Below are 72089 nucleotides of genomic sequence, written 5' to 3' on the forward strand. Positions count from 1 at the left end.
TGGGGAAATGTGATTTTTCTGAAGATTTATCTCCTGTTGGCCCCAAAAGCTTTTCCCCAAGGTCAGAGTACTGGGTGGCCCTGGGTTTAACTAATGTCTATCATTTTTCTGACAAGAATTTCTTTAAAATCTTTAAAAGGAAAATCATTCCTTAAATATTTAACCTTGTGCTATAAAGTTATTTTACTTTACAATAAATATCTAGGTCAGAAAAATCAAACCACTCCAGTATCTTTGCCAAGAAAACCCCAAATGGGGTCATGAAGAGATGGACACAACTGAAATGGCTGAACAACAATAAAAATAGCAGTTTTAATTAAATCATAATCAATCAAAACACGAAACAGAAAAGAAAAAAATTTTATTTTACTGTAACCAGAAATACCTCTTTAGTTTAGAAAAGTAAAGGTTGCAATGAATGTGTTTCTAACTCATTTTTTAAATAATCCTTTTGAGAAGGAGCTGCTTCAGTAGACATCTAAGATCTCCAAAAGGCCTTGAAAAGAACTAGAGGAAAATATGGTTAAAGTCAATTTGTGGTTATATAAAGTTAGCTAGTTTTTGATATGCACTACGAGATACATAATTACATATCAAGTTAACTTTCTCTTTAAAGGGTTCCCTCAGAAGTGATTTAATACACAACTGATAAAGAAAAGTGCCCTCTGGAACCATGAATATTCATAAGGAAAGAGGGAAAGAACCACAGAGCAGGTGTGTGTGTGTGTGTCTGTGTGTGTGTGTGTCTGTGTATGCAACAACAAAGACCCCTATACTACCCAATGAACTGTGGATGAAATTAATGAAACAAACTCCACAAAAACTATTTCTCCAATAAAGAGATGACAATTGTCTCATAAAGACACAAGAAGAATTTATATGAATTAGACATAATCTCTTGACCTTTAAACTTGACAATGTTGCATATATATATATCCACACACACATAACATACACGCACACGCGCACACACACGCACACAAACAAGGCCCTGGTCCAGCTCCTCGGGATACAAAGACAAAAATTGGGAACAATCCCTAACTTCAAAGAATTTGAATTCTACTAGGAGTGGGGTGGGAGTTACAACATACACAAGCAAATGAGCAAATACAAGGTAATTTCAGGAAGTGGAGCACACACTCCATGGGAGATGGGGGAATCTGGGAAGGCTTCATGGGGGAGGGGGTTGTATCAGAATTGCACCTTGAAGGCAGATAAAGATTCTTAGTATCTCTTCCATTACTCTATCTTTCTTCTACCTAGATCCTCTCCTTCCATATCCCTTTGATGACAAGTTTCTATCTTCTTTACTGACTCTGAAATAGCTTTTCTAAGGATTTTTTTTTTTAATCTTCCAAGTACTTGCATGGAAACAGATAGGAGTTTAAGAGAAGTGAAAGGGATGGTGAACAATTAAAAAAACTTCAGTGTTAGGTAACCCTCAGAGGCAATGTTGCACAGTAAACAGAGCGCTAGCCTTGAAGTCAGGAATATAGGACTTCAAGTCCCATCTCTGACATGTTACAGCTCTGTGACGGCAGACAAGATATTTAACCCAGGAAATTCTACAAGACTACAAGTCATAGAGGAGATACTGATCTGTAGTGGTGGAGGAAGTTCTCATTCTAGGTGGTCCCTACACTAACCAAATCACATGTCTAGACTAAAGAAAAAAGTAGGCAACATTAGACTTCAATGAAATAATAAAATGTTAGTGGAGCCAGAGGTGATCTTTCTCTATTTTTACCATTTCATCTTTTAGCCATTGTCTTGAGAATGGCATCTCTCTTTGCCAATAAATGAGAAGAATAAGCAAAGAAAAGCTTTACTACATACATATGTTTTATCCTTAAGTAATTAATGACTTTTTATCACTAAAGACTAGCCACACGTAGACTTCCTCAGTCCCCTACAGGTAACAATCTTCCCTCTTTTGTGACATAACTTTGGCTACTTTCTAATACACTTATGTATTCTAGTTCTCTGGGGATGCATTTTTATTCCCCTTACTAAACTACATAAGAGTGAGAAGAGAGTCTTATCTAGAGGAGTGTCTTATTTAGACACTCCTCTAGTGTCTAGCATGATTTAATGCATACAGTAGGCACTTAATCAATGTTTGTTAAATTAAATTGAGACAGCCATTGTCTTTTTGTGATCATGAGATCATTGATTTAGAACCCATTTTACAGATGACCACCAAAAGAAATGGTAGCTAGAAAAATATAGTGGTTTTTCATGGACCAACTCAAGCCAAATGGATTTTTTTTTTTAAAAGAAGACTGTTTATCTGTTTCATATAAGTTGTTGAAAAATGTAAGAATGAAAAAAAATCAGTTCATATATTTTAGAACTCATTTTCATAATTATGTCTATGTGTGGGTGAAGTAAAAAATAAGACTTGTTATACTGAAGTAATTCCCAGAGAGGAGGTCAAAGTGATTTGCCCAGGGTCACATGGTTAGAAAGTACCAGAGCCAGCTGTGAACCCATGTCCTCTGCCTCCTTTAATGCCATTTAGGCTCCTTATGCAAGTCCCTCAGTAGGAAACCAGAAGGAACCAACCTTTATTTATCTACTCAGTCTGGCATCTCAGTTTTGTGTGCGTGTGTGTGTGTGTGTGTGGGTGTGTGTGTGTGTGTGTGTGCGCGCGCGCGCGCGCGCCAGTGGTCCAACACAACCTCCCCCAAGGAAAGAAATATGAGAACTGTATACACCAGCGCCTCTGGGGGTGGAGCTGGGCTCACTTATCTCTCCATCCACCCTCTGGACTCAGGCACACCTGGAACTTATTGCTTCCTGAAAGGCAGCTCCCCGGAGGAGGCTGGAGGGGAGAGGAATGAGGCCAACTGGAGCAGCTGTCCTGGCTGCCGCTGTACTCCTGGTCATTCAGGTCTCAGAGGGTGAGTGGTGGAGCACTGGGCTTCCTTGGTCAGAGGGAGTTCAGTGAAATGCTTATGATTTTTCAGTCAGGGTTGGCAAGAAAAGGTTCCTGCATGATGGAAGGATCTACCCCTCTTTGAAGTTTTATTTCCCACAACCTGGGAGACTGGAAAAGGTTAAAATCTGTACTCCGTAGGAGAATTTCAGAGAGGGCTGCTTTACTTCTTGTTAACTGGGAAGCCACCAGCAGCCTGTCCAGGGGGTAGAGGATAGCCTTTCCATTCCAGTTGTCAGAGCCAGCCCTTCCTCCTTTGAATTGGGAGGGGGGAGAGGAATAAGGGAGGATCAAAGGAGCAGCTTTGGAGAGGTAGCTGGTTTCGTAGATAGGGCACTGGACTTGGGAGTCAGGAGATGTATTCAAATTCTACCTCAATCGCTTGCCTGCTGGGTGATCCTGGGCATGTTGGTCAACCTCTCTGTTTCAGTTTCCTCATTTGTAAAATGAGGGTGTTGGACTTGATGACTCCTAAGGCTGATTTTGACTCTCAATCTATGATCCCATGACTGTGTTTCATCTAAGAGCCAAAGATTTAGAGCTGGAAGAAACCTTAGAGATCATCTGATCCAAACTCTTCATTTTAAAAAGAAAGAAACTGAGGCCTAGCGAAATGAAGAGTCACACGAAATTGCAAAAAGTTGCACAATTAGGACTCTAAAAGTAACACTCTTCCAACTACTCCACATCACCTTCATTAATATATTGGTGGCATCTCAGAAAATCTTCACCCACAGATGCAGAGAAAGGCCCATGATACATCTTGTTTCCTCACTCCCTGCAAATTCACAGAAATGTCACAGCGGCAGAGAATTAGAGCTGGGAGGGACCTTAGAGATCATTTAGGAAAAACTCTCTCATTTTACAAATAAGAAAACTGATGCCCAGAGAGGTTAAGGGACTTGCCTAGGGTCACATCGCTAATAAGTAACAGAACCACAATTCAAATCTAGGTCCTCTGCCTGGAAACCATATACATGTTCTTGACAGACTTGGCATATTTAACGTGAGCAACCCAAATCTTGACCAGCATCCATTTTATAGACTCTGAAATTGAAATCTGGGGCTAGCTTTGGAAAGGATAAGATGGGCTTAAGGTGGCCTTTATCATGGGAAGATGGGAGAGAGTAGATAATAAGTAGCAGGGCTAGGCTCTCAGCTGGCATTTGCCAGGCATTTAGGCCTTAAGAGTTGACGTTTGTGAATGATTTTCAGATACTTAAGGCCTGACTAGTGGATGAAGATACAGCTTTCCTTGTTTATAGTGCTAAATAGAAAACCTAAAGTGGCCCTCCTAACATTCACTGTGCAAAGGGTCTTCTTCCCAGCTCCTAACCAATTGATAGCTGGGAAAGTACAGCAGCTTTAGGCTACATAGACCAGCTCAATATAATAATAATGACTAGCATTTATATAGCACTTTAAGGTTTACAAATTACTTTACAAATATTATCTCACTTGATCCTCATAACAACCCTGGAAGATATTATTATCCCTATTTTAAATATGAAAAAACTCAGAAAAATAGAGGTTAAGTGACTTGCCTAGGATCACACAACTAAGCTAGGATTTGAACTCAGTTCTTTCTGACTCCATATAATTTTTTGGGGAAAAAAATCTCTGTAGACAAATATAAGAATGAATAAATATACCCTCTGATATCTTAGAACTCCTTTTCAACATTATGTCTTTGCGTAGATGAAGTAAAAAATAAGGTTTGTTACATTGACTTTACTCCAATTGAATTACTCCATTGCTCAGAGATTGTTTCCCTAAAATGGCATATGTGTTAAGTTTCTCTGTTTGCCACCTCACATCTGGGAAAGAGAGGTAGGGAGGACAGAAAGTGTTGCAGAGGGGAGAGACTGTCAAATACTGGCTAGAAATGGTATAATGGTATGGGACTAAAAGGAATCCTGGTGTGGTGTGTAAGGAGTGAATTGTAGGTCTCTGAGAAGGCTAAGTACAACTGTATTTGGAATATTCATGGGATTTAGAGCTACAAGGAACCTCAGAAGCCCTTTCATCGAAGGCCCCCTTTTGCACAGGAGGAAACTGAGGTCAGAGAGGTGTATATTTGTTCAAAGTCACAAAGGTAAAAGCAACAAAGCTGGGATCTGAACCCAAACCCTCTGAATCCTGATTCAGTTCTGTTTCCATTGTACAGCAATGACGAATTGAGGAGGAAGGGTGGTAATGGGCAAAAGGGGCAGACTTAGGTCTGTCCTCAGACAAGTGCAGAGGCCTGGCATATCACATTGTCCTATGTTAAATCAGACTAAACCTTCTGAAGGAAAGGTGATGGCCTCAGTATGAAGTAGGAAACACACATTTTTGGACATCATCAATGTGGAAATTTGTTTTGTTTAACTATGTGGGTTGTTACACAAGGATTATCTCTTCCTTTTTCCAATAAGGGAGGGACATGAAAAGGAGAGAAAATAGATTTTTGTTCACTGAAAAAATCAATTTAATTTAAAAAAGTAATATCAGGTTAAACTGAATATTAAGGGCAAAGTTAAACGGTAGAAGAAATCACAAATGGGCAGTTAAGAGGAATCAGGCTGGAATGAGGAAGGGCAGAGAAGAGGTAGAGAGGACCATTTCATTGCTATGCCCTGTTGATGGAGCTTGAGTATGTTGGGAGGGGTAGAATTTATAACTGACCATATGTATGTGAGGGCCTCAGGTCTTTTTAGGGCCAGCTGTCAGGGCCACCTCTTTGTACCGTAAGTCTGGAAGATGAGGAAGAAGAGGAAGGGGTGAAGGGCTCAGGGATAGAGGTGTCAGCAGCACCAGCAGGGTAGCAGCCAGAGAAAAGGTTGGAAGATAGGCTCTGTCAGCTGGTTCTTTAAAAAGCAGTTTTACTTCTTCAGGCTGTGTGATCATCATTTAATTTACAACCCTATAACATTAGGTGGGTCACTCAATAGCCAGTCAGACACATCCATGGCCTGAAGGAGTCGATGTAGCTGCCTAAGTCTTTGGAGAGCAGCTGGCTTACCCTTGGACCCTGGCCTCACAAATAGGCCTTGGCTGCCACCCAAAGGTAGTATTGCTTTATGGGTAAATTCTGGCTGCAGCAGCAACCTCCTCCAAGCTGCTGATGTGGTTGCCGGCTCCTGCAGACTCAACAAATTTCTCTAAGGTCACAGAAATGGCTCCCTAGTTTAAGTGGCCCTGAACCAAAACATTATATATTACCATGCACAGTTTTATGGGGTGAAATGATGTGGACTTCTCCCAGTACACTAACATTAAAATGATAAAGTGCCCTGTTTTTTAGCCAGTAAGCATCAATACGCGTACCTCCCACCTGCTTTTTTAATTAAATGTTTTATTTAAAGCTTAACATTGACCAATAGTACAATCAGTTAAATTTAATAAAAATTTACTTCAAAATTAATTTCAGTGCCTAATGTATCATGGCACCTTTCCAGGCCCTCTTAGTCTCATGATTCTTTAGCTATTCCTTCTTCCTTCTGTGTTTCCATAATTAGTGTGGATCCTGTTCTTCTACTTCTGTTTCATTTATTTATTATTTTTTTCCTTTGTATTTTTGCATGAGAAACTTCCTCAAGATGACACTACATGTCTGGTCATCCTTTCCAGTGCCAGTTGTATTTTCTCCAACACATCCCAACTCACTGGGCCTAGCAGGGAAGTCATAATACTCTTTGCTCCCTAGGGAGCAGCTTTCAGGTTCCCCCCCTCACCCTCCATCTTCACTAATCATTAGTCTCTCCTCTTTTGAAGTTCACAGTATTCAAATTAATCACCCAGTCCAGATTTTGGTGGCCATTTTCTACTGACCCCTAGAACATTCTCTCTCCTCTTTCCAATAAGTTTGAGGACTTTTCCCTCTTCACCTTGATTCTTGCTCTCATACTAGGGAATCTTCAATATACATGTTGCTACTGCCACAAATATCCCAACTGCTCAGTTCTTCAATCTACCCATATTCCATGATCAACTCTTTCACTCCATTGTTGTTCAGTCAGTTTAGTCGTGTCCAACTCTTCACGATCCCATTTGGGGTTTTCTTGGCAAAGGTACTAGAGTGGTTTGCCATTTCCTTCTCCAGCTCATTTTACAGATGAGGAAACTAAGGCAAATAGGGTTGAGTGACTTGCCCAAGGTCATACAGCTAGTAAGTGTCTGAGGCTGAATTTGAACTCAGGAATGAGTCACCAGGCCTGGTGCTCTATGCACTATGGTGCCACCTAGCTGCCCATATGTAGGGATGGTCATTACCCTCAATCTTGCCATCACCCATAAGTATTCCATTTCCAGTTTCAAGAACTCTGAAATTCCTTTATCTGCCCATAATGTTTTATCATTCCATCCTTCCCTGTGCCTTACCAACTCTAACTCTATTCTTCATCCTTGTCGAGGGACTTCTAGTCCTTCTAGCCCCTCAGGATTTTCCCAGGTCATCACCCTTGGTTAGGTGATTCCTTCTGAATCTTGACCCCTTGGTGAACCAGTTCAGATATGCACTACCTTCTACTCTTAAGTACCTTGTTCCCTTGGCCTATCACTGATCATGGTTGCTAAATCCTGACTCTGGATTACTCCTACTATCCTCTGTTACTCCTAATCATGTATTATTGAATGGAGCTAGAAGACACATAACAGTGCTGAATGAGTCCACTACAAATATTTGACCTCAACTGGGCCTTCACTCATGCAAGAAAATCCTTCTACTTCTCCATAACTAATTCCCTATTTCAGTAACCACAGCAGCTGGTCAATCAGTTAATTAATAAACATTTATTAAGTGCCTGTTATGTACAGATATAAAAAGAGGTAAAAGACAGTCCCTGACCTCAAGGAGCTTACAGTCTAATGGGATAAGACAACATAGAAACAAATATATACAGAGCAAGCTATGTACAGGATAAATAAGAAATAGTTTAACAGACACTTCAGTTAAGAAGGATTGGAGAAGGCTTCCTGTAGAAGGTGGGATTTTATTTGGGATTTAAAGGGAGCCAGGGAATTCAGTAGGTAGAGTTGAGGAGGGATAGCACTTCAGGCACAGAATGCCTGGAGCTGAGCGATAGAGCTTCTTGTTCAGGAAACAGCCAGGAGACCAATGTTACTGGATGGAAGAGTACATGTTGGGGAGTAAGGTGTTAGAAGACTGGAAAGGTAGGAAGGTGCCAGGTTATGAAGGGCTTTGAATGCCAAACAGAGCATTTTATATTTGCTCCTGGAGGCAATATGAAACCTCTTGAGTTTACTCATTGAGGGGTGACATGATCAGACCTGTATTTTAGGAAAATCACTTTAGTGACTGAATGGAGGATGAATTGGAGTGAGGAGAGACTTGAGGCAGGCAGACCCAACAGCAGTCTATTGCAATAATCAAGGAGTGAAGCGATGGGGGCCTGTACTAGAATGGTGCCATTGTCAAAGGAGGGAAAGGGGAATATTTGAGAGATGTTGTAAAGATAAAATTGACAGATCTCAGCAACAGATTTGCTGTGGGAGGTGAGAGATAGTTAGGAATAAAGAATGACTTCCAGGTTGTGAGCCTGAGGGACTGAGAGGATGATGTTGCCCTCTACAGTATTAGGGAAGGTAGGAAGGGGGGAGGGTTTAGGGAGAAAAACCTTGAGTTCTGTTTGGACGTTTAGTTTCAGATGTCTACTAAACAACTGGTTCCAGATGTTTGAAAGGCACTTGGAGATGTGTGGTGGAAGGTCAGCTGAGAAGTTAGGGAATGAAAGGTCAATTTGAGTATCATCAGCATAAAGATGGTAATTAAACCCATGGAAGCTGATGAATCACCAAGTGAAAGTATAGGGGAAGAAGAGAAGAGAGCCCAGGAAAGAGCTATGAGGGACCCCTAAACATTCTCCTCTCTTCCAGCCTCCCATATATCTACCTTCTTCCACCTTCTCAGCTAAGGACTTTGTCTTCACCAGAATCAATGAGGCCATTCACCAAGAGCTTGATCTTCTCTTCCTCTTCTCATCTCACATCCCTTTGAATTCATTGATCATTATTTCAACATCTCGCTCACTGTCTCTAATGAAGAGCTGACCCTTCTCCATAAGGCCAACCCCTCTACTTGAACCCGTGATCTCACCTTCTATCTTCCCAACAGATTGCCCCATAATTATCCCCCACCCCAATCTTCAATTGCTCCTTATCTATTGATTCCTTCTCTTTTGCCTACAAAACTTTCCCACATCCCATCATACTTTAAAAAAAAAAGATCCTCACTTGATCTGATCTGACCATTCCCACTAGCTATCAACCTATTTTTCTCCTCACCTTCTCAGCTAAACTCTTTGAAAAAAACAATCTATACTTGGTACCTCTACTTCCTTTTTTTCAGTGTTGTTGTTAAGCCGTTTTTCAGTCATGTCTGACTCTTTGTGACTCTTTTTGGGTTTTCTTGGTTTTCTTGGCAAAAAATATTGGAGTGGTTGCCATTTTGTTCTCCAAAATGGAGATTTCTCTGGAGATGAGAAAACTGAGGCAAACAGGGTTAAGTGACTTGGCCAGAGTTACATAGGAAGTAAGTGTCTGAGGCCAGATATGAACTCAGGAAGATGAGTCCTTCTAATTTCAGGCCTGGTACTATCTACTGCACCACCAAACTGCCTCCTTTTCTCTCACTCTCTCCTAAACCTTCTTCAGTCTGGCATCCAACTTCATCATTTCACTGAAATTGCTCATTCCAAAGTTACTAGTGATTTCTTAATTGTCAAAGCTAATGGCCTTTTTTCGGGTCTTATCCTTCTTGATCTCTCTGCCACATTTCATACCTTTGATTCCCTTCTTCTCCTCTCTGGGTTATCATAACACTGCTCTTTCTTGGTTCTCCTATTTATCTGCTGAGTGACTTTGCACAGCCCTCCCTCACTTAAATCCAATTCACTTGCAAGTCATGATATCTCCTTCCTGATGTCATGGTCCTCTTTAAGAATGAAGGATAGAGCAGCTAATGGTGCAGTAGATAGAGCACCAGCCCTGGAGTCAGGAGGACCTGAGTTCAAATCGAGCCTCAGACACATAACATTCACTAGCTGTGTAACTCTGGGCAAGTCACTTAACCCTAATTGCCTCATTAAAAAAAGAATGAAGGACAAACAATAACCTGTGAATAGTAGTAGCTGCCCCACTGGGGACCCAATTAGCCAGTTCCAGTTGGGCAACATAGCTTGCTCTTTCCTTCTTTCCCTCCTTTTCCTCTTTCCACACAGGGAATCACACCGTTACCTGCAGGTGTTCTGCCCAAAGGAATATAAATTTTGATCGCTAAAACCTAGTGAGATATCTTGAGATTTATGGGCTAGATTTCTTTTTTATGGACCAAATCACTTTTGGTTCTCATTGACTGACCAACAATAGGTCCCAGCCCAAGCCTTACTTGGTCATTGTTTCAGTTTTGATGGCTCACAGTGAGTGTAGATAACAATTATTTCTGTTTTGGCCAGAAAACCTCAGGGTCTTCCCATCCCAGATTTATTTTATTTTATTTTATTTTATTGACTAGGTAAAAAGAGGCCATTCTTTGCTTCATTTTTACCTGGCCTTAATCACTGAATGGACATTGCTTCAGATAAACTGAGACCTGGGAAAGACCTTATCTTAAAAAGGCCAAGGTCTCCCACTGCATCCGGGGCCTTCTCCAGTCATCCTGATCTATATCTTACCACTGGACCCAGATGGTTCCAGAGGATAGAGTGAGGCTGGTAACTTTGCACAGTCCTCCCTCACTTAAATTTAATTCACTTGCAAATCATGACATCTCCTTCCTGATGTCATGGTCTTCTTCAAGAACGAAGGACAAACAATAACCTATCTGCTGCTCAGTCTCAGTCTCTTTTGCTGAATTTTCATCCAAGGCATTCCCAATTTCTGTGGGTGTCCCCCAAGGTTCTGCCTGGGCCCTATTCCCTTCTCTCTATATTTTCTCACTTGGTCATCTCCCATGGATTCACTTATCAGAATATTTCCAGATCTATATATCCAGTCCTAATCTCTCTCCTGAGCTCCAGTCTCCCATCATCAACTGCCTTTTGGACATCTTGAACTAGATGCCTTACAGGCATCTCAAGCTCAAATGTCCAGATCTCATTTCCCACCCCTCAAAACTTCCCCCTTCCAAATTGTCCTATTGTAACCATTAAAATGACCACCATTAATTCTCCTGGCTCACACCTCGGTGTTATACTTGATTCCCTTGTTCTCACTTCTACATGAGATGCCAAATTTTTGTCATTTCTACCTTTACAGCGTCTCTCAGATAGGCCTCCTTTCTCCTTTCAAACAGCTGTCACTCTAATTCAGAATCTTATTACCTCTAGCCTAGAATACTCTAAGAGTCACATACTTAGTCTTGCTGCCTCCTTTCTTCCTCTCTAATCCATCCTCCACACAGCTGCCAAGACGGTCTTCCTAAAGACCCCGTGTCACTGCCTCAACCTCTGCTCACACAACTCTCATTGCTCCTTATCACCTCAAGGATGAAATACCAACCCCTCTGTTTGACATTTAAGGCTCTTCACAACCTGACTCCTTCCTGTCTTTCCAGTCTTTGTTCACATTTCTCCTCTCCTCCCACTCTATGATTTAGACACACCAGGCTCACACACACATACAATGCTGCAACAACTATCTCCATGCTTTTGCATTGGCCATACCCTATGAGTGGAATACTTTCTTTTTTTTTCATTTTTAATATTTTATTTTTTCCTGAATTGCATGTAAAAAACAATTTTTGACACTTTTTTAAGTTTTAAACTCTATCCTTCCCTCCCTTCTCTCCCCTTTCACTGAGACAGTAAACAATCTGACATAGATTATCCATGTAAATCATTGTACACAATCATGTAAAATATTTCCTGAAGGGAATATTTTCTCTCATCACTTCTGCCTCTTAAAATCATTTGCTTCCTTCAAGACTCAGCTCAAATACCACCTTCTCCTAGTGGTCTTTCCCAGTCACCCCAGCTGCTGGGTCTTTTACTTGAAGGTTACTTTGTGCCTATTTTGAATATATCCTTTCTATACCATTTATGTACATGTAGTCTTCCCCCTCCCCCATTAGAAGGTAAGCTCCTTACAGTTGGGCCAGTTTTGCTTTTTCTTGCTTTTTACAAAGGGATGTATGCCCCTGGGCAAGTCACTTAACCACAGAGTGGGCCAGACAATTCTCAAAGAATCTTAATTTGCAAAGAAAATATATGATCTGCATTGGTAGAAGTATCTCACTTGGGGTTTCCCTATACCAATAAAAGCACAAGTCTGGTATAAAAAAAATAAAAGTTATTTCATAAAGGTCTTTCAGATTTCTTTGCATTTCTCTCACTTGTTAGTTTTAATAATATTAAGGTATCACAATTTAGTTAACCATGCCCCTCTCATTAGACAGTTATTTTGCTTCCAGTTTGGAAGCAATTAAACATAATACTTTAAGATTCAGCTCAAATCTTGCCTTATGCAGGAGGCCTTTCTTGTCCCGGTCTCACCCTTCCTCCCCTTCCTGCACCCTATACCTTCCCCTTCAGATTACCTGCCATCTACCCTAGGTGGTGAAGTGGATAGCACACCAGGCCAGAAAGCAGGAAGATTTCATCTCCCAGAGTTAAAAGCTGGCCTTAGACACATACTGTGTGACCCTGGGCAAGTCACTTAACCTTGTTGCCTCAGTTCCTCATCTGTAAAATGAGCTGGAGAAGGAAATGGCAAACTACACCAGTATCTTTGTCAAGAAAACCCCGAATGGGGTCGTGAAGAGTCAGACATGACCGAACAACCACAAACTGTTTACATAACTATATATAGTTTACATAACTAGTTATTGCCTGTTTTCCCCGTTATGCTGGGGGTTCTTTGAGGGCAAGGACTGTTTGTTTTTCTCCAGTGCTCAGCACAGAGTAATGATATAAGATAACATATGTAAAACACTTTGTAGTACTATATAAATGTTGGCCATTTTTATTGTAGTGTTTAATAAATGCTTGTTGCTTGACTGACCCCCAGCATTGTTTCCTAAGCCCCTCATTTTAAATATAGGTTATTTTTAAACCCTGAGAGCACAGTTTAAACAACTTCTCTGAGGGCACACAGCCCTCAGAGTTGAAAATACAGCCCCTTACATATATAAATCCTTCCCTCACCCAGAATTAATTAATTGTTTTAATACAAATAATAATACAATAACAGTAGCTCATATTCACATACCTCTTTCTTCACAATAACCCTCTAAGATAGGTGGTACTAGCATCATTCACATTTTACAGATAAGGAAACCATGCCTCATACAGATTAAGGGACTTACCCAAGGCCACACTGTAGGTTGCCTAAGGTTAAGTGACAGGGTCAGAGAGCCAGAGTTTGAATCCATGTCTTTCCTGACTTAAGTCCAGCATGCTCTCCATTATTTCCACATTCTTACCACCTTGGAGCTCACTACTCCAAACTATTCTGAACAACCAGGACTTCCTATTACACCTGAAGGTGTAGCTGAAAAAAACCCTTATTTAAGTTGGGTTTTGTGTAACAGGTGGCCCTTTCAACCTCTCTACCATGTGGCTTCATGAGGTAGTACAGAGGTTCTCACATCCTTCCTGAGGATTCCCCCAAATCATGGCATCATAGGTTTAGAGACATAAGGGCCTGTGAGATCATTTAGTTCAACACCTTCTTTTATAAAGAGAGAACCTAAATTGTGACTTGATTATGGTCAAATAGGTTGTAAGTATCTGGTTCAGATGTGAAGTCCTCTGACTACAAATCTAGCCAATTCACCAACCGTTAGTAGCTCTGGGCCTTGGTATCCTTAGCTGCAAAATGAGGGAGTTAGTCTAGATGACTGAACAATCCATCCATCTCTAAATAGCTTTAAAGCTGAAAGGGTCCTTTGAGATCAATGAGTTCCACACCTTTATTTTACAAATGAGGAAGCTGAGGCCCAGAAAGATTAAGTGATTTGTCAATTGTTACTCATGTAACAAGTAGGTAGGATCATTTGGAAGGAACCTTAGAGTTAACTCTGGTCCAACCTCTTAATTTTACAGAAAACTGAAGGCCAGAGACATTAATCAATTTGCTCAAAGTCATACCAGTGGGATGTGGCAGAGCCAGGATTCAAACCCAGTTTGTTTGACTCTATCTCAAGCATTCTTTCCACTACATCACCATTTGAAAACAAGTCATTCTGGCTTCAAGTCCGGTACAGATAATAATAAGAGCTAATATTTACATAGTGCTTACTACGTGCCAAGCACTTTACAATAATTTTCTCATTTAATCCAAACAACAATTCTGGGAGGTAGGTGCTATTATTATTTCCATTTTACAAATGAGAAAACCGAGGCAAACAGGGGTAAAGTTACTTATTTAGTATTACACAACTTGTGAGTGCCCAAGGCCAGATTTGAACTCATATCTTCCTGACTCCAGGCCTGCTGCTCGATCCACTGTGCCACTTACACATTATGTGATCGATATCTCATAACTTAGGATACTACAATGACTGCTTCTGCACAAGTCACTGTGTGACCCTTGACAAGTCACTTAACCTCTTAGGGCCTCAGTTTTTGTTTGAAATGTATTTGAAATGGCTAACAATACCTGTACTATCCACCTCACAAGATTGTTATGAGGAAAGTGTTTTGTAAGCCTTAAAGCTTTCATAAATGTTATTGATTTATTTATGTACTCAAACTATGAATGACATGCCATCAAACTGTAAGTCCTGTTAGGCAAGAAAGGCCTATGAGGTCATTTAATCCACGCCTTCTTTTACAGAAGGAAAACTTAAAGTCCTAAGGTTAAGTGACTTGCCTATGGTCGCATAGCTTGTAAGTATCAGGGCCAAGATTTGAACCTACTCCAAATCTAATCATCTTACTAACTGGGTAACCTTTGGGAAGAGAGCATGTTCACCTGCATTGTAAGCTCTCTACTGCATATTACATCTACTTATTCACTTGCCTTTATAAATAGTGCCCAGGTGTAAATTATTCTTGGCACTTAGATGTGTCTCTCTGGGCCTCAGTTTCCTTCTCAGTAAAATGAGAGGATTTGATTAGGTGGCCTGTAGGGACCCTTCTAGCTCTAAAACTCTAATTTTATTATCATTTATTTTAGCAGAGCACATACTGCCTTTTTTATCTCATCCTTGGGAAGGCTCTCAAGTAGAGTGAACAAGTATCCCCCCCCCTTTTTTTTAAAAAAGAATTGCCATCTTTTTTGAAATTGCTCATCCCATATGGCACTTCTATGGGAAAGCTGTCTGCTTTTTAAACTGCAGGAAAACAAACTCTATACAACCACTAGGGGACTCTGTTGACCAGAATCAAAAAGTTTGACCTTCAGCAAGTAATTTAACCACCCTCAGTTTCTTTCATTTATAAAATGAAGGGATTCAAGAAAATGGTTCCTTCCAGCTCCCCAAGGGCAGGGACTCTCTGGCTCTTGATAAATGTTTATTGACTGACTGCTAACTTGACTTAATGTCTCTAGACCTTCTTCCCCTGTCAATCCTTCATTCTTACCACTGTCTGACTAATTCTGACCATTTCTAAAGCATTTCCTTGCTCCTTATTTGTAAATGACGTCCATACTTAGCCTGGCATTCATGTCCTCTGAAGTGTAGCTCTGACTCGTTTTTTCAGCTTTAGCTCCTCCAATTCATCTTCTGCTTTATTTAGCCAAACTTCCATTTACCTTTCTTTAACTACATTGAATACTTTCTATCAAAAAAAAAAAGTACTTCTATAAATATTTTCTAACATATGGGTCCTTTCTCTCTGTCTCTGACATCTTTGGTACATGCTTAGTAGTGATATTAGTGGGCCAAAGGGTATGTAGTTTACATGAACACTTTCCCAGTTCTGGAATTTACTCTTGCAGCTCCTTAGCCTAGGATATTCCTACCACTTAGCTCTATCTGTCCCAGTATCTCTCATGCCTCACATGCATCACAGAATTTCTACGAAGGGTTCCTACAAAGTACAATTCAGACACCACTTGCCATCCAGACCTTTCCTGATCCCCTCTACCACCTCTAAATTGTAGTGCTCTCCCACCCTTCAAAATCACTTTGTATATGTTGTGTATATATTTTTCTGTATACATATTGTCTCTCCCCAGGGCAGTGTAAATTTGTTGAGGGCACGGACTGTTTCATTTTAGTCTTGCTCTCACTAGCACTTAGCACGTTGCCTCACACAATAGTAGGCATGCAACAAATACTCGTTGAATAGCATTGAATCCAAAATTTACTCATCCTTCAAAATTCAGGTCAAGTTATTTTTCCCGTGGATGTACATCTGCAAGGGACCTGTGAGGTTGGTGAACCCAACACCCCTCATTTCACAGAAAAGGAAGCTGAGTTCCAGAAAAGTGAAGTTATTTGCCCAAGACCATGATCTAGATAGTAAGTGGCAGAGCAAATGCAACTCAGGTCTCTTCTGTGAAAAAAGTATCTCAGACCATCACTTGCCAGAAGATGTAATACTTTAATTTTTTATCATATTTAAAATTCATGAAACCCTCTCTAGACATAAATATTTATTAATTTCTAAATTGCTTTGCTCATTTTAATGGTAATTAAGATTTAATTAATGTAATAAAAATGTAAAACTTATGGTTTTCAGTCTTCAATACAGTTATAATTAAAGTGAACTTTCTGTTAACTAGGTACAAAGAAACAATTCTGGTTAGTTTGCAGTTAAAAAAAATAGCTGCATTGGAGTATTAAGGGAAGCTTTCATTTAATAAAGACATTTTCTATTGAGAAAAAAAGCCCTCCCAGATCCCTGTAACCTTAGTGGTTTCTCCCTATTCTGACAGGCAGAATTCTGGCAGGATTTATTGTTTCTACTACTCATTTGATGATGCGTTTTGACGTTCACTATTTAATTCATCAAATATCTATTATTCTCAGTAAATGGCACAGTGCCTGACACAAAGTAGATATTTAATAAATACTTGTTAATTAAGGACCTACTGTGTACTGGGCACTGTGTAGGGCACTGTGTAAATAGCTATTTTTCATCTTTAGATTTCTAGGACCCTACACAGATGGATTCCTACCTCAGACACTAGCCAGATGACTTTGGGCAAGTCATTTGTAGTCACTTTCAAGCTCAATTTCCTCCTCTGTAAAATGGAGTTAATAATAGCACAGAGTTCTTGAGAGGATCATATGAGGTAACATATGTAAATTGCTTTGCAAACCTTAAAGTCCTATGGAAATGATAGCTATTATTTAGACAGCCCAGAGTCCCACTGCTAGTAAATATCTAGATGTGAGAGATGACTGACTGATTGGCTATTTGAGGTGTAGGAGAGGGAAGAGAGGAAAATTACTTTGAGGTCAAGCAGAAAACAAGGTATCCAGAGAAGAGCACAAGAAGGATCTGAAAGAAGAGGAAGGAGGTGAGTAATTAGATTGGATTGATGGTGCTTTGCTGGTAATTAAATTATTGCTTGAGGATCGGAACAGCTCAGGTTTCAGTCAAGGAAAATGTTAATTACCAATTAAGGTCAATGAACTTTGTATTTTGAAAAGACATGGGAAAGTAAGCCTCATTCAGCAGTCCTCAGAGACTGGGCTCCCTTTGCCCCAGAAACTACCAGAAAGAAGAAGAATGAAGCTTCAAGGATCTTGCTCAAGGCAAGTATGGAAGTTATAGGGAATTTTGTAGTGAACCTACAGAAAACATACAATGTTTGTATTTCAACCAGAACCAAATAACAGCTTTACCTGCACAAAATACAGGTGGTTTTCTGTCCTCCAGAAGAAGGTGAAAGGGCTTCAGGAGCATCTCTCTTCTACTGCTTACCAGACTCTTGTCTTTTTAGGAAACCTGTTGTGAGAAGTGTCTTGAGAAGGAAGCAAAGAAGGGGAATCCAAGCCTTACAATCAGAACTGAAAAAAAAAAGATTCTTCTCTTCCCCATTCCTTATTCTGTTTCGTCCCAGAGGGCAAAACTAGGAGCTAAGACTGGGATTTTCAGGAAAATAGATTTCACTTATAGGCTCCCTATAAGGAAAAGCAATTTGAGCTCTTTCTATTTGAAGGTGGACTAACTAGACTGACTGTCTCAGGAGATAGTGAGTGGGGTCCGACTCACTGTAGGTCTTCAAATAAAGGTAGAACGATAATCATTTGTTAGGAATGTTGTAGAGGGGATCCCTGCACAGGTTGAACTGGTTCCCTTCCAACTCTGAGATTCTATGAGTCTCTGTCAATACTAGGAGAGTGAAAGAATGTGATTACAGAGAAGAAAAAGAAGGATCGCTGATTATTTGGAATATTCTTGAAACCCAAGATAAGTGAGATGGCAAGAGAAAACTCATCTGTCCTCAGTGAGTTTAATTACAATCATATTAATCACTAGGGCTACATGAACTATATCTATGTTTGTCTGTCTGTTTATCTATCTATCTACCTATCTATTATCTATCTATTATCTGTCTATCTACCTATCATCTATCTATCTACCTATCATCCATCTATCTATCTCTTTTTCTCTCTCTATCTCTATATGAACATACATGTAGATATATTTATATGTGGAGATCTGAGAAGACAAGTGGTGGTCGAGGCAGTGGTGGTGATGGTTAAACTCTTCTGGCATATGTCTACATGTTGTCTTTTCCTCTTTCTCCCTTAGGGTGCCTTGCAGGTGTGTTTATATATACACATACATACATACATACATATACACACACATACATGCATAGCTTGATATATGTGTACACATTAAGATACATGCACATATATGTTTGTATGTCTATGCAAGGATATTATGCATGTATACATATGTGTGTACCTAGGAATAGACACTGTGTGTACACACGTATATTTCTTGAAATATCTGTATATAATAAATATATAAGATACATGTATGTGTACATATGCGTGTATACATGTATTTTATTTATATGTGTCTTATTTTAAGCAAGCACCCATACATTCATGAGTCAAGCCATCACCATCACTTCCCATCAGATCCCAATGAGTTTAACCCAAGACATTGAACCCAAGAGCCTGGGAATAGCAATGTCACTGAAATCAACAGTTCTTCTTCTATCTTGACCTCTATGGCTACAATCTCAGAAGACAAGCTATGAAGATAATAGTTTCTGCCCCAACTCCTCAGAAATCTCAGTTACTGAAGACCCAGAAAGTTCTCACTAGTAAAGTTCTTGACACTGTCAAATGTTTTGACATCAGATAATAGTTTTATCAATGGAAATGACTTTAAAGGAGATGCATTACCATCTGTTTTGCTGTTGTACCCTAAAAACTATGGGACATTTACATCTGCCCCACAGCTGAAATCTCTTATATTTGTTCTCTCCCAAATCAGAATGTGAGTTCTTTAAGAATAGGGATTGTCACCATTTTCCTATTTGTGTCCCCAGAGTTTGGCGCAGTGCTTTGTACATAGTAAATACTTAGTAATTGCCTTTTCCTTCTTTCCTTCCTTCCTTCCTTCCTTCCTTCCTTCCTTCCTTCCTTCCTTCCTTGTTTCTTACATTCATATCTTTAGGTATTAAAGAAATTGGTAAATGAACTGCTTCTGTTGCCTTCTTTTCTCTTCTTAGTCACTTTTTAATCCCTTACGATCTAGTTTCCGGTCCCTTCACTCCGCTGAAATCTGACTCTTAGAAGATACCAATGATTTTCTAACTTTCAGAGAGAGAGAGACTGAGACAGAGAGATCAGACTGCAGTTTGGAATGTCTCGATTTAGGACAAACATTGGAACAAGTCCAGTAATGGTAAAAGGAGTGGATACCATGGTATATGAGTATAAACTGAGGGAGTTATGGATATTTAACCTGAAGAAGAGAAAAGAAGTCCCGAGGGCATGCAAGTTAAATATCTTCAAATGTTTGAAAATTTGTCTTGTAGGAGGAGAGATTAGATTTTTGTTTGTTTGTTCATGAGTCTGTTTGCCTACAAAGGGACAGAACTAAGAGCTGTAGGGGGAATTTACAGAGAAGGCCATTGTAAGGAAACACTCCCTAACGATTTCATTTCTTGTAAAGTAATGGGTTGTCTTAGGAAATAGAAGGTCCCTCTCTTCCATTTGTTGCAGATTTTCAAATAGAGGTTCCATGAGCACTTGTCAGCAAAATAGTAAGAATTCTTGATCAGGTGCAGAATGGCTTCTGAGATCCTGGGAGAAGCAGCCTATATGAGGTAGTGCAGAGAGAACTGGACTTGAAGGAGAGACTTGGATTTAATTCAGCCTCTCACACTTAGTAGTTGTGTAATCATGGGAAAGTTCCTTAACCTCTCTAGGCCTTAGTTTCCTTGTCTGTAAAACGGGGTAATAAAAAAAAAACCCTAGGAACAGCATCAAAGGAGTTAATGTATATAAAAGTACTCTGCAAACTTTACGGAGCCATATAAATGTCAGCTACTGTGATTCTCAACTTGGATGCCTTGACAGAACGATGGCAACAAAACTAAGGAAGCCAAATGAGAATAGGTTTTAGAGAGGAATGAGTTTGGTTTGGGACATGTTGACTTTGAGGTGTTAGAGAGACATTCAAGGGGAGTGGTCCAGCAGGCAGTTGGAAAGACAGAGCTGAAGCTCTAGGAAAAGAGTGAAGTTGGAAATAGAGGATTCAGATTATGCAGGTGATAATTGAAGCCATGGTAATGAGGAGGTGAGAGAGAGGCAGACAGACAGGCAAAGACGGAGAGAGCTGAGAAGAGTGGCAAGGACAGAATCTTGGGGACACCTACATTAAAGGACAAGTAGAATGTGATAAGAACAATATCTACTAGGATCCATTCTCCCTAGTCTTCATGTAGATTAGGCTAATTCTAATTAGGACAGGAAGCTGTCCCCAAGCTTTGATTGTCCAGCAGGGAACTAAGGTTTATGCAGCTTCCTGGTGGTCCCAAGCCATGTTGATGTGATTTCCTGGTCACCTAGGAGCATCAAAAGGCCCGCCCTCATGGAATCTGGGCCTTTTAGACTTGGTGAATGTTTGAAGGTCCACCTTCTCCTGCTGACCACATGCATTTTCATATTGGGGGTGGGGTGCAGTGAGCATCTCTACCTAAGCTAAGTGCTTTATCATTTCCATAAGTAAACCTCTTTTTTTTTAAGTGTTGAATTACCCATGAGTGTCTCATTTCATTCCAGTATCAAACATAAACTTCCAAGGAACCTGAGAGAGTCAGGCCCAACCCATGATTAGGGATTAAATGAACCAGGTAAGGAAATGAACAAGGAACAATCCGGTAGGAAGAGAACCAAGTTCATGGGAACAAAGGAAGGGAAGACTATCAAGAAAGAGGAAACAGCTGGTGGAATCAAATGCTATAGAAAGTTTAAGTCAAATAAGCAGAGACCATTGGATTTGGCAAGTAGGAAGTGATTAGTAATTTTGGCAAGAGAGGTTTCAATAGGGTGGTGGACATGGAAGCCAGATTGCAGAAAGCTAAGGGGAAGCAGGGGCACTAGCTTGAGGGAGTATATATCCCAACATCATCCATACTGACCGTAAAGACCTATAATACCTTCAGGTTTCCTGGTGGCTTAACCAATGCCAGATCCACTGAACATTAATGTTTAGTACATTCAACTGCATTGTTACCTACATCCCAAGATACCACAATTTGCAGAGATATATTGTTACGAAAACCGTAATTCGGGTGACCAACAGATCATTCACTCTATAGGCCTTGATTTCCAATGACACAAACCCAACTAGTTCTTATTAGGTCTGACATACTAACATGATGACATCTGTCATAATAATATGGTTCACTTGTCCCCCTAAACATACCCTTTTCATAGAAACAGTGGCTTTCTTCCTGTGGTTTTCCCTTGCTTTCACCTTGAGCACTATAATTCTTGTAGTCAGTGACAACTTGCATGAGTTATAGGCTGCCTAAAGAAGCTTGAGACACATACTACAAACAGCCAAAGTGTCCCAAGTGGGATGCTGACTTCTATTATACCTCCAGGGAGCCTTTAGCGATAGGTGATCAAGTTTGGATATCTTTCCATAATCTCTGTATGAAGAGACCTTGCCAAAAGTGAGAAGACTTGGCATTAACTCAGTCTTCCTTATCTCTCAAGTAGTGAGACCCATCACTGAATGATGAGGGGTACCCTTCCCATAACACATCTGCCCCATGTTTCATTGGTCCCTGTGGCAATAGACTCACCTCAACTCCAAATCTATTGAATCTTTGCTCACCTCTGCTAATTATGAAGGTGAAAGAAGAGTACACATTCCAGAAGATCCTACTCTTACAGAGATGACAGTGCTATATCTAGGACCTGATAGGGTCATGACACCAATGAGAGGATGTAGGAACCAGTGCAGAAGATTGATCTCCCATTGATTTGATAGAGGCATCTCCCTCAACACTATTGTACCAAGCTGCATGGACTTGAGTTCTTAAGAGGCATTCTAGAGGTAAGGATGATATTGAGGTCTACAGCAACACCAACACAACAGAGCAAAGAAGTATAGAGCATCAGTATAGGCCAGTACAAGAGTCCTTTTTTTTTCTGGGGCAGTTAGGTGGCGCAGTGTATAGAGCACCGGCCCTGAATTCAGGAGGACCTGAGTTCAAATCCGGCCTCAGACACATAACACTTACTAGCTGTGTGACCCTGGGCAAGTCACGTAACCCCATTGCCTAGCCAAAAAAACAAAAACGAGTCCTTTTTCCCCCCTTTTTTAAATTTTTAAATTTATTTTTAGTTTTCAACATTCATTTCCACAAGATTTTGAGTTCCAAATTTTCTCCCCATCTCATCCCTCCCCCACCCCAAGATGGCATGCATTCTGAAAACTTCTTCCCCTAATCTGTCTTCCCTTCTATTTCTCCCCCTTCTCTTATCCCCTTCTCCTTCTATTTTCCTATAGCAGGGGATAGATTTCTATACCCCATTGCCTGCATATCTTATTTCCCAGTTGCATGTGAAAACAATTTTTAACATTTGTTTTTAAAACTTTGGGTTCCAAATTTTCTCCCTTCCTCCTTCCCCACCCACCCTCATTGAGAAGGCAAGCAACTCAGTATAGGTTATACATTTGTGGTCATGCAAAATACTTACATAGTAGTCATGTTGTGGAAAACTAACTATATTTCCCTTCATCCTATCCCGCCCCCCATTTATTCTATTCTCTCTTTTGACCCTGTCCCTCCTCAAAAGTGTTTGCTTCTGATTACCCCCTCCCCCAATCTGTTCTCCCCTTTATCATCCCCCAGTTCTCTTATCCCCTTCCCCCCTATTTTTCTGTAGAGTGAGATAGATTTCCATACTCAATTGAGTGTGTATGATATTCCCTCCTTAAGCCAAATCCAATGAGAATAAGATTCACTCATTCCCTCTCACCTTCCCCCACTTCCTCTCCACTGTAAAAACTTTTCTTGTCTGTTTTGTGTGAGATAATTTACTCTATTATACCTCTCCCTTTCTCCTTCTCCCAGTATAATCCTCTCTCACCCCTTAATTTTATTCTCCAGATATCACCCCTTCATCTTCAACTCACCCTGTGCCCTCTATCTATCTATCTCTCTATCTATCTATATACATATACTTTTTCCCTCCAATGACCTTAATACTGACAAAGGCCTCATGAATTACAAATATTATCTTTCCATGTAGGAGTGTAAACAGTACAACCTTAATAAGTCCCTTATGATTTCTCTTTCCTGTTTACCTCTTCATGCTTCTCTTGAGTCTTGTATTTAAAAGTCAAATTTTCTATTCAGCTCTGGTCTTTTCATCAAGAATGCTTGAAAGTCCTGTATTTCACTGAATATCCATTTTTCCCCCTAAAGGATTATACTCAGTTTTGCTGGGTAGGTGATTTGTAGCTGTAATCTTATCTCCTTTGCCCTCCGGAATATCATATTCCAAGCCCTCTGGTCCCTTAATATAGAAACTGCTAAATCTTGTGTTATCCTGATTGTATTTCCACAATACTTCAATTGTTTCTTTCTGGTTGCTTGCAATATTTTCTCTTTGACCTGGGAACTCTGGAATTTGGCTACAATATTCCTAGGAGTTTTCCTTTGGGGATCTCTTTCAGGAGATGACCAGTGGATTCTTTCCATTTTTATTTTACCCTCTGGTTCGAGAATATCAGGGCAGTTTTCCTTGATAATTTCTTGAAAGATGATGTCTAGGCTCTTTTTTTTGGTCATGGCTTTCGGATAGTCCAATAATTTTAAATTATCTCTCCGGGATCTATTTTCCAGGTCAGTTGTTTTTCCAGTGAGATATTTCACATTGTCTTCTATTTTTTCATTCTTTTGGTTTTGTTTTACAATGTTTTGATTTCTCATAAAATCACTAGCTTCCATTTGCTCAATTCTAATTTTGAAGGAAGTATTTTCTTCAGTGAGCTTTTGGAATTCCTTTTCCATCTGGCCAATCCTGCTTTTTAAGGCATTCTTCTCTTCATTGGCTTTTTGGACCTCTTTTCTATTTGGATTAGGCTATTTTTTAAGGTGTTATTTTCTTCAGTATTTTTTTGGGTCTCCTTTAGCAAGCTGTTGACTTGTTTTTCATAATTGTCTTTTTTTTTTTTTTTTGGTGAGGCAATTGGGGTTAAGTGACTTACCCAAGGTCACACAGCTAGTACATGTCAAGTGTTTGATCTGAGGCCGGATTTGAACTCAGGTCCTCCTGACTTCAGGGCCGGTGCTCTACCCACTGCACTACCTTGCTGCCGCTATGATTGTCTTGCATCACTCTCATTTCTTTTCCCAGTTTTTCCTCTACTTCTCTACTTACTTCTCAAAATCCTTTTTGAGCTCTTCCATGGCTTGGAACCGATTCATATTTTTCTTGGAGGCTTTGGATGTAGGAGCTTTGACTTTGTTGTCTTCTTCTGGTTGTATGTTTTGATCTTTTTTGTCACCAAAGAAATATTCTATGGTCTAACTTTTTTTTGCACAGTTTGCAGTTATAAATTCTTTATTAAGGTAGAGGTCTGCTTCCAGTATGGAAAATGTACTGTCCCAAGCTTTCTTCTAGTACCCTCATTTATTTCAAAAAAATTCATACTTTTAAAACATTTTTGCTTCATCTTTTCCAGAGATTCTAGATAAACTTGCACCCAAGTTGTGTTATTCCTTGAGGCTTGGCTTATAGATTTTTGGAGTCATTCTCTTCTTCTATATTTGTGTTTGAGGTGTCCCTGTCACCGTAACAACTTTTTATAGTGGGGTTCTTTTTTGTTTATTCATTCTTCCGGATTATTTTCTGACTTCAGACTTTTTATTAGGACTGGGCTCTGCACATTTCTGGAGAGTACATCTGGGCTGGTCCTACTGCTGCTTTCTTGGGGGTATTGAGTATTGAATTATTTCAGTATTGCGGGGACAATTCATGCTGGAGACCAGCAAGCTTTCAGTATGATCCAAGGCAAAGTCTGATTTTTTTCCCTCATGGAATGAGTTCTGCAAGTTCCTGACCAGAGTCTAGGTCTGGGCAACACACTTATGGGCTTGCCCCAGTTGGAGTTTTAGTGAATTGCTGCTGGACTCAGCCACTCTTAGTGACCTGGAAAGTTGTGCTGGTTCAGAGTGACAGAATTGCAATCTCCACTTTGGTTGCACCATTGCTAGGCACAGCGCCTTGGATCTGTGATCAAGAACTTGGTAACAAGCCACAGAGTTGATAGTTGGTGCCTATTTCTGTACCCTGAACAAGTTTAGACCCCTCTGTGCTATGTTTGAGACTTCTTGCCATGGTGCATAGCTTCTACCTGACCTGCAGTGTTCTGTGAAGTGGTTCCTGGCTAGACATGTCCACAGTGTCCACAGACTTCTCTGCCTCTCTATGCTGCCCAGGGCTGAAAAAAATTACTTGCTGTAATTTATTTTCCTTGGATTTCCCCATCAGAACTCAGTTTGGTAGATTTTCCAGATGTTTGTAATGGTTCCTGATTGTCTCTTGGATAAAATATAAACTCCTCTGTTTGGTATTTAAATCCCTTCACAACTTGTTTCCAACCTTCTGGGCTTATTATCATACCCTTTACAAGTTAGCTGAACAATCTTTCTTATACTTCTTCACACATGATGCTCCATTTTCCATTTCTGTGTCTTTTCAAAGACTGCCTTCAACATCTGGAACGAAATCCCTCCTTACTTCCTTCTCCACTTTCTAGACTTCTTTGTGTCCTTAAAAACTCAGTTCAAACACCATCTTCAATTTCAAATGAAACCTTTCTATACCCCCTCCCAAGTTACTTATACCTCCCCCCCCACAATAGCTTGCATTTATTTTAAAATTTTATATATAAATATACATGTCATTTCCCCCTATAGAAAGTAAGCCTCTTGAGGACAGGAACTGTTTTATTTTATTCTTTCTATTCTCAGGAACTAGCACATTACCTGGTAGCTAGTGTGTGCCTAAGACATTGTTGATTAATTGACTGGTAAAGACTGTGGCAGAATAGGGCTGAACTACACAGGGATAAGAACATGGAATCACAGTAGGGGCAAGAGATTTTCACATAGTCAGGTACTGATTCTCTTCTATTGGCATGTTATACCATTGGTTAGTACTGTATTGCTATCTAATTTTTCATGTACGAATGTTTAATTCTCCAACAAGGTTGCAAGCTCTTTGAGGGGTAGAGATCAATTATATGCTGCATACATTTTAGTACCCAGAAAGAATTCAGTAAATGTTTGTGGTTTAATGTGGGTTGGTTTGGCACTGTCTTTATGTTATCTTTAGGATTCAACTCAGATAACATTAGAGCTGGAAAGGACCTCAGTGATTGGATAGCCTAGAGATTCTTATCCTTTTTGGTATCATGGACCCTTGGAGAAATCTGATGAAATCTATATGTCCCTTCTCAGAATAATATTTTTAAATGCATAAAGTACATAGGTTTACAAAGAAAACCAAATATATTGAAATACAATTATCAAAATATTTTTAAAAGTTCATACACCCCAGGTTACCTCTGATTTCTATTCCAACCCCTTCATTTTATAGGTTGAAAATAGGAGGCTCAGGGAAACTGCCACTGGAAACAGGAAAGGGGCATATGAGACGCAAAGTCTGAACATTTTCCTTCTTTTGTTCTTTTAGCCATTCTCCCTGTAGCCTCCAGCTGTTGCACAGAAGTGTCCCATCAGATTTCTAGAAGACTTTTAGCAAAAGTGAAAAGATGTCACATTCAAAGAGCTGATGGAGTTTGTGACCTACCAGCTGTCATGTGAGTTTCAATGAGGCTTCATACAATGTCAAAACAAATAGAAGGTCTGAACATATTCTGTCATATCTTTGTCCTATTAAAAAATACATATCCTTCACATTCTTCACCTGTTACATCTTAATTCTCTATTCATCAACATACATTGTACTCATCAGAAAAAGAAAAAACAACAACCAATAGAAAACAAAAACAAGAATGCTCTTCTAGAGAAATTGCCCATACCCCTGAGACAATCATCAGAATGCAATATACTCTAGTCATGCCTTCCTGACACACCAGAGGAGAAAAATGAGCTTCCACTTGTCATTGGCCCTCCCAACCCCCATTCTCATTATCCAGTTAAGCAAATACCTGGATGGAGAAGTAAAGGTTCAGACCTTTAGACCTGAGGTTTCTGGGAGAAGACAGTTCTGACCACGACAAAGGGAAAGTGGCTGCACTGATCCTCAGGGACACACACAGGCTTCACCGAAACCTCTATGCCAGCTTCCCCTCAACATCCATTTCCCTCTATTCTTCCTGCCCCTCTCAAGTGCTGCTGTATCCTTAGGGTGATGAAAAGTATTTTATTCTCCCAGAAGAGTTAATCTTGTTCCCTAAGTGCAGCCAAGGAAAGACACAGCAATATGTCTAGCAGTTCAGTACAGTTGAAAAAACATCAGATGTGGAGTCACAGTTTGGGTTTAAATCCTAACTTTACCACCACGTGACTCTGAACAAGTCACTGACCTCCCTGAGCCTCAGTTTCCTCATGTGATAAATGAGGCAGAGCAAAAAAAAAAAAGAGAGAGGGAGAGAGAGGCAGTGGAATAGTTAATCTCTTGGCTCCCTTACAATTTTAAACTTACCTCTCTATGAAGAGATACCTGAACCAGTAAAACCTGGAAGGGAGAATTTGAACCAAGAAATGTCAATCATCTTTTCTATTTCTCCACCTCCTTCTTGAAACCTGACTGGTTATTCTATTTACAGAGATCTCCAGGGAAGTAAAACAGTTTTGAAAAATAAATATTAGTTTATAAGACTACAGCAATATACTAAGATATTTTGGTTTCTTTAAAAAAAATCCATATCTGTCTAACCACAAATCCCCTTTCATAAAGTCTGGGATGCTGTTGCATGGTATTTGAATAACCAGATGACCTTAGCATTCCTCAAAATCTCCCCTTGGGCACTTTTCCCAAAAGCTTCCCCCAAACTTCATTTTTATCAGCATCTCCAAGGTGCCAAATAGTGCACTGCCTATTCCTGTGATAAAGGGAAGGTCTTCATCCCCTGGTGCCTGAGAAAGAACTGCATTTCTCATCTCATCTCAATGCCTGTATTCTCATTCTTATGTCTCATTCTTAGGCAGGAGAAGGCCATAACATAAGTTGCACTCTGGGTTTAGCCTTGCTCTATAAAACCAAGTCTTAGAGAACACACTGTATTTAAAAGGGGTATATGAGTAATCATTACACTCTGTTTTCACTTATTTATGTTCCCTAAAAGTCTTCCTCTTCCTTCCCCTCCATTTTTTTTCTGACAGCCTCCATATCCACCATCGAAAATTCTGTGTCAGCCCACATAACCACACTCTTAAGACATGGATGAAAACGCAAAAGAACAAGAAAAATGCAAAAGGAAATATCTGTAATAGGAAGAAACACCTCCAAGAGAAGAAGAGAAAGAGCGAAGCAACAAAGCGAAGACATCTTCATAAATATGGACAGAAAACTCTTTATTAGCAAATGAAGCTACAAAGGGCTTGCTTCCCTGCAATGAACCTGGCAAGTGACTGGTTATATGGATTTATCATAAGTTATCCAGAGTCAAATGCTTGCTATTAGAAACCAACAGCTCCCAAGGAGAAAGAAACAGTAGGCAAATGTTTTCTGCAATATACTAAATAGCTAATAATAACCTCAGTTAGGAAATACAACATAAAAAAAGATGTTATATGTCTTAGGAAAGGCCATTTTTAATGGGGAAATTGATGCCAAATTATCAATTAAAAAAAAAAAATCTAGACCAACTCTCTCCTGTGATTTCACTCTTTCCCCAAGGCGAGATTCAAAGGATTTAATCTCTAACCTGGTTCCCCTGCATATCATTAATTTGTTCCCACACTTTATGCCCAATCCTTTCTTGTTGACAGAGGCTTAGGCTGATATAACAATCTGACTTTTTAAACATCAGAGGGCAGGAACCAGTCAGCCCTTTATTCAGTTCAGCACTACCTATTGATGTTGCTGCAGGGCTGATTTGGGCATGAAATTAGGGCACCTGTAGGGACCTAGAGCCAATCATTAGCAAAAATACCCTGAGAGCAGCCCTTGCATTATAATGGAAAGTACCAAAGCAAAGGGTGTGGAGAAAGTGGGAGAGACCTTGTTTTGGTTGTAGCATAAAGCATAAAAGGAGTCTCTAGAATTTTTTGTTCAGAAGCCCAGAATTCAAATTTATTTCTGCTAGAGATGATAATTGCATTTTTAGTTTTAATAATAATTATTTGGAAAACTTTAAAAAACCTTAAGAGATACATAATTTGAACAAATACTGGCAGTGAAATTATAGAGAGATTGAACAAAACCAATCCTGATTTCTCTAAGATTTGTACATGAGTGTTTGGGGGCAGAATTTAATTCTAGGTATTGGATCCAATTAGATAGTCTTCATAGGTAAACCTCGCATTTACAAACCTATAACCTATCTTTGTTTCATTTTAACCGATCATCTTGGAAAGAACTGTGTTAGTCTATAAGGTTTACAATGTGCTTCCCTCACAATAAATAAAAGTGGTGTAAATGCTGTTATCTTTTAAGCTGAAATTCAGAAAATTGAGTTGCCTAGCCCATAGTCACAGGAGCTCAAAAGTGACATTCAAATCCAAATGCTTTCTGTCTTACTGTCCAGTGCTATCTTGCAATGTATTTGTCTCTGCTCAAACCTATCATTTTAGCGTGAAAATAGAGCTAATACAGAAGGAACACTTTCATGAAGTGTTCCTTTCCTCTCTACTACTAACAGCCCAGCAGTCATCACATTTTATCAGATTGGTTTTTCTGCTTCTAGTTTCTTCACCTCTCTGATCTATTCAGCAATACATGCTATCAAAATTATCTTCCTAAGGGACGGGTCTGACCTACCGCCCAAAACCTAAAGCGGCTTTGTATCACCTCTTAGGTAAAATACAAACTTTTCATTATTTAAGTTTCACTCGTTATTTAAGACTCAGCACAATCTGTCTCCAACCTACCTTTCCAGGCTTTATGTTACATTACCTCTTTCCACATGGTTTATGTTTAACCAAATTAGCGTCCTACCTGTTTGCAAAATCAGGATTCTTTTTAGTATGACCCTGTAACCATAACATCTTCCCTCCTCTTGACTTGTCTTTCCTTATCTCCTTTCAAAACTCAGGTCAAGGTGCCCCCTCCTCTATGAAACCTTCCTTCCTATGATCAATTGTTAGTGTCTTCTTACACTTTCGGTATTTACTTGTTGTTGCCTTTAAATAGATTGTAAGCTTCTTCAGACTAGAGACTTTTGACTAGTGCTTGTCAACATATGAAACACATATATTTCTTGCATTGTGTATTCATAAAATTAAATTCATAAAATTAATTCATAAAATTAAAAAAAAGTTGGACACCATTTCATGAGGGCTATTTACTAATATCTGCATGTGAGTATTGAGGCAGGATTTCATTCTGGGTACTGCAGGTAATCAGATATTAATCAGAGGTGATCCTCCTCTTTGCAAAATCTCCTACAACCTATCTTTATTTCATTTTAACAGACTGTGTTGCAAAGTAAATTTATCAGGTATTTTTATGAAATTCCTTTCATTGTGAGGCAAATACACTTCATTAATATTTTAACAACTTATTGCAATTTTTCTATCACTTACAGTTTCAAACATTTGGAACAAACTTTTTGGTGCAAGTAGAGCCAAATTTAAGACCAAAATTTATATTTGCTGGTTTTTAACTTTGAACATTATTCCTTTTCTTTGGCTTCCTTTGCCCAATCTGCATACTCTGTTAAAAGAATTAAATGTTGATTCAATTTATTTATTTTTAACCCAACAATCACTTCCCAACTTCCCCTTCTAAAGATAATCAAAACAAGACAGTTAAGCAAACACACACAATAGAGCAATCAAATTGACTGAGGGTGCAAGGTTATTCACCTATAGTCCTCCATCTCTCATCGGAGAGTAAGTGAGTTTCAACATCAGTCATCTGGAACCAACATGGGTCATTTCACTTGCCCTGGCCTTCTATTATCTTTTAATGTTTCCTTCATTTTTCTGCTGGAGACTAGCCTTGTAAAGTTCAAAATGACCTGATATAATATTTCAGGGCTTAGTTTCCTTTTATTCTTTTGATTCATCTTGAGTTTGCTCCAGCATTGGGAAGTTAGGCAATGCTCTAGAGACCTACGTTTAAGCCTTCTATGTGGTATCTCTTCTAGTAGGTCATACTATCTCTCCTAGGGAATTAAAGCCAGTTTCTGAAGTCTATTGCACTGCATGGGAAAGTAGAAATGAGGAAGAGGAAAGCCAGGAGGAAATAAATAGCTTCATGTGCTAGCTTTAAAAAACAAGCAAACAAACAACAACAAAAACCACAAAACCCGTAAAGTGAGGGTGAACAACATAGATGGAGTATAACCCTAGGGTTAGTAATTAGAATGAGCGGAGATTGTGGTCCAACATCTTCCACAGTATACCAAGATAAGGTCAAAATGGGTACATGATTTGGACATAAAAGGTGATACCATAAGCAAATTAGGAGAGAAAGGTATGGCTTACCTGTCAGATCTATGGGGAAGGGAAGAATTTATGACCAAACAAGAGATAGAGAACATTATGAAATGCAAAATGGATAATTTTAATTACATTAAATTAAAAAGTTTTTGCACAAACAAAGCCAATGCAATCAAGATTAGAAAGGGAAAAAGAAACCTGGCAAACAATTTTTATAGCCAGTATCTCTGATAAAGGCTTCATTTCTAAAATACATAGAGAACTAAGTCAAATTTATAAAAATACAAATCATTCCCCAATTGATAAATGATCAAAGGATATGAATAGGCAGTTTTCAGATGAAGAAATTAAAGACATCTATAATCATATGAAAAAATGTTCTAAATCACTATTGATTAGAGAAATGCAAATCAAAACAATTCTGAAGTACCACATCACACCTATCAGATTGGTCAACATAACAAAACAAGAAAATGATAAATATTGGAGAAGTGGGAAAATTGGAACACTAATGCATTGTTGGTGGAGTTGTGAACTGATCCAGCCATTCTGGAGAGTAATTTGAAACTATAGGTTTAGTTTAGTAAAACATTTAGTTTAGTTGAGTAAAAAAAAAAAAACGTGTTCCAGTTTTCCCACATCTTCTCCTATATTTCTGTACTATAAAACTGTGCATACTCTTTAATCCAGCAATGCCACTACTAGGTCTATATCCCAAAAGAGATCATAAAAACAGGAAAATGACCCACATGTACAAAAATATTTATAGCAGCTCTTTTTGTGGTGGCAAAGAATTGGAAATTGAAGGAATGTCCATCAATTGGGGAATGGCTGAACAAGTTGTAGTATATAAATATAATGGAATACTATTGTGCTATAAGAAATGATAAGCAGGCGGATTTCAGAAAAAAACCTGGAAAGATTTACACGAACTGATGCTGAGTGAAGTGAGCAGAACCAGGAGAACATTGTACAAAGTAATAGCAACACTGTGAGAAGATCAACTTTGCTAGGCTTAGCTCTTCTCAGCAATGCAATGATCTGAGACAATTCCGAAAGACTCAGGATGGAAAATGCTATCCACATCCAGAGGAAGAACTATGGAGTCTCAATGCAGATCAAAATATACTATTTTCTCTTTTTTTCTTTCTCATGGTTTTTCCCTTTTGTTCTGACTCTTTTTTCACAACATGACTAATATGAAAATATGATTAATATTTAATATGTTTGTACATGTATAGCCAATATCAGAGAGAAAGGAAGGGGAAAAATTTGGAACTCAAAATCTTATAAAAGTGAATGTGGAAAGCAAAAAATAAATAAACTAAATAAATAAATGAAGGTCAGCAGGAAAGATCTGTCTCAAATATCATGGAGGTACAGTCAAAATAACTCAAGATGAGAGGGCTTGAAATATGATATTCTGGAGGGCAAGCTAAGATTACAACCAAGAATTACCTACCTAGCAAAACTGAGTGTTTACTCAACTGAAGGATTACTTCAGGGGAAAAAATAGACATTCAATGAAATAGATGACTTTCAAGAATTCTTGGTGAAAAGACCACAGCTGAATAGAAAATCTGACTTTCAAATTTTGAAGAGAAGCATAAAAGGTAAACAGGAAAGGGAAATCATAAGGGACTTAATAAGGTTAAACTGTTTACAATCCTACATGAAAAGATGATACTTATAACTCATATGGCCTTTCTCCTGATTAGGGTAGATAGGAGTATATATAGACAGAGGGTGTAAGTGTTAGTTGAATATTAAGGGATGACATCTAAAAAAATAAAATTAATGGATGAGAGGAATGTACTGGGAGAAAGGGAAAGGGAAAGGTAGAATGGGGTAAATTACCTCGCATAAAAGAGGCAAGAAAAAGCTTTTTATAGTGGAGAGGAAGAAGAAGGAAGTGAGGTGGAGTAAGTGAAGCTTACTCTCATCAGAACTGGCTGAAAGAAGGAATAAGATACACACTCATTTGGGTATATAAATCTATCTTACCCTAAAAGAAAGTAGGAGGGTAAAAGGGTAAGAGAAGGGGGAGGTTGTGGTAGAAGGGAGGGCAGATTACGGGAAGGGGGTAGTCAGAAGCAAAACACTTGAGGAAGGACAGGGTAAAAGGAGAGAGAATAGAATAAACAGGGGAAGGGGAATAAGATGGAGGAAAATACAGTTAGCAGTAGTAACTACAAAAAAAATTTTGAAGCAAGGTTCTCTGATAAAGGTCTCATTTCTCAAACATATAGAGAACTGGGTCAAATTTATAAAAATAAGAGCTGTTTTCCAATTGATAAATGATCAAAAGATATGAACAGCTTTCAGATGAAGTAATCAAAGCTATCTATAGCCATATGAAAAAACATTCTAACTCACTATTGATTGGAGAAATGCAAATTAAAACAATTCTGAAGTACTACCTCATACCTATTAGAGTGCCTAATAGGACAGAAAAGGAAAATTAGAAATCTTGGAGGGGATATGAGAAAAATGAGACATTAATGCACTGGTGGAGTTGTGAACTGATCCAACCATTCTACAAAACAATTTGGAATTATACCCAAAGGGCTATAAAACCATGCATACCCTTTGACCTAGCAATACCACTACTAGGCCTGTATCCCAAAAGAGATAAAGACAAAAAGGAAAAGAACCTATATGTAAAAAATATTTATAGCAGCTCTTTTCTGGTGACAAAGAATTGGAAGTGGATGCCCATCAATTGGGGAATGGCTGAATAAATTGTGTTATGTGATTATGATGGAATACTATTGTGCTATAAGAAATGTTGAGCAGGATGCTTTCAGAAAAACCTGGAAGGTCATATATGAACTGATGCAAATTGAAATGTACTGTGTACAGAGTAACAGCAATATTGTGCGATGGGTCAGCTGTGAATGACTTCGCTATTCTCAGCAATACAATGATTCAAGACAACTCTGAAGGACTTACAATGAAAAATGCTATCCACCCCCAGAGAAAGAAATGATGGCATCTGAATACAGATGGCAGCATACTCTTTTTTACTTTCTTTATTTTTCTTGAGTTTTCTTTTTTTGTCAATGTTTTCTTTTACAACATGACTATTATGGAAATGTTTTGCATGACTGCACATGCATAACCTAGATTGAATCGCTTGCCTTCTCATTGTGGGGTGGGGGAGTGGTGAGGGAGGGAGGGAGAGAATTCGGAACTGAAAATTTTTAAAAAATGAATGTTAAAAATTGTTTTCACATGTAACTGAGGAAAAATAAAATACTAAATAAATAAACATTAAAAAATAATTACATGTGGAAGCATGTATTACTGTAACTTGTATATGCATTCTGAGGAGACATAGGTCATAGGAAAGCAGTAACAGCCTGGGGCAGGAACAGCTCTTGCACAGGGAATGATTTAGTGCTTTCTCGATCACAGAATCAAGTTATCATATACTATGTTTTAGGGAAACATTATTGTAGAAAGAGACATTACAATCAATCCCTCTAATTACTCTGGCATACATGTTGAAAGCCAAGATTGTCTAAGTTCTGTAAATTCAAACAGCAGCAGTATTACTCTGCTTGAGAGCTATCCTAAGCTCTGGCTCCATCAGTTACTGACAGCTACTAGTATCACTGTTTCCCAACACACAACTATTGATGTAAAGATAGCATATTTTGTGGCAACTCAAACAGCCTAGGTAGGATGCATTTCCCAATGAGAGCACACGCAAATTTGTCTGCTGTTTAAAACCAAAGTATCCATTGCAGTCTGCCTTCCATGCATAAATTACCAACTTACATCCACACAGAAAATCAGTTCATGTCAATGATGATGCCATATCTGTTGGCATGTGAGGTCAGGATGGGCTAGTTCCATTGATTAAAGCTTGATAGGACAGCTAGGTGGTACAGCAGATAGAGCACCGGCACTGAAGTCAGGAGGACCTGAGTTCAAATGCGGCCTCAGACACATAACACTTACTAGCTGTGTGACCCTGGGCAAGTCACTTACCCCCACTGCCTAGCCAAAAAAAAGAAAGAAAGAAAGAAAAAGAAAAGAAAAGATTAAAGCATGACATTTGTGAGGCCATGATTAGGGATCCTAGCCCTTCTGCTCCCTTTCCATAGCCACTGACAATATCCTTAACCCCAGTCAGTTGCCTTGAAAATTCAATTCTAGTCAACAAACATTTATTACATTAACTCTGTGTAGCTCAAAGCAAACATCCTCAGATGAAGGATCTTAGGTGAGTCACCCGTGTGTAAGGTCACTTCTAGGTCTAGAATTATGATCTTATGATTCTATTGATGCTGGGTTAGTAGCATGACATTACTCACATATACATAAATCACTGCTGCAACACTGAAAATTTAAAAATCTTTTTTTCTCTCTTTTTTGGTAAATCTTAACTTTTAAAAATGTTTTATTGATGCTTTTGGAATTTTTTATGTCACTATAACTTCCCATCACGTCAGCTGGATCTCCTATGGAGGATCTAGGAGCAAATATGAATAAGAATCATACAGGATTCTCCAGTTTAGAATTAGTAAAGCTCCAATTTATTCAATATATATCTTGTTTATATGGGTTGTTTGCATGTTGTCTCCACCACTAAACTGTGAGCTCCTTGGCAGTAAAAACTATTTTTTGCCTTAAAAAACAAAACAAAACAAAACAAAAAAACTCCAATGCTTAGCACAGTGCCTGGGACACAGTAAACATTTAATAAATATTTGTTGACTAACTGTTGACAAAATGAAAATTCATGAATAAGTTGAAATTGTGGGGAATGATTACATCAAAAGAGATCACAGGTCTACGGAAATAGTGAAGCAAGCTTTCTATGTCTATATTTGGGTGAAAAGTAAAACATCTAATCAACTATCTAGATAATATTGCCTACATTGTGCCAAATATTGGATCATTTGGAAATATCTGAATAATTGAAATTTTCAGTCAGGTTGTATATTATGTTCACTGCTATAGAAATATCATACATGATAATTGCCTATATAAAAGACCAATAAATTAAAGGCAGCATCTGAGAAAGTGTTTGTAGTGGTGGTAAGACCAACAATTCAAGGTAATGCTAATAGTAATTTCTCCATCATAATAGATTTTCCTAGTAAGAAAATCATTCATTGAAAATAAGTTGTTCGCTATCTGAGATATTGTAAACACTTGCCTTTAATCAGAATAACCTTGAGTGCCCTGGAAGAGAGGGATCTTGGAGAGGGGTTATTGATCTCACAGGTGTAAGTCATTCATTCCCACTATAATGGGAGTCTGACCAATAAGGGCCCCATCCTGGAAATATGCACAGGAGACCCATATGCATGTCTAGTGAGCCTGTTTCTGGAAGTAATTGATGAGATGATATTATCTGTTTCCTGTTGCATGGTGTAGAAAAAGCCTTTTGGTTGATTGCCAAGTGGGAACTGAGGGTGTATATACAAAAGGCTTAAATAGAGATGTTGACTGTTTCCTTCTTGGTGGCCATGAGGTGTAAGGACTGCCCTTTCTCCCCACCAGATCCACCTGTAAGCGTATGGTCTCCCAAGCAAGCCTGTGTCTGAGATGGAGCACCTTCTGTTTGTGTGGTCTTTTCTCTGGTAAACGACGTTGTAATACTTCGAAAGGTTAGAGGAGCAGAGGTCCAATGTTGGAAATCCATTCCAGTTTTCATCAGCTGAGTCTGGTGTGCCAAAGCATCCACAGGAGCAACCTATTTGACCCAGTTCAGTAGGGAAATCAACCCAGTAGGTGAGACACCATGAACTGCAGCATCCAGTGAGTATTACATTTGGAAGTGAACTTTGGTGGGGCAAATACTTTTCAGCAACCACTTTAAGTTTAGGTCCACTCTCCCCAGAACCCAAGGTGGTAGGAAAAGAGTGCACCCCTATGGGGAGGGGAAAGTGGAGGAGGGAAAATGTATTTATGTTTCTGTTCTTGCCGTATCTTCTCAGAAACCACCCCTTTGTGAAACTGGTGTTAATTCGTTAAATGTTATTGGGTTGTTAATCATTGGGACAATCAATTTTGTAGGGGGCATATTAGCTAACCGGTGATTTATTTTGGAGAGAACATGCTGGAATGAGTGTTCAAGCTGATAGCATTATAATAACCCCATTGCCACTCATGGGTACCTCTAGAACCTGGGGGGATGCAGTGGCCACTTTCTGGGGACCAGATCTCTTAGTACGGGTTTGAAAGAGTAAGTGAAGAGTCCAGAGAGGCCACTAAGATTCCTAAGTAGGAATATCAACTCTCTTTTTCACCTTCACCTTCATCTCTTCCTCCAACTCCTTCCCCCTGCCTCAATATGGAGTAAGACCTTGTGATCATAGGTCAACTCTGATCACAGTGAAAAATCCACCCCTCAAATATAGAGGAGTTCTGGTTGTCAGAACAAAATTATTTATTAAAAGGGAAAGATATTAAACATGCATGCTGGGGCAACCAGGTAACAGAGCCCCAAACCTAGGAGAGACAGGGGCAATTTATTCTTGAAAACCACAAAAGGGTAGGTTCAGCAGTGGGTTATGATGGAGAATGGACAGTCGTTTACAGAACCAGGTAGGACGCAGAAGCAGGATGTTTTGCAGCAATAGTTGACCACAAGGCTGGTTGAAGCTGATTTGAGGTGCACACCTCAGCAAGGTAAGCCAGTGAACATTAGCAAAGGCATCTGGGAGTGAGCAAGAGTTTTGCCTCACTGCAGGCTTCTGATTGGCTCCTTTGAGCAAACAGGTTTACTCTATGTCTACTACATCTGTAAAGCAAAGTAATTCATGGAAAACAGACACGTTAGTCTCAGAAGTATTTTCACAATAGTTTAAAAAAAATTTGTACTTAATTTAATTCAAGTTGTTCCCAATGATCTCTCTCTTATTCTTTACTTACTCTTCCTCCTAATATCTAAAAGTGAATGAAACTAGTTATTTGCTTCATTGTAAAAGGCCTAGGAGGGGGCAGCTAGATGGCACAGTGGATAGAGAACCAGCCCTGGAGTCAGGAAGACCTGAGTTCAAATCTGTCCTCAGATACTTACTAGCTGTGTGACCCTGGGCAAGTCACTTAACCTCAATTGCCTAAAAAAAAAAAGAAAAGAAAAGGAAAAAAAGGCCTAGGAGGCAGAAAGCTAATCCCCCCCCCCCAAGAATAGCAAAAACAGTAAATACTCCTCCAGTATCCTATCTTAATAATTCCACAAAGCTGTTTGTTTAGCTAGTTTTGGGCACTAGAGCTTATGTACTAGATAGTTTTAGATAAAAAAAAATTCGTATTGGGAAAAATCAGAAATGGCTATTTTAAGAGCTGATTGGCAAAGGGCTGGTGAGATGTGATCCCACTTGATCTTCACCACATCGCTGTTACCTTTGTGGAAGCATATTAAAAACCTTGTTTTTAGATCAACTGAAAATAGTAATAAATTAATAAATATTTTCTCCATCTTAAAGTCCTTTCCAGATTTTTCCCATTAAGAAAGTGTGTAATAGGAACAGAAACTACCCTCCTCTCCAACCCCACCCTACCTCCAAGCTTTTCCTGGGAAAATGGATTAAGGGTGTAGTTAACCAAACTTAGAACAAGAAATAACCTCTGGTCTATTTGAGATTACTGTCTTTCTCATCGCCTGAAGGAACTGATGTTCTGATTCCACTTTTTGGCAATACCCACTTTGTTTTCCAATTCAGAACAGTAAAAAAAGTTAAGAACCCCTTTCTTAGACAGAATAGAATGATTTTTTTTTAACTGTAACCTTCCTTCAAGATTCTAATGTTTATTCAAATTGTCTTTGTGTTAGAGAAATTTCTGAAGGTATAGGAGGAGGTGGGTGTGAGGAACCAGGTCAGTGTGGACATTTCTCTCTCCAACTTAGAAATGCTCAGATGTCAGTCAGTCAGTCAGTCAATAAGCATTTAAGTGCCAGGCATTGTGCTAAGGCTGGGGACACAAAGAAAGGAATAAGACAGTCCCTGCTCTCAAGGAACTCACAGTCTAATGACAAGGACAACATGTAAACAATTATGTACAAACAAGCTATGTATGAGATAAATTAGAAATAATCAACAGAAGAAAAATATTAGAATTAAGAAGGCTCGAGAAAGGCTTACTGTAAAATGTGAGATTTTAGCAGGGACTTGAAGGATTTCAGGGAAGCCGGGAGGCAGAAATGAGGAGGGAAAGATTTCCAAGTCCAGAACTGAGATTTACAATAAGATTAAATTAATAAAACTTGTTTTTGATAGACTTGTGCCTTAACTGCAGAGTACAGAATTAATATATCTTTTTCTTTGATAGTTAACGAGTGTCATGATCAAAATTACAGTTCCTAATAGAAAGCCAACATGGTTCAGTACCTCTCCTCTTCAAAAGATTTCTATGGCCAACTAATAGAGGTGAGGGACCTTTTCTAAGCCCTGATAGAAAGTTGTTTGTTTTTTTTTTTTCAGAATGTTGTTGCTCAGTCATCTGACTCTTCACGACTATATTTGGGATTTTCACAGATAGTGGAGTGGTTTACCATTTCCTTCTCCAGCTCATTTTACAGATGAGGAAACTGAGGCAAATGGGATTAAGTGACTCGCCCAGGGTCACACAGCTGGTAAGTGTCAGAGGCTAGATCTGAAGTCAGGAATATGAGTCTTCCTGACTCCCAGCCCGGCATTTCGGAGTACTTGAACAATCAATTGGACAATGGACTCTCCTGTTTGAGAATGGCTGCCCTCAAAATCAGTGAGGCCATAGAAATGAGAAATGAGTCTAGTGATGACTCTGTTTGGAAGAGAGATCAAGTTCTGTTATAGGGGTGGAGTTGGAATCAAGCTCCTGTAGGCCAACAAACTTTGAGGAAGGGAAGGGAAAGGAATGAACATTTATTAAGTGCCTGCTAGGCACTGTGCTAAGCGCTTTTTCTTTTTTACAATATTAACTCATTTGATTCCCATAACAATCCATTTTGGTAGGTACTATTATTATTCTCAAATTTTTTTATAGGTAAGGAAACTGAGGCCGAGGGAGGTTAAGTAAATTGCCCAGTGTCACACAGCTAGTAAGTATCTGAGACTGGATTTGAATTCAAGTCTTCCCGACTCATCTAACTGCCTCCGAGAAACATTTTTCATTATTCAACTGATGGGGGCATGGACAACCTTTGTAGGGGTCACTCCAGTTTTCTAGACTGATCCTTAAATTATTTTAAGGGCCTTCTTTCTTTGTCTCTTCATCTCTATCTCTGTCTCTTTATCTCTCTCTGTCTCTGACTCTGTATCTCTCTTTTGCATATATTGCACCCCCTACACACACACACTCATATAATACACTGCATCCAAACACACGTATACACTGCTCAGATGCAAAAGAGGTTAACAAGCCTATAGGGAGAGGTAGCTAGGCCTAGGGGGCAGCTAGGTGGCACAGTGGATACAGTGCTGGGCCTGGAGTCAGGAAGACTCGTCTTCCTGAGTTCAAATCTGGCCTCAGACACTTACTAGCTGTGTGACCTTGAGCAAGTCACTTAACCCTGTTTGCCTCAGTTTCCTCATCTGTAAAATGAGCTGGAAAAGGAAATGGCAAGTCACTCCAGTGTCTTTGCTAAGACCCCAAGAAATGGGGTTACAAAGAGTCAGACACAACTGAACAACAACAGCAAAAGCCAGGCATAGGAAATAGAGAGCTTCCTTAGACCCAGGAAAATCTGAGCTCAGTTCCCACTTCTGATACGTACAGTCTGTGTCACTCTGGGCCAGTCACTTAACTTCTCAGTGCTCCAGGGTAGGGGTGTATGGGGTGTTCAGGAAAATGAGTACTTCTGGTATGAGGGCTTGCTGGGCCCTTCTCAGGGCTACCCAAATCTCACCAGGGGTTCCAAGAAGCCGTAGCATGTGCGGTGGCTACACCCTGGCAAAACTATATGAGGCTACACTAGATTGAGGATAACCAACTGGCCTCAAACCCGTAGGTGAGTTAGGGAGGGTGTCTACCTCAAGCTTGAAGACTTCCCTAGGGGAATGGGAGGATAAGAACAATTTGTTCCAATGGCCATGAAGGTGGCTGAAGAAGGCCCTGTGGAGTGCTTAGAGGTTGATCCGACGTCAAAGACACCGTAGTCATACGCTACTTCACCAGTCATCCTGACTTTGGTCTTGCCACTGGACTTTGATAATTCTGGAAGAGAGAGTAAAGCTGGGGACCTTGTGCAATTCTGCCTCACTTAAATGCAATTCACAGGCAAGTTAAGACATCACCCGTCACATCCATGTCATTGTCCCTCTTTGAAAACAAGAAACAAGCAACAGGTCCACAGCAGAGGTGTCAAACATGTGACCCACAACACTCCTGAGGTCCCTGAACAATATAAAAATGTAACTGGGAAATATTTAACAAAATAAATAAAAATATAAAACAGATAGATAATATTAATTTATGATTTCTTAAGTGAATGGGTGTCCAGCAGAGGTCCTTACATACAGTCTACTGGCCCCCCTTTCTCTTTGAGTTTGACCCCCCTGCTCTAGACAACTCTCTAGGATTATAAATTGCAGACAAGTTACTGACCTACATTAGTGGAGAGAGTTTCTACATCGTTGAAATCACAGGTTCAGCCCCTACCCCTAACCAATTTGTGCCTCTGGCACCGAGGCACCTTCAATCAATCAACAAGTAGCTATTGAGCACCTATTATGTCCCAGGCACTGTGTTAGATGCTAGGGATACAGATAAAAAAAATTATACAATTCCCTACTAGCAAGATGATTACATTCTAATAGGGGAGACAAGTTCGTGTAAGAGAAAAAAAAAACACACACACACATCTATATATAGTAGGAAAAAAGTAAATAAATGTAAATAACATAAATACGAAGTTGTTGAATACAAAGTAGTTTGAGAGGGAGAGCACTCTAGTTGGAGGGATCCGGGAAGGGTTCATGCAGAAGATGGTGCTTGAGCTGTTCCCTTAGAGGAAATGAGGGATCCTTTTAGGCAGAGGTGAGGAAGGAGTGCATTCCTGGCTCGGAGGAAAGGCAGTAGAGTGCAATGGATCAGGTAAAACTGAAGTGAGGAACCAAGAAAAGTCTAGGCTGGCTAGATCAAAGAGTGTGAGGAGAATAAGGTCCAATCAAGCTGGAAAGATTAGTTTGGGCAAGGTTCTGAAGGGCTTTAAGAGCTAAGCGAAGGAGCTTATACTTTATCCTAGTAGTAATTAGAAGCCTCTGAAGATGATTGAGGGCTGTGGGGCTGTCACATGGTCAGATGTGCTTCAGGAAAATCACTTCTGAAGTTGTGTGGAGGTAGTCTGAAGTGGGGAGAGATCTGAGGCGGGGACACCAATTAAGAGGCTGTTGCAATAATCTAGGTGAGAGATTAAATGTAGCTGTGTGAGCCCAGGGCAGGGATCAGATGGGAGAAAGGTTGTGGAGGTAAAATGTATATTGGGTAACTAATGGGATACATGGGGTGAGGGCAAGTGAAGAGGTGAGAATAATGCCAATGTTGTGAACCTGAGAGACTGCAAGGACGGTAGAGGTTTCAAGAGAAACAGTCACCCCAATAAACTTCAAATGCACGCAGAACCTAGATGTGAAAGGTCATATCATAAACAAATTAAAGGAGTAGAGAAGGAGATACTTTTCCTAACTGTAGCTAAGGAAGAGTTCTTGACCAAAGGAGGGATAGAGAGGATCATGGCAGATTGAAATGGATAACTTTGATTATATAAAATTCAAAATCTTTTGTACAGATGAGATGAGTGAAGTCAGAATTAGAAGGGAAATAATTAATTAGGAAGAAAATGTTTGCAGCAATTTCTCTGATTAAAGTCTGGTGCTGTATATCCAAAATATACGGGGAACTGATACAAACTCATATGAACAAAAGCCATTCCCCAATAGATGAATGGTCAAAGGATAGTAGCAGATAATTCTCAAACAAGTGCAAATTGTCAACAATCACATGGAAAATGCTAATATTAAGTAATAAAAATTACTATTAATAAAAGAAAGGAAATTAAAGTAACTGAGATTCTACCTTACACCCATCAGATTGGTGAAGATGGGGAAAAAAAGGAAATTGACAATTATTGTGGGGGGACTATGATAGGACTGATGTGCTATTGATGGATCTGAATTGACCCAATCATTCTAGAAAAAAATTTGGAACTACCTGCAAAACGTTGTTAAACTGTACATACTTGTTACATGTTCCTCAAAGAGATGAAAGACAGAATGAAAATACCTATATATACAAAAACATTTATAATGACAGTTTTAGTTGTAGGAAAAAAAAAACAGAAGCAAAGGGACTGTCCATCAGTTGGGTATTAGCTGAACTAATTATGGAATATGAATGTAATGGAATACTATTATGCTGTAAGAAATGGTAAAAAGGACTGATTAAGGGAAATATGGGAGGACTTATAAGATTGATATAGAGTAAAGTGAGCAGAACCAGGAGAACAATCGATACATTGCCTACAACACTGTGAAGGTCAGAAACTTTGAAAGATTGAGGAACTCTGATCAGTATAATAACAATTGTATCTTAAGAAGACTGACGATGAAGCATGCTTCCCACTTCTCACTGGAGAGGTGATGGACTATTGATACAGATGAGACATACATTTTGTTTGACTGAACTTATTTATTATGGGGGGGGCTTTTATTTGGAGAAGGGGAAGATTGATAGTGATAAAAACAAAAACAAAAGAAAGAGCATCAATGAAACATTTTTTAAAAAATATACAGAAGAAAACCTACAGAAGTTCAGAAGGAGACACAGACAAGAAGGGTAGTGTTTGTACTACCATGTTAAATTTCTTATACTGCTATTTGCTTTAAAAGGGGGCAGCTAGGTGGTGCAGTGGCTAGAGCACTAGGCCTAGAGTCAGGAAGATCTGAGTTCAAATTTGGTCTCAGATACTTACTAGTTGTATGACCCTGGGCAAGTAACTTAACCCCTATTTGACTCAATTCTTCATCTGTAAAATGGGAATACACTGGAGAAAGAAATGGTGAGACATTCCAATATCTTTGCCAAGAAGATCACAAATGGGGTCACATAGAGTCAGACATGGCTAAATAACAAGAACAAAAATGCTTAAAAATTCATACATGGTAGATTTATGGTTTTGTATATTACCCTCTTCCCATCCTTCTTTGTACATGAAATGTTCTTTGTTAATAACCATCAAGCCTCTTCTTCTAAACTTAACTATTTCTGTGAAAAGTACCACTATATTCCCAGTCTTCCAGGAATGCCACCTCAGGATTATACTGGACTCTTCACTGTCCCTTACCTCACATATCTAATCAGATGCAAATCTTGTTTCTCTCTTCAGAGTATCTCTCACATCTACTTCTTGCTCTCCACTCACATAACTACAAGTTTAGCTCAGGTCCGCATCACCTCTCACCTAGATTATGAAGACAGCCTTCTCAATGATCTCCCTGTCTCAACTATCTTAGTAGTACAGTACATCCTACAGATAGCTAGCCAAGTAATTTTCCTTAAGCACAGATCTGAACACATGACTCCCCTACTCAAAAAATTCCAGTGGTTTTTCACTGCCTGGAGAATATTCCTTTGTTTGACTTTTAAAGCTCTTCACAACCTGGCCCCAACCTGTCTTTCCAGTCTAACTGAACATCACTTCTACTCCTGAAATATGCAATACAAACAAATTGGCCTTCTCTCTATCCCTAATATATGCCACTCCATCTTTCATCTCTGAGTCTTTGGACTAGCTATACTCCATGCCTGGAATACACTCCCTCCTTACCTCTACCCCACTGAGTCTCTCTGTTCCTTTAAGATGCAGCTCTGATACCATCTTCTATAAGAAGCCTTTCCTGATCCTCTCAACTGTGAATGCTGTCTTTCTCAAATTATCTTGTATTTAACAACTTTGCATATATTTATATTTATTCACTTCATGTTTTTGCTACATATATTTATATGTGAATTGCTGTCTATCCCATTAGGATATAAGTTCCTTACGAGCAGAGATTATTTCATTCTTTGTTCCTATATTTCCAGGACTTAGTATGGTACCTGTCCCATAATAGGTGCTTAATAAATACTTCTTGATTGATTGAAGTTCATAATTAAAAATCATTTTTATAAAGTATATATTAAACTTAAGAAAGGAGAAACCAAATTGCTGTTTGTGTCCATTCTCATTTTTTGTTTTCTTGTATGTATTAAAAAAAAACTTGAAAAATGTATTCTAAACTTAGTGAAAATCAACAAACATGAAAATGTTTATATATGAAGAACAGAAAGAATTGTTTATGGAATCATAAATTTCTTTTATGTGCAGTTTGTTTTTCTTTTCAAGTATCTATTAAATTTACTATGGCCATACACACACTACCCTGATTGTCTGGGTTTCATCTTCATTCAGCTCTCTTCTGTGTATTTTAAAAAATGTTTTATTGATCTTCTTTTCTTTCTTCTTTCATCTCTATCACTATCCACTAATTTGCTCTACCATAAAAAAATCTTCTCTGTAATAAATGAATATAGTCAAGCAAAACAAATGAACACAGTGTCCGTGCCTAAAAATGTATGCTTCATTCCACACCTATAGTCCTTCACCCCTCTGCCAAGAGGTGGGAGGCATGCTTCACCTCAGGCTTCTGAAGCCAGCATTAGTCACATTTGTTGACTGGAGGCTTGGAGTCTTTCAAGGCAGTGTCCTTTATATTATTGTGGCCATCAAGTAAATTATTCTCCTGATTCCTGCTCTGCTCATTCTGCTTTAGTTTATCCCCAGTAACAACTGTAATTTTCACCTTTTGTCATCTTTGCCAATCTGATGGATGTGAGGTGGAGCCTCAAAGTTTTTTAAATTGGCATTTCTCTAATTACTCTTTTATATTTATTTATATGTTTATTTTATGACTCTCTACTATTGAGTTTTTTCATAAGGTTTCTAGCTTGACTTTCTTCATTTGAGAATGTCCAATTCATATTCTTGACTTGTTCTTTCTTAACCACAAGAGTATGTATCTCCTTCTTACTTGGCTCTCTAGGGGTAAAGGAGGAGGAAGGAATAAGCTGTCAGCCCTGTGTGTCAGAGTCAGCTCCATCTGTAAAACTTTTATTTTTTAAAATTTAATTTAATATTTTATTTTTCCCCAATTACACATAAAAACAATTTTAACATTCATTTTAAACATTTTTTGAGTTCCAAATTCTCTCCCTTCCTCCCACCCCTCTCCCCATTAAGAAAACAAACAATTTGATATAGGTTATACATGTACAGTCATGCAAAAGATATTTCCATGTTAGTCATGTTGTGAAAGAAAACACAGCCAACAAAAACAGAAAGAAAGAAAAAGAAAGTAAAGAAAAAATATGTTTTGATCTATATTCAGACTCCATCAGTTCTTTCTCTAGAAATGGAGAGCATAAGTCCTTTAGAATTGTCTTGGATCACATAAACCTTTTAAAGGTTCATGCTCTTTATATCTACAACCCAATCCAAATCCTGGTAGCTACTGTCTGCAGAACCCTTGGTCATTCCCCTTCCTTCCTTACTGAGTTTGATACCTGGCTCACAATTTTTCTCTCCTCCCCAACTCTTGATCTCATACTAGGGGACTTCAATATACGTAATGATTCTCCTTTAAATGCTCTAACCACTCAGTTTCTCAAGTTACTCACCTCCCATGAGCTATTCCTCCACCGCACCTCAACCACACACAAAGATGGTCATACCCTTCATCTTACCATCACCCATAAATGTATCATCTTTATGTTCAGGAATTCTGAAATCACCTTACCTAACAAAATATTGGATTTTCTCTTCTTCCTTTTCCCGCTCTACTCTTCATTTGCACCATGACCTCTAATCCCTTGGCCCTTAAGTTCTCTCCCAGACCATCTTCCTTTCACTAGCCACTCTCTCCTCTTCTACTCATGTTGACTCCTTGGTGAACTACTCTAACTCTGCACTGTCCTCCTGTCTTGAATCTCTTTCCCCCTTATCACTTTGCTGATTACACCCAGCCAAGGATTAACCTTGTATCACTCCCATGATTTGTCACCTTTGCTCCTATACAGGTACTATTGAACAAACGTGGAGAAAATCACAAAACCCCTCTGACTGGATCAGTGGATAAATTTGTAGTGACAAATTTATTTTACATAACTTCAACTGGGTCCTCAACGGCTTCAACTGCTACTAGGCAATCCTACTATACCTTTCCTATCCACTCACTATCCTGTACTTAACAGCAGCTCTTCCAAATCTTTTCAGTCCTCCTCAAACCTCCCATGACTTCCCCTCCCCCTACTCTGCATACAGACTCCATCAGTTCTTTCTCTGGATGTGGATAGCATTTTCCATCATGAGTCTTTTGGGATTGTCTTGGATCATTGAATTGCTGACAATAGCTAAGTGATTCACAGTTGTTCATTGTACATATTGCTGTTACTGTGTACAATATTCTCCTGGTTCTGCTCGTTTCACTCTGCGTCAGTTCATGTAAGTCATGCTTATGTGACTTTTCATTTCTTATAGCACAATAGTATTCCATTACAATCATGTACCACAACTTGTTCAGCTATTCCCCAATTAATAGACATTCCCTCAATTTCCAATTCTTAGCCACCACAAAAAGAGCTGCTAAAAATATTTTTTGTACAAGTAGGTCCTCTTCCCCCTGCCCCCTCACTTTTTAAAATCTCTTTGGGATACAGATTTAGCAGTGGTACTGCTGGATCAAAGGGTATGCAGGGTTTTATATATTTGGGGGAATTGTTCCACATAGCTCTCCAGAATGATTGGATCAGTTCACAACTCCACCAACAGTACATTATTATCCCAGTTTTCCCACATCCCCTCCAACATTTGTCGTTTTCCTTTTCTGTCATATTAGCCAATCTGTTAGGTATGAGGTGGTACCTCAAAGTTATTTTAATTTACATTTCTCTAATCAATAGTGATTTACAGCATTGTCTGTCTGAAAATGGCCTGTTCATATCCTTTGACCATTTATCAATTGGGGAATAACTTGTATTCTTATAAATTTGACTCATTTCTAAATATATTTGAAAAATGAAGCCTTTATCAGAGATACTTGCTATAAATTTTCCCCAGTTTTCTGCTTTCCTTCTCATTTTGGTTGTATTGGTTTTGTTTGTGCAAAACCTTTTTAATTTAATATACTCAAAATGATTCATTTTACATTTTGTAATGTTCTGTATCTCTTGTTTGGTCCTAAATTCTTCCCTTATCCATAGATCTGACAGGTAAGCTATTACATGCTCACCTGATTTGCTCCCGGTATCATCCTTTATGTCTGATTCTTATGTCCATTTTGACCTTGTCTTGGTATATGGTGTAAGATGTTAATCTATACCTAGTTTCTATCATACTGTTTTCTAGCTTTCCCATCAGTTTTTGTCAAATAGTGAGTTTTTATCACAGAAGCTGGGGTCTTTGGGTTTATCAAACACTAGATTACTATGGTCATTTACTACTGTGTCATATATACCTAATCTATTCTACTGATCCACCACTCTCTTAGCCAAAACCAGATAGTTATAATGATTATTGCTTTGTAATATAGTTTGAGATTTGGTACGGCTAGGCCACCTTCCTTCACATTTTTTTATTAATTCTCTTGATATTCTTGACCTTTTGTTCTTCCACATGAATTTTATTATTATTTTTCTAGCTATATAAATAATTTTTGTTTGGTATGGCATGGAATAAGTAGACTAATTTAGGTAGAGTTGCCATTTTATTATATTGGTTCAGCCTACCCATGAGCAATTAATATTTTTCCAATTGTAGATCTGACTTTATTTGTGTAAAATATCTGGTACTCTTTCTTTGAGAGATGAGAGTGATCCTGGAGCAGAGCAGGGGGGCCATTGTTTGAGTAGCCCTGGGAGATCAGTTGCTGCTGTCCTTCTCACTCCTGCTGGGGCCAGTAGAGCAGCATGAGATCAAGATGAGAGGTCTGCCTGGATGGATTGGTCACTATTTAACTTTCTATTTGGAAGAAGCAATATCAGAAGATTATTTTTCCTGTTCCTCCTCTCCCTTCCCCACCTTCTCTGCCTCCCAGCATCTGCTAAATCCAAAACTTACCTGTTTTTCAAAGTTGTTGTATATTTCTGTTTATTCAGGATTGAAAGCCAGCAAAAGAATAAAGTAAGGTCAAATACAACAATTTCTGATGTGTTTATGTTCCATTAACGGTAATGGAAAAAGAAGGGCAGTGATGTCACACAGAGAAAGACATAATGAGACAGAAAAAACAGATTGTTGGAAGTTTCAAGGATCTTTCCTGGCTGTGGACTCTGGAGTAAAATAAAAGAAAATCTTACTGATTTTATTCTATAACTTTCTAAAACAGGGTTAAAAAATCTTGTTTTCCCCTAGGCAAAGATGACCCCAGCAGGAATTTCTACTGAGTAGGGGGCTGGGCAAGCTGCTGAAGTGGGCTACATGTCCTTCCCCATTGTTCTACTCCATGCATGTTCATGGAGACTCCTAGGAGGGAAGGAGGCAAGTGAGGTGTCTAGAGAGAAAATTGTGCCTGGTGAGTGAAGAAGGAAAATCACTGGAAAAGACTTGGCATGGTCATATTCTAAAGGTTGGTGCTGGAAGAGGAGGGAGTAAGAATCATAGGCCTTCCTTTCCCATAGAAGCCCAGCAGAATCTTTTCACCTTGTACAAATAAACCCAGAGACATGGATGCACTAGACCAGGAGAACAATTTACTTGATGACCACACTACCTTGAAAGACTTCAAACCTCCAATCAGAAATGTGGCTTATCATGGCTTCAGAAGACATGGTGGAGTGTGCCTCCTACTTCTTGGCAGAGAGATGAAGCATACATTTTCAGGCATGGATGTGTTATCCTAACTCTTGCAGAATTGTACAAATTGTACAAGTATCATACAAATAACTCCGAGCAGAGGCATAGATACACTAGAATCCAGGCACCTTAACACATGGTTTGTATTCTTTCTATGACAGTACAGTTATTACTCTTTCCTTTCCTTTCTTTTTCCTTTTCTTCTGCCTCTACCTTTTTTCCTTCTTTCCTTTCCATCTGGCTCAGTCCTTACAATAGCATCAATATGTTATTACCAACTGGCCCTAGTACCCACACCTGTAGAACCATCAAAGAAGTTGACTTGTTACCACACCTGAGAAGAAGGGAGAAGTATTACCCCAAGAATAAGAAGGGTGATGGTGATGGTAGCCAATCAGATTGGATGAATAAACAATACTAAAGAAACAAAAATAAAACCAAATTACTAGATAAAATCTAACTGTGTGACATGCTGATCACTGCCCTGTTAAGTAGCCTGTTTCAGTCCCATCCCAAAGACTCACGCTGATTTTATCTTTCGATGTATCCTTTTACCCATCCAGGCCAATTATAATTGTTACTAGCTGATTTTCCCTTTCCTCCTTATTCTTTCCTTTATTAGCTCCTCTTCCATCAGCAACCATCCCACATTTGTCTGGATTGCCTTTTCCTATATGTGGAGGCTGATGTACGTGCCGTTGGCAGGACAAGGTAGGACAGGTCCAGCAATGCACATCTGCCTCAACAAATCAAACTTTGTAAACTTAAAAAGAAACATCTTTTTCCTTAACATAGAGAAGATTACTCATCAAGAACCTGTGATAACTGGCCTGGATCTGCATGTACAGGAATTAATAAATCTTAGACTCATAAAATTTCAGAGCTGGAAGATATCTCAGATATTGTTTAGTACAAGTTCCTCATTTTACAGGTGTGTAAACAAAGTCTGGGAGCTTAAAGTGATTTGCCCAAAAGCTCCCCCAACTATTTAGCTACAGAGCTGACTCTAGGACTCCGTTTTCCTAATCTTGAGAATAGTGCCTTTATATTCAATTTACCTACTCAATCAGAAAATTTTCACATATATTCAAAGGTTTCAACTTTACCCTCCATAACAAAAAAAAAATTCTTGCCATCTATGCAAATAGATTAAAAGGTCTCATTTCAAGAGAGGGAACCTTTTCTCCCTCTAATTTTTTATACTATTAATGCTAAATACAAAAAAGTAGCCAGGCCTTTTCATCTGCCTCTAGAAATATGCGAGAAAAATTGCTAAATAAAAGTAGTTGCCGATTTGTAGAGAACCAACTTCTTAGCCATGGTATATCCTTGCTTAGGTATTCTGTTCCATTGGCAGAATTTTTGTTGTCTAATTTTCCAAGCCATGGGTTGAAAGTCATACCCATATCAATCCTAAAGTTAATTCTTATTTTTCTTCATTAAATTACACCAAAGTTTATCCTATATATAGTTCTTACTATGTAACCTTTAGCTTGCTTAAAGTATGCCTGATATACGTTCCATTGGACATGAGCCGCCAGAAGAGAAATGAGACATTAATATAGTTGAAGTTGATGTGAGGGGAAAGGAAAGTTTGGCTTATTTTTTCAAAATATAAAACTTGTCTGTTGGACGCTGGTCTAAGCTAGGCGAAGTGTTGCAGGCAATTTTCCCCTCATCTTATGTATTTTCAAGTTCCTGGTATTTACTTTCACCTTTTAAACTGGGTTTGGTAATTTAGAGTATATAAGAAAAGTCACTAAATTGTTCACTCCCTTGGACCCAGTGTTCTATACAGAGTAGCAAGAAATAAGGAAGAGACTAGGAAAATGAAGCTTCATCTGTCATCTGTCTCAAATAAGCAGATGAAAGCCTGCCTCTTCCAAAAATGATATGGAGGATGTAGGGAAATGTACATATTCACTATTCTAGGACTGACTACATTACCGTGTTTAGGAGTAGTCCTACCTGGTTTTCAAATAAAGAAATCCAAGTTATCCATAGTCATACTGATAAAAAAAAAAATTGCTCCAAATCACTGATAATAAGAGAAATGTAAATCAAAGCATCTCACACCCATCAGATTTGCAAAGATGACAAAACAAAAGAATAATTACCATTATTGGAAGGTGTGTTGAAGGAATAAACAGAGCGAGTGGAGCTATGAATTGGCTCAGCCATTCTAGGAGGCAATTTGGAAGTATGTTTAAAAAGTCACTAAACTGCATTTACCCTTTGACCCAGCAATACCACTACTAGGTAAAGAGAGCAAAGATCAAAGAAAGAGGAAAAGGACCTATGTGCACAAAAATGTTTACGGCAAGTTTTTTGGTAGTGGCAAAAAGCTAAGGAACTAAAAGGATCCTTAACCCTTAGGGAATGACTAAAAAAATTCTGGTGTGTGAATGTAATGGAATAGTATTGTTACCATAAGAAATGACAAAATATGTGGTTTCTGAATAAAATTAGAAAGACTTATATGAACTGATCAATACAACGATCCAAGATAATTCTAAAGGATTCACGATGAAAAGTGCTACCCACCTCTAGAGCTCTAGAGAACTGATGAACTCTGAGTCCAAATTGACGCTTACTTTTTTCACTTACTTTATTTTTCTTGCTTTTTTTTTACAACATGACTGATATGGAAATGCATTTTGCATAGCTTTACATGTATAATCGATATCATACTGTTTGCCTTCTCAGTAGATGGGAAAGGGATTGGAAGGAAGGAGAGAATTTGGAATTAAAAATTTTTTTAAATGAATGTTAAAGTTAAAAAAAAAGAATATTAAAAAAAAAGATGAGAGAAACAAGATTCTGGAACTGGGACACAAGGTGGAAGAAGTTGTTTCTCAGGATTGGACACATAACAGTTATGAAGGACCCCTCTCTCCTCTCATTGTCATGGACTCTTTTGAGTTATTAGAATGTCAAAGGGGAAAAAAATATGAACTGAAGCAGAGTGAAATGAGAAGAACCAGGATAAAAAGAGCAATATATATTTGCTCCTAGAAGTAATAGGGAAGTTTAGTGAATAGCAGAGTGACATAGTCAGATAGGCACTTTAAGACAGCAATTTATAAAACAACAGGAGCATTATAAAGAAAAACAATTTTGAAAGACTTGAAAACTCTGACTAATACAATGATAAACCATGATTCCCAAGGACAAGAAATGAAGCCTATTACCCTTTCCTGCCAGAGAAGTGATGGAATAAAGATGTAGACAAGACATACATTTTTGGATAATGTCAATTTGGGAATCTGCTTTGCTTGACTATGCATATCTGTTATGAAAGTTTCCCTTTTTGTGGTTGTTTAATGGGTAACATGGGGGAGGAAAAAAAAAGAGTAGTCTTGCCTGGAAGCAAAAAGATTGACTACCTCTAAATATCCTAAATGAAGAGCCCATGCTATTATACTTTCACGCTGTTACATGTGGGGCCCAGCCTCAAACCCAAGAAGTCTAGTCGAGGATATCAATCAAGCAATCAATCAACAAACAGTTATAAATGGTATGCTTTGACAGGCACAGAGCTATGTCCTGGGGATACAAAGACAAAAGTAAAACAATTCCTGCCCTTGAGAAGCATATATTCTATAGAAGGAGACATGCACATACGTAAATATATATTAAAATACAAAATAAATAGCAAGTCATTTTAGGTGAGAAGTGCTTGAAACAATAGAAGGTTGCTAGGTGGCTCAGTGGTTAGAGGGCTGGGCCTGGAGTCAGAAAGCCTTGAGTTCAAATCTGACCCCAGATACTTCCTAGCTGTGTGGCCCTAGGCAAGTCACTTAACCTCTGTTTGTGGGTAGCTATATGATTCAGTGGGTAGAGCATTGGGCCTAGAATCAAGAACTCATATTCCTAAGTTCAATTCTTGTATCAGACACTTACTAGTTATATGACCCTGGAAAAGTCAATTAACTCTGTTTGCCTCAGTTTCCTTATCTATAAAATGAGCTGTAAAAGGAAATGGCAAACTACTTCAATATCTTTTCCAAGAAAACCCCAAATGGTCTCAAAGAGTTGGACAATGACTGAAAAGCAACAGCACGACAACTTATAGGGAGGGAAATCAAGAAAGATTTCGTGTGGAAGGTGACATTTCAGCTGAATTTTTAATGAAGCTAGGGATTCTAAGAAGCAATGGTGAGAAGGGAGTGAATTCCAGACCTGGGGGTAAGCCAGTACAAAGGTACAGACAGGATAAGAAATAGAAGACAAATGTGGCTGAATCAAAGAGTATTTGAAAGGGAGGATTTGTATAGTAAATCTAGAAAGTAAAAAGTGTCAAACACTAAAAAGAAAAATATACATTTGCTCTCAGAGGTAAGAGGGGAGCCAATGGAGTTTGCTGAACAGCTGAGTGACATAGTCGGACCTGCACTTTAGGAAAATCACTTTGGCAGCTCTGTGAAGAGTAAATAGGAGAGGAAAGTGATCAGAAGCAGGGAGGCCAATTAGGAGCCTATTACAATGGTCCTGGCTGGAGGAAATATCAAGGGCATCTAGGTGGCACAGTGGACAGAGAGCTGGACTTGGAATCAGAAAGACTCATCTCCCAGAGTTCAAATCTAGCCTCAGACACTTCCTAGCTGTGTGACCCTGGGCAAGTCACTGAACCCTGTTTGCCTTAGTTCCTCATCTATCCAAGTGAGACTTTGATTTCTGCCAGGAGGGGAAACAAGAAGTTAGAGTCAGAGGCTGACCATTCTACTCTCCTCAGAGAAAAAGGGTACTAGGCTAGAATTATATCTTTCTCCCTTCCAGATATTATTAGTCTAGGGGAAATCATTTCTGGGTTTAAGCTAAGCCTCTGATCACTATACCACAACAGGGAAGGAGTCCCACTAAAAACACACTCAGTAAATAACAAATAAGTCCATTTATCCATGCTCATAGCAAACAGAAATCAGAGAAGGTGTGTTGTTGTTCATGTTCAACTCTATGTGACCCTACGGACGAAGTCCAAATTTTTCTTGTCAAAGATACTGGAGTAGTTTATTATTTCCTTTCCCAGTGTGTCCCCATTTCACAGACAAAGAACTGAGGCAAATAAGGGTCAAGTGACTTGCCCAGGGTCACACAGCTAAGATTTAAACTCAGATCTTCCCAACTCCAGGCCCAATGCTCTATCCACTGCATCACCTAGCTACACATCTAGAAGGTATACAGATAAGATTGTTGTGAGGGAGAGATACCTCAGCTCAACCAAGAGAGAATGGCAAAGATTTCACTAAAGGGGAAATTCCCTAACACTTCTAGAGTAGGAAGCGGGGGACATAATGGAGGTGCTAGCTCCTATGCATGTTGGCTTCTTCCAGAGTCTTTCTCTCCCTTCAAGGACCTGAAGAAAGTTTGGACCTAATGTCTTTCTCAAAGTTGGAAGCCAGAAGACCAGGATCTACGCTTTCTCAAGCCCTCACCAACCTCACCCCTCACACAGGCCTAGAACATTGAGTAATCAGTCCCCATCACTGAGGAAAGTCTTATGCAAATTGGCTTTGCAATAACATCAAGGTTACAATAGCATCAAGTGTTGGGAGTCCTAGCTCCTGACTGCTAGTCCTAACTCTTCCTCTAACTAGTGCTGCAATTTCAGGAAATCGTTTAGTTTCTTTAAGCCTCTGTCACAACATCTGTAAAATGAGGCAGTTGGATTAGAGTAGAGGTTCTTAACCTGGGGTCTGTGGACTTTAAAAAACTATTTTGAAAACTGTTTCAATATAATCTGTTTTCTTTGTAATCCTATGAATTTTATTTTATACACTTAAAAACATGATTCTAAGACAGGGTCTATAGGCTTCACCAGACTGCCAAGGGGGTCCATAACACAAAGAAAAATTTAGGGATCCCTGTACTAGATAATCTCTCAGTTCTAAAATTTTTATGATTGCCAAGTCTTGCTACCCATTAATGAGATTTTGCCCTTCCTGGGACTTAGGCCACACAGCTGGAAATCCCCTTGCCACTAATTACATGATGTTAAAGGAATCACCAGCAATCAATCAATCAATCCATCCATAAGCATTTATTAAGCACCTACTGTGCACTATGCACTGGCCTAGGTGATGGGAATGCAACTACAAAAACTAAAACAATTCCTACTGTTAAAGAATTTTTACTTTCTATCAATAATTCCAGGGATGAATCCGGATCTTGAGAATTCAACAGTGTATACAACCTCTTTCCCTTTCGTACCCATTTAATATAGGATATAGGAATATATAGGTCAATATAGGAAACCAAGGCACTATCTGGGCTGAGAGATCTAACAGCACAGTCATTTGGGTTCTAAATCCTCATAGTTCAAAGGAGGGTATGGAGATGAGGTTCTAGCATGCAGTAGGTCAGCACAAATGACATATTGTAGGTAAGAAACATTAATAACAACAACAATAATAATAAATGAAGACAGAGATGAAGAGAAAAAAAAGGTTTGCAGAGCATTTACATATATTATCTCTTTTGATCTTCACAATAACCTTGTAAGGTAGGTGCTACTATTATCCCCATTTTATAAATGTGAAAGCTGAGGCTGAGAAAAGTTAAATGGTTTGCTCAAGGTCACACAGCTAAGTGTCTGAGGTAAGATCTGAATTCATGTCTTTCTGACTACAAGTCCAGCGCCTTATCCTTTGCATCACCTAGCTGCCAGAAATTAGAACTGACAATGTTCCTGGGGGCTATGGACTCTGGATAACTTCGATGGTTCTTAGTTTGATTCTTAAAAGTGTGCCTCCCAAGTCCAGTTGACTGAACCAGCTTCTAATTTGTGGATGGCCAGAGCCAAACAGAGCAAGTTAGTGATAGGAAAGTCAGGAATCAAACAGAAGTTTAATTTCAAAGTGACGGAAACAGCTTGTAAGCAAGGAGGGGATCTAGACACATGTGCTGGGACCCTGTCCCTAGACCGGAGGCAGTATGGAGAGATCTCAATACTTATACCAATGGTTGCACACTGAGCTGTAGCCCTAACAATGAGGGGTTTGACAACGATACAAGTTTGATTCGTAGCAGGGCTTCATGACCGGAACATAGGTATTTGTCTAGTGCTTGTCTGACCTCAGAGAACACCTGGTGCTGGTCAAAGCAATATAATAATTATGTGATTTTGCCAGTGGGTGGGATCATCCAGACAGTGAGCACAAAGGATTGTTTATGCCAAGCTCAGGGCACAGCTTGCTTGCTGGGCCTTAACTCTAGAAAACAGGGTGACTCCTAATATCTTTATTACAATGATCTGAGCACAAAAGGATCTGATACCTAGGACCTTCTTGTGTTGAATCAACAATACTGTCTGATAGAGCTACCAATCGATATCAGTCTTGACAATAGCTACCAGGTATAACCTGGCTATAGGTATAACCACCAGTCAGTATAGTCATTGGCTAACCAGATGTTGACCGGTGATGATAATGTCCTTCAGCTTCCTGTAGTCCATCACAAGATGACGAGTACCATCCACCTTCTTTACAAGCCATCTGTATAAGCGGAAAGAGGGAGAAGGGATGTTGTCTTCCCTTTGCCCCATAATTATTTCTGGGATCCTAGTAATATAAAATTACAGCATACTGCTCCTACTCTGGACTAAAGTAGCAAGTAAAAAAGCAAGCGCTCTCATTTTTTCCTCCCCTCAAGAATTTCATTATTTGTTGATTTTATGGTTTGGATGTTTCAGAAAACTGGATGCAGATGGAGGAGGTAGCTTGCAGATGGGAATGAAACTGGAGATGTTTGAGGCAGGCAAAGTGAGAACAACTGAAGGGGAATTGCTATTTTATTCTTTTAAATGTTTTAAATATTTTAATATATTTATTAATTATAATATATTTTGTATTTATTTATGTTTATATTATATAATTATTTTAATATATTTATTAATAATATTTTAAGTATTTTAACTGAATTTTCTTTCTTTTTTACTTACTTTTATATTCTGTTATACTTAATTGAAGTTCTACAAAGAACTATTATCAACCACTGGGTTTACAGAAGGAACTGCAAGCTTTGTATTTGCAACCGGACCTTAGACTTTATTCCAGCGGAACTCTAGACCCTAAATTATTTTTCTTCGCTTTCAAAAAAAATTTTGCCCATGTAATGGGAAAGCCTGACTCAGGCTGATCCCCTGCTAGTCTTAGTTTGGTGTTGGAAAGAAATGAGACATTCATAGGTCATTCAACAGTTAGCAAAAGGAGGTTTTCTTAGCCATAAGATAGAATATTCAACAAGTACACTTCAGCATATATATTGGATAGATGAACCCCACCCCCACCCCTTGGCCTCCATATGGAAAAGTGTCTGGTCAGCAGGACAGGGTACAGCAAATAGCACAGCTTCAGGTTATCTGCCAAAGTCCCAAACTTGACCAGAGTGGGCCTTTTCATTCCCAGTGAGCCAGGAGCTCTTAACCGCTTTTGTGCTAAGACCTTTTTGGCAGTTTAGTGAAGCCTATGGACCCCTTCTTAAAATAATGTTTTTAAATAATTGAAGGAAATTATAAATTTCACTTATTTTTCAGTTATTTTCAGTTGTATCTGACTCTTCGAGACCCCACTTTAGGTTTCTTGGCAAAGATACTGAAGTGGTTTGCCATTTCCTTCTCCAGTTCATTTTACAGATGAGGAAACTGAGGCAAACAGGGTTAAGTGACTTGCTCAGGGTCATACAGCTAGAAAGTGTCTGAGGCTGGATTCAAACTCAGGTTTTCCTGACTCAAGGCCCGGATCTCTATTCGCTTCAACACCTAGGTGTGAAAACCTATCTTTTTCCCATCCAAGTTCTGGACATCCGCCACTGAAGGGAACAAGAAGCCATGTCACTATGTCCAGAGGCCATCAAAAAGCTGAAGGGAGGCACAATTTAAGCCTTAGTCCCTGAGACCAATCAAGTTCTGTTGTTTTGTTGCCTTTTAGGTGAGAAAACTACCCTAACCCACATGGTAGCTAGTGACCTTGTCACCCCCAACCCTTTTGTGGCAAGGTAGGAAGGGACATAATGAGCTCTCGATAGTCAACATCTGTGTGTTGCAACTTATTGTGGATAAGGTCAAATGGAAATCTTTGCAGTTACATGAACCTAAAAATAGCAAGTATCCAGTGGAGTGAAAGATATTTCTTCTGGAGAGTAAGGAAAGCAGAGTACTTTATTATAGCAACTCTCCTAACAATGATCCTGGTGTGGCTTGTAAAGAAGGTGGATAGTACCTGGCATCTTATGGCAGACTACAGGAAGCTGAAGGAAGTCATCAGGCCCAGCACTACACATGTTCATGACCTTGTCAGTGTGGGAGACTGTGTATCCCAGGATCAGGGTAAGTGTTAATGGGATTAGTGACCTCACCAACACTTTTTTTCTCTATTCCCTTGATGGAGACCAGTCAGGAGCAGTTCACTTTCACTTGGGAAGGAGTCAAGTATGACTTAATAATCTTTGCCTAGGGTTACCTGAACTCTCCCTCACATTGGCACATTCTGATAGGCAGAGACTTGAAAGAGCTTTCCTTCCTGAGGGCATTGTTGTGTACCACTGCACTGATGAAGAATGTTGACCAGACTGGATGAGGCCACAGTGGATCAGGCCTTAAATTGGATGGTGCCATGCAAGGGACATGCCTCTCTACAACCTAAAAAGGAAGCCTAGAGGTTTATTAGAATCTGGGGGTTTGGGAGAATTCACATTCTCCACCTGGGTATCCTGATGGCCCCAATTTACCAAGTCACTTTGAAGCCAGTCTGTTTTGAAGGAGACCCAGAACTAGCTAGAGCTCTTGAAGATATAAAGCAGGCCATCCAGCAGCCCAAGGTCCCCGTCCATAAAGGCCAGGCTGTATGGAGCTTTTGGCAGGAACGAGGGAGTGGCCAATATAAATGACCACCAGGCTTTTGGAGCGTCAAGTTCCCCAAAGCTGCCACTTACTATACCACTTTTGTAAAACAATCACTAAACTGTTCCTGGGTCCTAGTTGCTATTGAATAGAGATGGTATAGATTCGTACAATTACCCTCTGTCCAGAATTGCCAATTATGAGTTGGGTGATACAAAAAAGTCCCTATAGCAAGATGGGTAGGATCTCCATTATTAAACATAAATGATACATTCATAATTGTGTTTACATGAGCCCTCCAATGTCAATGCCCTTCACAAACAGGTTGCAATTATGCCAGAATGAAGGTGTCCAGTCCAGACCTTGACACTCTGCCTCCTCTGCCAACCTAATGGACTTCCCTTCCCCCTCCCATATGGATCTGACTCCAGAGGAATAACATTTTGCCTGATTTACCCATAGCTCTGTGCACTAGGAGAGAGGTACATGTAACTGGATTTCATTGACCTGTCAATGGAGGATGCTTTAGAGAATGGGAGTACTGGCAAGTCCTCCCAGTAGGCTGAGCCATATCTTGTTTGCTATGGTATGTGAGATAGCCTTGAGATATGGGGCAGAGAAAATCTTCAGGTATACTGATTCTCAGGAAGGAATCAGTTCTGGCCATGCTTGGAAAAAACAGGGCAGGACAGTCAAAGGCCCTTCCCTTTGGGGTCAGGACTAATGGAGGAAATTTGCCAATGCCTTCCACTCAAACCATTATTTGAAGGGTATGTCAGCACCTATCCAAGATATGACGTGCCACTAAACTGAAAAACCATATTGGAGCCATTGCAAGAGGGACAGAGTTTGAGGATTGGGTCTATTACCAACCTGGACGCAGGAGCTGTGATTCCATGTTGCGCTGGGTGTGGGACTGCATGATCTAACTAAGAAAGAGATCAGCTGGGCCCAACTTCTGGCCGACTGGACTCTTCTCCCAATTGAAAACACCACCTGTTCTAAGTGTTCCAAAACCCGTCCCCAAACAGCAAATTGGCCCTCTTACCCAATCTCAGTCAAGAGGTCTGCTAATCAACAGCTGCATCATCACACTCTTGTCTTCATAGGTCACATGCCCCACCTCCCAGCAACTATGTCTATTACAAATCAATGCCACCTTAGGAAGTAGAAGGGCTCTCTGCTCCAGCCATGGATCCAGGCTCTGGCCTTTCTTTATTCTTTCCCTGGCACTGAGCTCTGTGGAGTTTAAGATCCTTGCCCCCCTCAAAGTGTTTTATATAAACATCCAGGAAAAATAGCTCAGACCCCTATCAATTAGCAGGCTTCTTTTCCTCTGGGATGGTTTGTTCAATTGCTTCCCAGAAAGGGCTTTGGGGTGGGTGAGTGGGAATAAGAGGTGGTTATGTTGGGAGGTGTCTTGCTTTCTAATACTACGAGAGAGAACTAACATGGCATAATTGTGGTGATACATATTTACCTGGAAGAAAGGAGAACCCTCTAGTCTACTTGCTGATAATCCTGACTCCCTAAATGGTAAGGAAGAGTTCTTATCTAGTCCTTGAGGAAGAAAAAGACAGGCCTCTAAATGGGGCAAAGATTTGACATCATTCCCCTGATGAGGCTCCCAGGAGGGGGATGGGGATATTTGACAGGTGAGCCAGGGATGTTGAGTAGATGGAGAGATACTTCGTGTAAATGTAATTATCAGGATAGTTAAGTACAAGTAGCTTATAACCTGTTATCCTCTTTACTACAGATGAACCTGATATTTGATGATGTGTGCCGGAGGTGTCATCATTTATGCCATGGTGCTTATGTTCCTGGTATTACTTATCATCGTTGTCTTACCTCAAGGGGACCCACTATGAACTGCAAAAATTTGGCATCACCCAAGTACGTGGAACAGATTGCTGAGATCCTGATATGAGATTTCCTATTTGCCTATGGGCATAAAAAGCCTCACTTACGTGAAGTTGGGGACTTTTAAAGACCTGCCCTTGTTTTTCTTTTCAAAATCTAAAACCCCACAAACTCCCAGGCAGTTACAGTCAAACTTTCAGACTTTATTGGAAATGTGTAGTCATTCTGATGAACTGACTCACTGGTGTAAATATACTCCGTATTTGTTGCATCTGCTTTACCGCTGCCTGGGCAGCAGATATGTCTTCTTTCCCTCCAGTTTGTCAGCTTTCCCTTATCAGGAAGTTGATTTCTTTGTGTATTTATTTACTTTCTTATGCAAACGATAAGAATTTATTATTGAGAAGAAGGAGGTGTGGCAAGTGGAAATGAATTGACATATAGTTAGCATGATATTCATTTTTTGTTTTAAATATTGAAGTTGACACAAGGTCCACTTATGTGCCAGGATTTAGATATTATACTTCATTTCTCTATGTTTTAGGTGCTTGAACATTTCGTGAATCACTTCACTGGATCTCTGCCCCAAAGTATCCCAGAATTTCCTGAAGAAGTGGTATCTTAAATGTTGTTTCTTTGTCCAGAGAAAGGGAGAAAGATTTCTCCCACCTTTCCTGCTTCCTACATTCTGTTCAGGCATGGCATGATTATGTGATTCAGTCATTCAGCTTCATCCCATTTCCAGCCCTCTAATACCCAGATTTAAGAAAAGTTAAATTATGGGATGGTTGTTTAGTTGAAGGTCTATGTTGCTTTACAAAAGAACGTTCTTGTTTCACCATAGTAACTAGAGCTGTATACAAACATGTAAATAAGTGCTTGGGAGCTGATGGAGTGGCTAGAGATAAGTGAGTTAGTTGGGATGTTTTCATATGGAATTTGAGTTTTCACCAGTGTTTTGAAGGCAGTGAAGGGGCAGGGTTTGGCAGATAATAATGCTATACTTCAGATCCTCACCTTTTCAACCTCAAAAATGGTAGGAATCCAATTTAACTGTATATAGCAAATCAGAGGTGAAAGAAAGGAATTTTGTTCTATTTTGTTCCCCCAAATAAGGGATTCATAAAAATGTAAGTAACTTGTGGGACTTCCAGCTAAGGCCTGAAGTTTCCCAAAGTGGGCAACTCCCTAATGGTCCTGTATGACTTTAGATTCACAGCAAATATTTTTCCAAAGTCCTTTTATTTACATGTGGATCATGTCTCACTCTTTGATTTTTAAGTTGGAAGTATTTAGCAAGGGGCAATCTAATAGGAAATTCTTTATAGCTATCAACCAATCAACATGTAATTTATAAAGTTCCTACTATGTTCCAGGTACTGTGCTTCTAGGTGATAAGAATAAAAAGACAAAAACAGAACAGTCCCTCATCAACTAGATTCATGTTTGCATTTCTATTGGCAACTATACATACCTATTTGTAATTTTTTGATCATATCATTATTTTGTTTTTATGTGACCTTCATTTCCAAATATACCTCTTACCTAATCCCTGCTCAACAAGTCATCACTTGTAACAAAGATTTAAAAAGACAGAAAAGTTCAGCCAAATAAACCAACACATTAGCCATGACTGATGGAGTATACAATAGTCCATATATACAGCTCCCCTGCCTTTCTGAAGAGAGGAGGGTACATGTTCTCAACTATTCTGTGAGGCCAAGCTTGCTCACTTTATAATTCAAGTGTTCAGTGACTTCTTAGTTGTTCTTTACACTGACACTGTTGTAGTTACTGCATTTTATGGGGTTTTTTTGGTTCTGCTTATTCCACTCTGAATCAGTTCACAAAAATCTTCCCATGCTTCTCTGAATTCTTCATATTTGTTTTTTTTTTCTATATGGCACAGTCATATTCTTATTTATGTACCACAATTTGTTCAGCCATTGCCTAATCAACGAGCACACAAACTGTCTCTAGTTATTTCTTACCACAAAAATTGCTACTTATGAGACCTTTCTGTCTGTCATTGACTCCCATGGGGTATATGCCTAGCAATCAAATCTCTTAGTTAAAGGGTATAGACATTTTGGTCACTTCTTTAGCATAATTCCAAAGTGTTATCTGGAATATATGAACCACAGCTCCACCAATAGGGTACTAGTGTGCCTGTCTTTCCGTAGTGTGCCCCTGCCTCCACCTCCAGCATCGATGGTTTCCACTTTTTGTCACTTTTGTCACTTTGCTAGGTGTGCAGTGAAACTTTAGAGGTGTTTCTATTCACACTTCTCTTATTAATGATTCGTAGCAATCTTTTATATGGTTGTTAATTGTCTGCAATTTATTTGAGAACAATTTGTTTATATCCTTTGAACACTTATCTATCTTCCTTACCCCTCCCAAAAAAATCCTCACCCATTTTCATCAGAGTAAAATTAAGTTATAATGATTACCAGGGTAAGCCTGAAGGAAAAAGAGGCAACTGGAGGGGTGAGTGTGATCTGGAGGGTGAGAAAGGTTTACTTAATGATGCTTATTTAATGATGATGAAGAAGGGGAATGGGGGTTATGGGCTGAATGCATTATAACCACCTCAAAGGTGATCTACTTCCTTTTCCTGAAGGCTGCCTATTTGAATCACTGCCCATGGTTTCTTTCCCTTTTGAAGTATTGCTCTTCCCACTCAAAGAGTCCTTCATTTAACTCTGTTCCTTATTAATGAAAACCAAGACTCTCTCTGGTCTCTTTAAATTTTGATAATCACAACAAAGTTGTAACTTTAAATATTTTTAACTGTTAAGCTCACTTTGCCCTACTTCAACTCCCTCCCGTCTTATTAATATAGTTGGTTGGAAGGAAGGAAGGAGATATCTATATCTGTAGATATACATATACATATCTCTTTAGAAAAATTCATTGTCCTCTGATTAATGACTTCTCTCCTCTATTCTATCTCTTTAAACAAAACAAAACAAAACAAAACAAAACTACTTATCCAAACGATTGACATAAATTCTTCTTTCTTAGAAACAATTCATTCATTCACATTAAAATATATTTAAATTACTATTAAAGTAACATAATTGTTTTTTAATCTATGTTTCTTGACTACCTAGCATTTGGCTATTCTAGTTGGTTCTTCTAACATCATATCATGGAAATATCATTTGAAATATATTAGTATTGAAGTGTCTAAGCCTAACAATTAGGCAATCTTAGCTCATGATTCCTTTTAGCTACTACATGTTCATTGATTTCCTTACAATATGATCATAACATTGTGATTCTGTAATTCTATAATGTATACCAATCAATCAACAATCATTTGTTAAGTGCCTACTATGTGCCAGGCACTGCCAAGAACCAAAAGCCAGTGTTTGGACATGTAACAGGGACATTCACACACTGAAATTAGGTGTCACCTCTGGGCCTGGAATTAGGAAAATTTGAGTTAAAATCCAGCCTCAGATATTTACTAGCTGTATGACCCTTTGTAAAGCCACTTAACTTCTGTCTGCCTCAGTTTCCTCAGCTGTGAAACAGGAACAGTACCTGCTTCACAGGGTTGTTGTGAGAATCAAATGAGGTATTTATTAAGCTCTTAACACAATACCTGACATGTAATAGGCAATAGTACACATTTCCTTCCTTCCTTTCTACCTACAAGAAAACAACCTGTGAATCAGTGTGAATTTCTAAAGGTCAAAAAAGTTGCTTCTTCACATAAATAAAACAAACTTATCAACATTCTTTGCTTTTCAGCTGATTTTTTTTTAAGTCCTGCAAACACTCCCACACTACCTTTGTCTAAAGAGTGGAGAGTGTCTTAGGGATATGCTACTCATTTCTCTTCTTCCATCACTGTGAGGCATAAATTTTTCTGAGAATACAAATGGAGAAAATCTCTTAGGATCTCTCTCCATAGCTCTCAGTTGTTCCGGAATAGTGTCTAGTTTCCCCCTCTCTTGGGGCATGAGCTTGGCTGAAAAGCCTGTGCTTGCCTTGGGACTGGGGCCTGAAACTATGTACTGAGGCTACAGGATGTAGCTGAGTTTTTGCATTATACTGCTGGATGGTGACATAACAAAGGACGGCATTCTGGGAAGTGCCATTTTATACTACTAACATCAGAGAAGAGGTGACAGAAATGAACAAGAATGGTTTCCTTTCCCTTCCTCCACTTGTCCTTCAATCTCAACCATGGTTCCTTTCCTATTTTAGTCACTGTACATACATATCTACTTCCATTCACCAGAACCTTGAACCACCAGCCAATTCCATCCTATCTGGCCTTTCATCCTTGACTAGGTAGGGCATTTACCACAGGTCTATTAAAAAAACAACAACAGCAACAACAACAATGAATGAGACATGCATTTTTGGACATAATCAGGGTGGGAACTCTTTGTTTTTTGCTTGACTATATATATTGATTGCAAAGCTTTTGTTTTTCCTTTTTTTTCCAATGAGAGGATGATAGTAGTATTGACAAAAATAACAATAATAATGATAATAATAAAGAAAATAAACAGGGTCATTGAAACACTTTTTTTTAAAAAAAAAAGACTTTTTTAAAGAAAAGAACAAGAGAAACTCAAGAAGGAAACAGATTAAGCAGGGCAGCTTTGATAGTTAAATGATCAAAAAAAAGGTATATGCTGCATTATATATTTAAAAAAAAGAAGTTAGTTGTATGCAATTTCAATTTCTTATACAATCATCTTTATCTGTTCTACTTTATATATGGAAATGCTGATTTTATTTGGTGTTTGTTAAGTTCAGAGTAAAAAATTAGATTAAAATTTTAAAATTAAAAAAAAATTTTTTAAATGCCTGCTGTAGTCTGAACCACTTTGACTTCTAATGGTTTAAACCTTCAGACTTGGCTCAAATCCCACCTTCTTCAGGATACCCTTCCTTGGGTTCCACATCCATACTGCTACTATTCGTGCCTTTCCTTCTAGATTACCTTTCATTTACACTATATATAAGTTATTCACACAATTTTTTTGCACATTTCTCCACTACTATGATGTGACCTTTGCAAGCAAAGACCTGTGATTCTTCCATAGATGGTTCTCCTGATGAGGAAATTCCCTTCACCAGTGCATATCAGCAACTCTTTCTCAATTTATATTCTTGTAGCATTGCCTCTACAGGAGCTTGCACTGGGTCATATAGTCAGTGTCAAAAATAGGATTTCTGCATTTGTGTCCTTCACTGCTAAGAATAACTGATATCACGGCAGCTAAGTGGAGCAATGGATAGAACACTGGCCCTGAAGTCAGGAGGACCTGAGTTCAAATCCAACTTCAGACCAAACACTTGACACTTACTATCTGTGTGACCCTGGGCAAGTCACTTAACTCCAATTGCCTAAAAAAAAAAAAAAAATTAAAAAAAAGACAAGAATAACTGATATCACCCCCTGTCACCTGAGTGGAGGCTGGCATGCCTGAAATGACCTGCCCGCAGAAAGGCTTGCATTACCTGTGTTTCCCCCTGTATCCATGTCATGTGATACATTTCTATTATAATCTGTTCCTCTAAGTTTCACAGCATTCTCACTGGCTAGGGCCTTTCTAGGGGGACATCACAGACATTAAAGTTGGTTCACGATCATCATCATTATCTTAGAGTTAGACAACTTCATTTTATGGATGAATAAATTAAGGAGAATAGAGAGGTGCTCCTGGAGGGCTCCATCACAAACTCTACATCCAGAGAGATGTTAGGAGGATTCAGTGTTAGGACAGATGGCACAGACTCTGCAACTTAAGGGGCAATGGGTTCAGGGAATGGCTGTCTTTTCTCTCTCCCTGAGGAGTAAGATTCAATGGGATATATCTTTGCACAGTGACTGATTGGAAGTATGCATTCAAAAAGTCCACAATTTCACAAAATATCTTGCCAGTGGAAGTTGACTTCAGCCCTAGACTATTTTGAGAACATAGCACTTGGGGTTTAGAAGACCATTAAGAGAACCTGGGCTGCTCCCTCCTCGCTGGAATGTAACTCCACTGGGATAGGGACTATGTCTTGTGAAGTGCAGTGGATAGAGCACTGGATCTGGAGTCCAGAAAACCTGAGTTTCAATCCAGCCTCAGATGCTTATTGACTGTGTATAGACTGGGCGAGTTATTTAACCTCTGTCTACCTCAGTTTCCTCTTCTGTAAAATGCGGATATCTACCTCCCAGAGTTGTGAGGATCAAATGATATATTTGTAAAACACTTTGCAAACCTTAAAACACACTATATAAACACTAGGTGTTATTATTTTCACTTAGTTGCTAAATGAATGAAATGCTTCTTGTGACTGAATTCTCTAACTTCTGTTCTACTCAGTGGGTCTGGGCCCTAGTTTGGTTCTCTGCTGCTGTTCCCTAATGGAGGGGGTCTGGCTCTTTGGTGTAGAACTTTCCACAGTCTGTCTAGATAAATAATTCCAAATATGGAAAGTGACAAAGGGGGGAAACCCCAAAACATCAACTTAGTCTGGTAATGTATATGCATTATTTCACCCCCATAGTTCCCCACCTCTACAAATAAGGGAAGGAGATGTATTTTCTGAACCCTTCTCCAAGACTCAAGCTTCTTTGTCATTATAGTTACAGTGTTCTGTAATTGTAATTGATTTAACAGAAAAGGAAGCTGAGCCCTAGAGAGGAGAAACAGTGACTTGCATAATATCACAGAAGCAGGAAGGAGGGAAGTCAGCATGCAAATCCAGATCTTTGGACTTGATATCCTGAGAGGATCCTTCAGGCACTTAGCTTTGACTTTCCAAAATGTATAACAAGGTCAGGAAAGGCAGGATGCCATATAAAAGAGAATAGTTCTATCAGATACTGATACATTTAAGCTATGTCTTGGTTGGCAGAAGCTGAAGACGGAAGCAACATTCCAGGTTTGTGGGGAAGGGGATGGAAGAGAGAGAGATATCATGAGATGAGAGAATAGGGAAGGGATAGGTTCTAAGCAAAGGATAAGGAGTAAATCCTAACAGGATAAGATTTTAATGGTTAATCACAAAATAAAGGCTATATTGTCCTGGAAGCCAGGTACAGTATAACAAATAAATACTCTTAAGTTATTGATAATCTTCTTTAGATAAATTGTTCTAGTGTTTCACTGACCTACAACTTCTCTGTGAGTATATCTTCTTTATATGGGACAACGATGAATGTTGCATTGACTGAGTAACTTTTGAGTTTCCCAATGATTTATTAGGTCAGAAGAATGTAGATTAGAGCTCAGATGTTATCTAGTCCAGCCTCCTCAATTTCTTAGTAGGGAAACAGAGGTCTGGAGAGGTTAAGGACATATAGGACTTGCATAAGGACAAATGGCAGAGCTGGGATTCAGTCTCAGGTCCTGAGACTCCAAATCTAGTTGTCTTTCCATGTAGCATGATGACTTTTTTCTCTGTTCTCCTCATTATTTCGTGGCTCTTGTTTGTACACTCACAGATAATCAGTAAGGTGATTCCAAAGTGCATAGTTCTCCAGGCAAGGTCTAACTAGTGATTAAGGTCTACCTAAGGAGAGAGGTAGGGTTTTTGGTGTCTATATTCTGCAAGGTGCTTCAAATTTCATGTTTTCATTACAACTACCAAGTTATTTGATTCGTGCTGAGTTTGTAGGCCAGATGTGTCTCTGAGATATTTGTTAAATAACCTGTAATCACAGAATCTCAGAGTTGGAAGTACCTTAAAGGGCATCTAGTAAAATCCCTACCTGAATAAAAATCCTCTTTAAAGTCACCTAATCACCCTGGGCCTCAGTTTCCTCATTTGTAAAATGAAAGGGTTGGAAGAGATGATCTCTAAGATCCCCTCCATCCTAGAGCTTTAATCCTATAATCTCTGACAACTGCAGTCATCACCTGGAAAAACTTTAGCAGGGGTGAAATAACTACCTCCCAAAGCAATCCACTCCACTTTGGGATAACCTAGCCTAACTCTGCCTCTGAGAAATTTATTCTTCATTGTCTCCACTTATACTTTCTGGGGATGAGCTGACCAAATCTAATATCCCTTTGATATATTGTTAAGTTGTTTTCAGTCATGTCAGACTCTTCATGAACCCATTTGGTTCTGACTGAATGAATTTGTCATTTCCTTCTCCAGTTCATTTTATAGATGAGGAGTTGAGGCAAATAGGGTTAAGTGACTTGCCCAGGGTCACACAGTTAGTAGGTATCTGACACCATATTTGAACTCAGAAAGAGAGTTCTGACTCCAGGCTGGCACTCCATCCACTATACCACCTAGCTGCCCTCCTCTTTGATATGACAGTCCTTCAAACTGATAGCTATCGTATACTCCCTAATTCTTCTGTTCTCTAGGATAACCATCCCTAGTTCCTTCAACTGATGCCTGTATAACATGATCTTTTGCCCTTGTCTCCCTTCTAGTTTCTAGTCAGCCTTTTCCAAGAGCAATACAAAAGATGAGGAGGAAATGACTTTTGGTTCCTGATAGGCAGGATTTAGGCTACATTCTACACTTCTCCACAATGTCCCAGCCACATGTTCATCATGGAAGATTACTTCTATCCAGGAATTCACACTCCGCCCCCACAGCCTCTGCCTCTGATTGGATGGCTCCATTGGAACCTCTAAGGAAGATGCCTAGGCCAGTCATTTCTCATTTCTTCATTTCTCAGCAGGCTGCATTCAGGACTTCTCCATCATGCCTCTGCACTGGGCAAATTCCTTCACCCAGCTTCTTTTTAATGTGCTATCTTCCCCCATTAGGATGTGAACATAAGCTACTTGAGGGCAAGGGCTGTCTTTATTTTTATTTTTATTTGTATTCCCAGTGCTTAGCACAGTGCCTGCTACATGGTAATGTGCTTAATAAATACTTATTAAATGATGGACAGAATGTCTGGGCTAAGCTTGTATCCTGACACTGCTTTCTTGGAGTGCTGTTATTTCAGGATCTTGGGACACCTCTGGTTGGGAATCCGTAAGCTTTCAGTGCCTCCCAAAGGGGGTTGATACAGGGCAAAGTTTGACTGATGCCCTTCTGGTTTGAGCTCTGCAAGTTCCTGACTTGGTCTTGGATCTGAGCAACACACTATTTATCTTGCCCCTTGTTGGAATTTCAGTAGACTGCTGCTAGACTCAGCTACTATCAGGCAGCTGGAAAGCTCTGCTCACTCAGGGTGGCAGAACCACAGTTCTCCCCTTTGGTCTGGGTTTCCCACTCTAGTTATTCTGTTTATGCTTCAGATTGGTCTTGAGGTTGGAACTCCTCCTCCTGAGATGCCTGTTCTACTTTGCTCCCTTGGTTAGAGCCGTGTAGCTGCTGCTTGCTTCTAAATTTTCTCCCTGTTCCACACATAGCTCCAGGAGCTTGATCATTCCTTACCCTGGAACGACACCATTCAGAGCAGGTCCCCTCCCTCAGGCTGCCCTAGATGTGTGACCAGGAACTGGATAGTGAGCAACAGTGGTGCCAGTAGGCACCCATTCCTGCAATCTGTGCAAGGTCAGGACCCTCTGTTCTGGATTTGGGACCTCTTCTTGCCCAAGTGCACAGCTTCCTGTGCTGGAAGCTTTGGGCTCTGTGAAGCTGTTCCTATCTAGACCCCATAGCTTGGTACTGTTTGGGATTATGTTTCATACATTGTCCAGTGCCCTTCT

General features: G+C 39.2%; 1 protein-coding gene across 1 annotated transcript; it reads left to right on the top strand.

The window, feature by feature from the left end:
- The first annotated feature begins 2759 nt into the window (after positions 1 to 2759).
- Positions 2760 to 31016, top strand: CCL28 (C-C motif chemokine ligand 28). The gene is made up of 3 exons (XM_027863343.1): positions 2760 to 2903; positions 27027 to 27153; positions 28682 to 31016. The coding sequence occupies exons 1-3, from the start codon at positions 2840 to 2842 to the stop codon at positions 28878 to 28880; spliced, it is 390 nt and encodes a 129-aa protein (XP_027719144.1). The 5' UTR covers positions 2760 to 2839; the 3' UTR covers positions 28881 to 31016.
- Positions 31017 to 72089: the final 41073 nt, after the last annotated feature.

This window comes from Vombatus ursinus, unplaced genomic scaffold (genome assembly GCF_900497805.2).
Source record: "Vombatus ursinus unplaced genomic scaffold, bare-nosed wombat genome assembly UNPS02014772.1, whole genome shotgun sequence".
Taxonomy (NCBI): Eukaryota; Metazoa; Chordata; class Mammalia; order Diprotodontia; family Vombatidae; genus Vombatus; species Vombatus ursinus.

What these genes read in the sequence shown, in the direction of transcription:
- CCL28 (XM_027863343.1), top strand. Translation starts at nt 2,840, where the DNA reads ATGAGGCCAACTGGAGCAGCTGTCCTGGCTGCCGCTGTACTCCTGGTC. An exon ending in GGTCATTCAGGTCTCAGAGG is followed by an intron (nt 2,904 to 27,026) that starts GTGAGTGGTGGA and finishes TTGTTCTTTTAG; the next exon opens with CCATTCTCCCTGTAGCCTCC. An exon ending in TGTGACCTACCAGCTGTCAT is followed by an intron (nt 27,154 to 28,681) that starts GTGAGTTTCAAT and finishes TTTTTCTGACAG; the next exon opens with CCTCCATATCCACCATCGAA.